Source organism: Adiantum capillus-veneris, chromosome 8 (assembly GCF_014529385.1).
Source record: "Adiantum capillus-veneris isolate H3 chromosome 8, ASM1452938v2, whole genome shotgun sequence".
NCBI lineage: Eukaryota > Viridiplantae > Streptophyta > Polypodiopsida > Polypodiales > Pteridaceae > Adiantum > Adiantum capillus-veneris.
Window position 1 is genome coordinate 133,266,544 of NC_140938.1, and position 72,089 is coordinate 133,338,632.

At 41.3% G+C, this 72,089-nt stretch overlaps 1 pseudogene; it reads left to right on the plus strand.

Moving 5' to 3' along the window:
- Positions 1-4,871: 4,871 nt before the first annotated feature.
- Positions 4,872-38,624, plus strand: LOC147452987 (uncharacterized; annotated as a pseudogene).
- Positions 38,625-72,089: the final 33,465 nt, after the last annotated feature.

Here is a 72,089-nt window from a genome sequence, read left to right on the forward strand (position 1 = left end):
CTGGATTCACAAGAGGCTTTAGGGTCAAGAAATCTGCAGGCACATTTCACACAAGGACAAAATACATTCTAGATGGACTCAATGTAGAAATCAGGGTTACTCTTGGAAGATTCCATGTTTCCTTTGGTATGGATGTACAGGCATGTATTTGAGGGGCACTTGGAGCGGTCGATGAGATTGAGATTGAAGGATGCTTTGTAAAGCTCACCTTTGTCCAAGAATTGCCCTCCTTTTAGAATCTTGAGTCTACAATCTTCCACAGTAGAGGTAGGGAGGTTGGCAAGGTAAACCCAGGTCTCACTCAAATAAGGAGCTAAGAAAGATTTGTTGGGCAGGACCCAAAGATGACGGTCAACCCCGAGGGATTCAATTTCAATTTGTCTCACGGCAAGATAGGAAAAACTTTAGAGATTTTGGGCACCATCTCTAGGAGATTTGAGTCATTGAGAGAGCAAACATTACTATGAAATTCCTTAACTACTTCAAGGGACGCACTATCTTGACAGAAGATTCCACCAGTTTGTGAAATAGAAGGAGTGGCACGCGCACAGACAAAGGAGGGATTCAGTCTACATAGCTTCCTAAGAAAGTTAGACAGATTTGCACCAGAGGAGGAGAACATAGCAATTGCTGATATTGTGAGGATAATAGAGGGAGCTGGGCAATGTATTGGGAAATTAAATTTACTCCTTCCATGGAGTCTTTATATAAAGTTGCTAAAATTTTGACCCAATCATTAAAAGACAACATATGTAAAACATATAATTTTTTGTCAGAGGTAAGAGCCAAATCATAAATTAGTTGTGAAGCATCCAAGCTACCAATACATCTGAGAACAAGAGAAGTGGCCACTGAGAGGGGCTCCGAGGTTCCAATCCTTGCAAAAGAGAAAGAGTCTGCAAAAACTGTGAGGTGAGGTTCACTTATACTTGCCATAGTAGGTAATACAATTTTTGGCCTTCCTAGAGAGGAAAGGTCTAGTTCTAACTGCCAAGGCATTCTTTGGTTTACGGTCCTTAAGGTAAAGCTGAATCTGCTCAAGAATCTTTGCATGATTCTCAGGGTTGTGATTAGTGCTCATGCGAGTTGTCTTTCTATAGGGTATGCAGTCCTGAAAAGGGAACAGTGTAAACATAAATAGAGGTAGAAGTAGTAAATGTAACATTTTTGGGATGCAAACCTTCAACCGGAAAAGTCAAAGACTATAGTAGCCATGAGCAGGGAACCAGAAAAAGAGTTTAAAAGGGACCACCTAACACTAGTCAACCGGTAAATGGATTACAGACTGTGGGTCCAACTTAGAACTCAATTTCGAAGAGAATTTCCAAAGCCAGCATCCCGGTTTCTCTTGGAAAGAAAAGCCTTATGTATAGGATGTGTGTGTAGCTGTTAAATCTTAGATAATAAGACATAATTGAACTTTTACATTCAAAAGACAGCTGGCAATGTAATAAGGAATAGATATGTACAAAAACAACTCAGTGTTAGAATCATTTAAGTACAATGTTTCCAAAAAAAAGATCCCCTTTCAGTATGCAAAAAGTAAAAAAACTTCCCAACTCATCTGTGAGTGTTTTATCTAGAGTAGGGTAGCTTGCCAAAGTAAAAAAACCTTCCAAGATAAGATAGAGTCCTTACCTGCATCCATCCAAACAAGACAACGATTCAGTTAGCCTTGGATGTGTTTTACAGGTATCAATGGATCATACCAGTTGTTATCCATGTCCATCTTATAACCTTTTTCATATTAACAAGTTATGTGAAAAAATATTCCTCTTTTTTTTTCGGTTTATTAGCTAAAAAAATATCATTCTGATTAGAAGGCCACCACTCCTTCTAATCCAAGTGTCATAGTCCCCTATCAATAGTTCTTTCAAGTTTTAGTCAATTTTATCCGAGGCTCAAGAAAGACTTCTTTTATAGCCCAATAAATAACACGCTAGTTTATGTTTTGTTTTTAAATCAATTAAGTTAAATGTTCATCATGGTATATGGAATTAAAAACATCCTATGGCATGTATGACTTTTATCAGATACACCTCTCAGCTCTTTTAAGTGGCAAGAAGCCCTTGAAGTAACCAAGCAATTCAAAATCCATATGCAGCCAGCATACCAAGTCTCCAAAAACCATAGAGCTGGCATCAATTATTATGCAGGAAGATATCTGGTACCATATCCTCCTCATGCCAAACCAAGGGGTACATGATATGCAGCTAAATGTAGTTGAAAAAATAACAATCCCATAGTGTATACTTACCTTAACTAGGTCGAGGCTCTTTAAGTAAGGTAAAACGGGGTAAGTTACAAAGCAACGGGTGCGACAGGTTACAGAGTACTTATATACAAAGTTGTATAGCTGTCTAGCGAATGCAACAGAGGTAATAGACAACCCTAAAACCAAATTTTATACAGCAAACGTATGCAGCCTACCCAAACAACCCTGCACACAATGTGTATAAGGCCAATCGTGTACTCCTTATATAAAGATCCAAAACGATGAGTTATGCCAGTTTGCATCATTGACCAAATGACCAGTGGACTGTTATCCATGTTAGTCCATCCAATCCCTAAGCATACCTTCTCTAAGAAATTACATCAATAAAGGAAGTGAACTCATACAATACTGTTTAGCACCCGAAAAAAACAAGTAACAGTACTCCTTTAAACACCAAAACGATGAGTTTAATAGGCTTGTATACCATCAAATAATCAGTGAGCCTTTATCCAAGATCACCAATCTAATTCCCAAATCATATCCCCTTTTTTCTAAAAACCAGTACTGGTTAGCACCTGGGGAAAGAAAACCCCTTCTCGTCAAAGAAAACAGTAAGTGAATTCCAGTTTTGAGCAAGACAAGAACAGAACCCCATTTTCACTTTTTCCAATGTATGCCAAATCATCCCTACCAATCCTTACCCATATTGATAGAACCTATCCTTCCAGGGCAATAGAAGCGCCAGCTGTACACAATATGAAAAATCGACAGACCCCGACGGTTGTAAGTGCTACCATAAACGCAGGCATAAATTGTCTAAGGTGAAAACACCTTCCATCATATCACACTATATAATGTTTTACCTTACCTCATCAACACATAGCAAAAGAAGGAATAATTTACCCATAGTTTCCATCCTGACCCTAATGATACAACAAAAAAATACCAGTTGTATACATTGTGAAATGTGACATTCCTCGACCTAAAGCCTATTATGAAAGAATGCATAATAAGCCCAAGGTAGAACAACCTTCCCTGTGCTAAAACATTTTAATGTTAGTTTTACAATGTCAGACGAAAGCATACAGTGCAAAAAACCAATAAAGCCAGTAACGAAGCTAGCTAGGGTAGAGAGAAACCTAAGTCACCTGCTTGGTGAGCTCCATATCTCTTTTTTGTGAAGCAAGCAGTAAGACCTCTTAGATAAACACAACAGAACTACACTAGCTAAGTGAGGGGAAGAGATGCACCCTCACTTGCTTATAAGCAAGAGGAGGATGTTCTGCACGTCCTCTGTGTTGGGATAATGAGTGAGTCGGTCTGCACTCCCTTGTGAGTGTGTGGTTGCACAGAACGGCACGCAGATCCCCATGAATGGGGAGATCCAAAGCTAGGGAGGAGAGGCCGGCTTCACAACGTCATGAGGGAAGAGATCATTGAACACGCTTGGCTCTCCAGGAGTTATGAAAACCACATTTTATTCAAGGGCTAGGCCCCATGGTCATAGCAGACAATGTCATATTTTGAGTGTTTTACCACTAAAGTGACCCAGTAAAAGCCGGGCTAGAGCCAACAAAAAAAAGGGGGGGGAATGGGGGGTGTGTGGGGGTATGATTTATATAACCGTGAGAGTATAAGAGTGTGTGTGTTTGTAGCATTGATATTAGTGATAGTGTACCCTTCCTTCTTGCTTGTATTTCTCAGGGATTCTTCTTTGTTTCATCCTAGTTCACTCTATAACTAGGTGGTGCCCCTTCACTTGTTGTCATTGTGGGTTTGTTGTTGTTTTGCTTGTTTGTGGTAGCCCCAGCCCCAATTGAGAAGCACACAAGCCTTCAGGGGTGTTTAGAGTTCACCTCTCTTGTTGCCACCTCACTATGATGGTGGGTACAATAGCTGTTGGCACAATGCTATTGCAAAAGGTGGTAAGGAGCTATAAACCTATCTACTTTGAAAGTGGGATAATAAGTCCTAGGGAGATGACTTATATTGAGGCAGAGAAGTGGGTGATTGGTCTTTTCTTGTAGGAAATTCAAAGTGCATTTGATTGTGTAGAGGTCTTTTGTGTTAACTTTTAACAATTTGCTGCCGGAAGTGGTGTTACATATGAAACTTGGGAAATACATCATGAAGTGGGTGCTGAAGCTTGAAGAATTTGAGTTCGAATACATAATTGACCATACTAGCCGGTCCCACTTGACATACATTTTGGTCAATAATGGGGTTGATCTACTACTCTATGCACGAATGATTTGAGATGAATATGAGGAGCCAAATCTAGAAAATGCCTTTACTATGTGATTTGATGGAACATATCAAAGAGTGGTACAAAAGGTGGGAGGTGGTATGGTGATAAGGGATCCACAAGGCCTTGAAGGCCTATGATCTTGAGAATTTCCACACCAATAATGAAGCTGAGTACCTTACTTTTCATTTGAGTTTCAAATAGTGGATGGAGTTTGGTATATCAAGGTTGATAGTAAAAGGTGATGTCTTGCTGGTTGTCAAAGAGCTTTTAGGCCAATGACAGGTAAAATGATATTCTTTGTAGCATTAGTTTTTTGCGATTAGAAATCTCCTGAGATTCTTTGAAGAGATCTAGTTTAAACACGTCAAGAGAAAACAAAATCAAGAAGCAAACTAGTTGGCTAGTGGCATGGTGCAGGTGCAAGTTGCAGGTTTGTACATAACGCTAGTTGCTTATGCGAGGAAAGAAACTTTCAACGTGGTGGATGATTTTCTAAATACAAGGAAATGTTTTGGAAGGCATTTCCAGTCTACAGAAGAGAAAGTTCATGCAAAAGACTCGCATGTTTACTTTACTGGGTGAAGACCTGATGACCCATGGCAAAGATGGAGTTCTAAGGAGAGTGATTTATAAGGAAGAGATAGTAATGATGCTGGAGCAATTCCACAAAGAGGGTTGACATCAAGGCAAGTACTAGGTGCCGTTTTGAGTGCTAAGGGTAGGGTTCTAGTTGCCTTTGATAGTATGTGATGTACACTATTGGTGCAAAACCTCTCATGAATGTTTGACCATAGCGAAAAGAGGCTAATACCAGAATCACAAGGAGATATTTTAGCCTAGATTTCTTTGAAAAGTGGGTATTAGATGCGGTACCCTCCCTAAGTCAACAAGTGGAAGGAAGTATATTGTGGTAGCCATCGACTAGCTAGCCTAGTGGGTTTAAGCCAAAGTTGTGAAGGAGGTAAATGCATAGGTTGTGGCTCATTTTTTCTTCGGGATACCGTGGGTGCTCATTTCTCATAGGGGTCAGGGATTTAGAAGCAAACTAATGGGTGCATTTGTAGGGAAGTTGGGCATCCAACATTGATTTTCTTTGCCCTATCATCTCCAATGCAATGGTTTGGTAGAAAGAGCAAATGTTCAGATCATCAAGATGTTAACGAAGTATGTGTACAAGCAGGATTTAGAGTGGAAGATGATTTCGGAAAAGTGCTTGTGGGCATTCAAGATGTCCTACGAGTGGCAACCAACTTTACTCCATTCGAGTTGGTTTATGGCAAGGAGGCAGTCCTTCCAGTACAGGTGCAGCTAGGTACCTGCTTTGAAAGGTATGTGGCGTATCAATGCCACCTAGCATGAAGTTTTACAAGATCGGATTGTTGGTTTTGAGTCCTTGAATAAGGGTATACATGAAGGGGATCTAGTGATGAAGTATGAGAGTAACCTGGCTTTCATGATCCCAGATAAGTTTAAAAAGAAATGGGCAGGTTCGTACAAAGTACGGAAGGAATATTTGAATGGGACCTATTAGTTAATGAGAGCAAATGGGAAGCTTCTTAGGCACAGAGGGAACGAGGTGCGGCTCAAGTCATATTTTGAGAGGAATCTAGTGCCTGAGGTGCATGAGATTGTAGCCAAGGGTGGTGGCCAACCCACCAAAAGTATACAGTGTGCAAAAAAAAATGAAGCTTTATACATAGCCTATACATATGGTTGTGGTTATGTGACAGATTTTTCTTGTTTGTTTGGTGTGTCAATTTTCAAGGTTCTGTAAATATGATTTTTGTTGCACATGAATGTTCAACAAGAGGGGTGGGCAGTGATGGTGCAACCAGAGTTGGTCCATGCCGAGAGGTGTGCAATGCAATGTTGTGTATGCTGAGAGGTGCATGGTAAAGGGCTAAAGTAAATAAAAGGGTCCTAGGTAGGCAAGGTGCAACTGAAATGTATGCTTGATGAGGTTTTTTTAAGAAGAAGATTCCCCACCACTGAGAAGCTAATTTCTTGGAAAGGGCTTTTTTGGAAGACAAGCCCTTGGCAAGGAAAATTACCCTAGTTGGAATGGGATGACGGTGGAATTCTATAGAGAATTTTGGGACAATCCCAAGGTCCCAATCACAAGGCTGGATAATAAAGCCATTGTCGAAGGGTCGTTGGAGATAAGTGTGAAGAGAGGGCTTATCAAACCCATCCCCAAATCAATGTAGTCAACTGAAACACTGGCGCCCTATAACGATGATGTCGGTGGCCTACAAAATAATTGCTAAAGCTATAGCCCTCAGACTAGCCCCCTTACTAACCAAGATCATCTCTCCCCATCAACATGGGTTCATCAAAGGAAGGTCCATTTACGATAACATCCTGGCAGCAATGGTGGGCATCGAGTATGCAACTATCACAAAGCAAGAGGTTGTACTGGGAAAAGGCAAATGACAGAATAACATGGACATATATAGAATCCTCCATGGAAGCTCTGGGCTCAAATTTACAATCCCAACGTTGGCTTCTATCGACATCACCTACTTTGACCTCCGAGAACATTCGAGTAACTGGTCGTACCTATGAAGAATACGTGGCTATAGCACCATTGAACATGGTTTCTCTCAAAAATGGCACCACATCTACTGCACATTGTAATTTCACACAGTCTGGCTTTAGCTGCTCCTGAGTGAGATGCCTCTGAATAACAACACCTCCACCATCATGTTCGCCCTTTCCATGACCTGAACTTGAAAAGTGATGTGTCATTTTTAAACTTGTCAGAGTTCCATATCGAGCAACAAAATAAAAAGGCCTCTTTGCTTTGAACTGCGAGGTTGCTCCATTTGACCAGACCCAATGTTCTTTGAGTGATATGCCTAGCTCTTTCAACCAACCATAATGGAGCATAAAGCAATGCTGGACAAAAAGAGTATCATGGCTTTTATCATCAGATATATAGAAATGATAGTATTTTTGGACACTACCTACAATCCTCACATATGTAATGTGAATGAAGATTGTACCTGGCTAGAAAACCAATGCATCGATTGGATCTCGTTCTGTTCTTTGAAAGTGTATTTTTTAGCGAAATCCACCACTGACACTACCACATCTTTAGGAAAGATACGTAGATAATCTTTAAACTGCTGGGCTACCATTTGTAAACAAAATTGTGCTTTATAAACTTACTCAGATGATCCTTGAACAGTATGAAAAGCTGCCCGCACTGCATCTCCTTGTGAGAAATAAATTTTCTTTTCTTTTTTTTCCCTGAATGTGTTTCACCAACTTTAAGGTCTTCAAAAATCAATACTGTTACCATGCGTGCACCATTTAACTCTTCAATCGGGCAAACTGGTAGCTTCTTTGAAGGCCCACACGAAGAGCATTTGTCAATCAAACACTTCAGTGCAAAGAAATTTGACCCGCTAGCCTTCGAGCATAAAATTGACTCCCAAAGCTTTGTAAGGCTAGGGCATGATTTTTATGAGCACTACATTTCAAATCTGCACCACAAATATCACATTGACAACTACACTCTTTCCCATGCACACCATAAAAAATTTGCCTTATATGGTTTACATCATCCCTCAAGTATGACATTTGAATATGAGTGATGCAACAGCAACTATAGCGATCTCAAAGCTTGCATACAAAATAAGCTTTCAGCTTTTCAAATGTCCTTTGGTGAATTTGTACCTCTAGGTGACTCTATTTGAAGGCAAGAAAGAATTCTATCTGCATTAAATAATGATATTCAGTACACTTATTGGAAAAATCATAACTTAATGTTGACATGCAAAATTGAGATCAATCTGGTGGGAGCTAGTATAAGAATGGTAGCTAATAATTTTGTGATCAGTGGAAGGAGAAAAGTTACAAGAGCGTGAGTCTAATAGTTGAAAGAACTCTTGTTTGGAGGTGATAACAACATACAAGTGCCCACCTAGCCAAGGCGCCTCTTGGGTCAGCCGGCCAAAGTTTTGATGTGGTCACATTATTTTTCCGATGTTTAATACATCAAACCCTGTAAAAGTCTAATGGCAATCGTCTATGTCAAGTCTGAGTCAAAGATGTAATTTTTTTCAATGATGTATGTAAAGGTCCATGAGAATTTGGCCGCCGGCCAATTTAGAAAGCCCTAGGTATATAATACACTAAGGGTAGTGGGAAAAGAGAAGATTATTTTTTGAAGATAAGTGACTATTGCGTTACGCACAGAGAGCTACCTCTTTGCTCAAACTTGTAATCATCGCTTCTATGGCTACGGTAATCCAAATTTAGTTTTGTTTCTTGCATTGTGTTCCTCTTACTGTGCTCTTTCATTCAAGTGTAAGCATTCAAGATTTGGTGAAGGTTTAAAACGCATCCGTTTAGGGCTTAAATTGCTGTTTTGAGTGTTTATATGCATATTTTATGTTGTTTTGACCCTAGGAGAGGCTTTAGGAACCCAAAAACGACCCTTTAGGATCATCCGTCTAATGTTTTTGCGTACTGTGGGACGAACGATCGCAATCTTTGTACCTCTCCAGAATGCTGTGACAGTGATAGGATATGTTCCTGATAGTCCCCTATAGCTTCCCTTCAAGTTTCGTGCGATTCCGATATGTTTTGCATGGTAAACGGGCGTGATGACTGTAGAGTTGTGTAGAAGGACATATGCAGATTACTTGGCTTTAGTGCGATCGATTTGCTTGGAGAGTTAGTAGTTGCATCTCTTCGAGTTCACTTCATTAGGATTGACACCCTAGTGAGTTTCCATGCCTCATCCGAGTCGTTTTCACTATATCAATAATTTTATGTTGATGCTTGAGAGCTATGCTATGGACGTCCGTTGCGGCAATCCGCAAACATTGGCGCCGCTGCCGGGGAATGAATATTAGGTGATGAGTGATCGAGTGCGTATTCAGAGTTTTCTTATTGTTCCAAAAGATAATTTCCATTTCATTTACATTTTAGTGAAGCATCTAGACAAGGGTTTAGTGCTTTGTGGAGTCTATGGTCGGTGGATTGGCTAGATCTAGTCTTGAGAAATATAGGGAGTTGTGAGTGAGGCTGCTTTAAGCATTTTTACTCTTCAAATTTCTTTGTATTGATTGAGTACTGATCCATCATCCATTTTTTATCCTGTTTGTTTTGTTTGATTCATTTTCTTATGTTCTTTCATTTTTGTACTTAGGAGTAGGATAAGTAAATCACATTCCAGTCAGATTTGGGGCTAAAGTCAAAGCCAAAAAAACAAAAAAACCATAACTTTGGCAAAAGGGCCATAAGACTTTGAAATTAGAAAATCTGACCAAACAGAGCTGAAATTTATTCAAATCACAAAGTGGTAGCACCAAACACTGGGAAATACTTGTCAGAGAGAGCCTGTAAAATTTCATCAAATTTGGCTCTGGTACTACGATCGCGATCGGTGTACCTCAGTGTCAGAATTATACAAGATTTGACATGTGCCTTCCTGATAAGATTCTAAACAAGTTTGTCTAAAGCAACCACACCCAAAAACATCAAAAATCAAGGAAATCAGGCCACTTGGGTAAAACTAGCCTAGCAGACCCAGAAACTGTAAAATCTTGACTTTTGGTGATCCAAATGCAAAAAGATTTGGGGGATAGCCTTAAAACATCAGTGTCTACAAGCATGCCAAATTTGGTCTAATTTGGGCTCCAAACTACGATCGCAATCGGTGTACCTAAGTGCCAGATTTTGACTAGATTTCATATGTGGGATCCTCAGGTGTATACAAACATAAAAGTCTGAAGGACCTAGAGCCAGAAACCTCAAAATACTTGTCAAACCATATGAATATAGATCCAAGTCAAAAACTGCTAAACGGGCATAGAAATTGACTTTCAGAAGACCAAAACACATCAAGACTGGGAAGAAACCATACAGAGGGATAGCCTGTACACAGGACAACCCGAGATAGCTTTCAAATCCCAAAACAAACACCAAAATCAAGTCAAATTGACAGATTCAGGAAAATCAGGCACTTCAAACCAAGAAACTGCAAATTCTTGACTTTTTTGAGTCCAAATACAAAAGTGTCTGGCAGGTAGTCTTATAATAGCCTAGTGAACAAGCTGGTGAAGTTTCATCCAATTTGGGCTCTAAACTACGATCGCGATCAGTGTACCTCAGTCCCAGATTTTGACCAGACTTTACCCACACATACACCTAGGTTATATAAGATACTAGGAGTTTTCAAAATTAAAAAAAAATCACCAAAATAGCCAAAAATAGCAAACATCCAGGAAACCACTGCAGCAGACCAAGATCTTGTAAAAACTTGACTTTTTCTTGTCCAATTTCAAAAAGATTTGGGGAGTAGACTGTACACATCATTGTCTACCATACCCACAAGTTTCATCCAATTTGGGCTCCAAAGTACGATCGCGATTGGTGTACCATAGTGACATTTTGAGTTGAGACTTGGTGAGTAGGTAGCTGATGACTAGACAAACAACTTTCTCAAAAGAACGAGGGTCAAAAAACCAAAAGATAGTTGTCAAATAGGGCAAACACTGATCACTGATCCTTCAGACCTAAATTTTGAGAAATTTCAAGTTTTTGTGATCCAAATGCAAAGTGGGTTTGGAAATAGACTAATCATACCCATGTCTATCAACTCCTAAAATTTCATGCAAAAAGGAGCTGGAACTACGATCGCGATCGGTGTACCCCAGTGACATTTTGGACTAAAAATTTATGAGTAGGTAGCTGACATCTAGTGCAACATATTATCCAAAAGGAGCAAGGTAAAAAAAGAAAAAGAAAGTGGTCAAAAGTCCCATTTACACAATCAGGCCAATAACCGCAAAACCACATGGGATTTGGGTTTTCATTGGTCAAAACATCTCCAAATTCAAAAATACAAAGACACTTGGTATGAAGACATCAAGGGCTAGCTACTGTGCAAAAATCTTCCAAATCTGTGACATGGGATCAACGATCGCGATTGGTGTACCTCTACATAGTGAGAGTATTTGACTTCATAAGTTTGTAGACCTACTTGAGTACATCCCAAATCTCAAGTTTGAGTGAAAAATACCCTCTGGAAGCCAAGATACAAGCCAAAGTTCCTGTGTTTTGGTCCTGAGACTGTTTTGAGTGCTGTTTCAAGTGCAGTTCACTAAAATTGCTCTAGCTTTTGTTAGACAACTCCAAATTGAGTCAGGTATAGCTAGGAAGAAAGCTTGCGGGCAATAGCACACACTTTGGTTTTGGTTTTAGAGCTGAATTTTACTAGGTTTCCTAAATCCAAACTTTTAGGGTACCCAAGACCAGTTTCCAGAGACCAAAAAAAGTCACAAATTCTTGACTTTTTAGAGACTTGACCAAGGGCAAAAAGGGATTGTGTGCACTAAACCAAGGTGTTCTTATCAAGGATCATATTGAGAGTATTGAGTGAGGCTTAAAGATGAAAAATCATCCATCATTAGGGCTTCCCACTCAACTCAGAGCTATGCCACCTACACAAACAACCAGAAATAATGCAACACCTATAACAAGAGGGTTGAGACAAGACCATGAGGCTTACCAATCATATCAAGCCAAACCTCAAGGCATGGCTCATGGATATTTGTCAAGTGATCATGTAGCTCACTGGAAGCCAAACCAATCAACTAAAATGCAGGAGTTTGAAAGATAAAAAGTGGAAATTGCTAGAGACTTAGAGGAGAAGCATCCTCTAATCAACAAACCCAACGTAAGGTTCATCAAAACCAGTGAAGCCACGAGAGTTCTAACGGATTACACTTATGATGGACTTTATAGGTTACCTATTGGGGATCAAAACAACTTCTATAGATGTTTAAATTCCATCATTGAAGAGTCGACTTACTACAAGAACCTCTATGCCTTCACATACACAGATGACTAGGGAGTGCAAGTTCTAATGGTAGATAAATATGGACGAGAGTACAAACTTATCAGCCCAATTGAGCTAGAAAGATATACATACATGGGTACTCCAATATCTGCTTACTACTTTCAATCCAGTGTAACCGTACCAGGGTTTTTTGAGACTGATTTGCAAGAAGCTAACATTGAAACTATGGAATCAAATGGACCTCAAACATCCAAAATAGCTATTTACGGGAGAGTAGATCCTACCTCATTGAGTGGAACCAAGAGACACCAATTAGACCTACAAATCTATCAACATTTCCAAAACATGTCTCAAAGGGGATTCCACCAAGATTTGCTCCCATACGAAAAGAAGGAACGAGGGATGTCTTTGTGAGAGACCCCAACACGCTAAGATACATGGTTGAAACAGAACTAATGAGACCATATCAATTGGCCAAATGTGTCAAGAAGAAGTATGATGGATTAAGGGATCCATACGTACATGCATCCTTGTTCAAAAAAGTGTTAAGAGCCGAACAAGTATTTTATTTTCATACACAGTATGAGGGATTTGGCCTAACCTTGGAAGGGATAGCATTGAATTGGTTCCAACCGTTGGACAAAAATGCCTTCTCAAACATTGAACAACAATTGCAAGAATTTTTTGTGGAGTTCTCTAAAAGGGGAATCAAGCATAACATAGTGTCCCAAATCTATGCATTCAAGCAAAAAGAAGATGAGAGAGTGAAGGAAGCATCGCTACGTTTCAAACAATATATAGAGAGATGTCCGGAATGCGAGTTACCATAGTGTGAAAGATTATCAATTCTCTTCATAGAGGGTTTGCTAAATGAAACTCTCAAGAAAGATTTGCACTTGAAAGGATGTACTTCCTTTGAGCAAGTCATGAGAGAAGCGTTATACCTAGTTGACAATTGTAAAGCCTATGGCGAGGAAATTGGTGATACAAAGATCACTATGGATAATGCTCCTTTAGCATCTACTGAAACCAACACAAGGCAAGTGCTTATGTCTCAATTAATGACCAACCTAGATGAGCTAGCAGCAAAAGTAGCACAATGAATAAAATGGTGTGCCATTGAGCAAAAATGGACCAATCATGAGATGAGTGAGTGCTACTATAATCAAACCTACACGAGGGGGATACTATTTGGACATCAAATAGAAAAAAAAATGCCATTACCAAATCATCCATTGTTTCAAAATAGGGCTGTATCAAGGGCTTTACAAAGAGCTGAGGTATCACAACTTAGGCTAGGGCAAGAGCCTATGAGAAAACTCTATTCGTTGAATGAGGACACTCTGATGTTCATAGACAATCAAGAGCGTAGACCAGAGATCATTCTGGCTAAGAAAGAACAACCATCAATTGTGCCGCCAGTGACTCAACAAGATGGACCATGCTACAAGTGTGGAGGTAATCATTGGGCCAAAAATTGTTCTCGTGTAGAGATAATTGGATATTGTTTGGAGTGTGCCATTACACACGTTGTTCCAAATTGTCCAAAACACCCAAAAAAATAGGAGAAAACAACAATGAATGTTGTGGGAGTGTTACCTTTTCCAAGTGGATCAGAGGCAGAACCCAAAATTCCTGTGAAGGTAGTGACTAGAGCCCAAGCAAAAGAAAATGCTAGCGCCCAAGCAAAAGAAAATGCTGAGGACCAAGATAATGAGGAGAAAGAAGGTAGTGACTAGAGCCCAAGCAAAAAAAAATATTGAGGACCAAGCTAATGAGGAGAAAGATCAACAACCCAAACAATGGGAAACAACTAGTGTGTCAGTGAGGACTGGGAGAAAATCCTGGAAAGCCAAAAGAGACATAATTAAAGCAAAAAAAATTACAAATCAAACTGCACTACAAACAGAATTACAAGAGACAAAGGAGAAGTTAAAACAAGAACGGGAAAACAAAACGGTGGTGAGCGATAAGAAACCAATCTGTGTTGGTAGACAAAGTCCTAGAGCCATTAGATGCTGCATTGGACGCATATGAGGCTAGATTGAAACCCAACCAAACCCTAGAGCAACGAAGGATGAAATATCCTCATGCTGTCTCTTAGACTGAGAGGTTGAAAATATGTAAGGAATTGGTAAAAATTGCACAGGGAATGATGGCACCGGAAGCACCAATTCCACCTCCAGAAACAAAACCAAAAAGTGTTGGATTTGAAATGCCTAAGGCAAAGGTTGTTGAAACATTAACTCAAAGAAACATTGAGCTAGATTCACAAAAGGATGAGCAAGCAAAGACTGCAACACAAGAAACCAACAACCTAGAAATTCAACTAGATGATCAAGTAGTGGCCAACACCACTAATGAGGCAAGGTCAAGATTACAATTTATGGCACCTATCCCAGAGATAGATGAGCCATGGCTAAATGAATTGTGGGAAGCAATTAGAAGTGCAAAAGATGGAAGTGCGACTTTCCAATCTGCACCCATAACTGAGGTCAATACAGGGCATGAAGTCTATCAGGGAGACATTCAATCTCTAAATGGAGATCCAGGGACGGAAGTTCCAATTGAAAGCAAACCAGAGTCCTTAAAGACCTTACCCTCATACATAGGAGAACATGAGGCTGACTCAGAGACTAGAGTGGTGCCATCTCAGAGGAAAGCCATATCCAAGATGATGGATACAAAGAGTATGCAAGAGTTGATGTCAGCTCCAATACAGTGCACCATTACTCTATCTGAACTGCTTAAGATACCACATGTATGGGATGAAGTAGGCAACAATTTGGGGAAGATGGGATTAAATATGCCTCTTCAAGATCTACCCTCAAATGAACAATCAAACAAAACTCAACAAGAAAGTGCAAACGCTAAACCTGTGCCAATAAACAAAGTGGGGGAATATTGCGAAGGAGAAGAAGGAAACACCACCTTACCTGTGAAATACAAAGGAGTTAAAACATTGGCTATACTTGATAGTGGGGCTGGAGTAGCCATAGCCACAAAAGAAATTTGGGAAAAATGGGGTAGACCAACGCTTAGGAAAACTAGAATGAAGCTTCAACTTGCAGATGGATACACAAAAAAAAATCTGGGTATCTTAGAGCAAATTATGGTGACTTCTTGTGGAATTGAATATGAACATACATTTGCAATAGTAGATTTTGAAAAAGGGAACAATTTTGATATCATTTTAGGAAGACCTTTCATGCGTCAACGTAAGATGGTTCAAGATTGGGGCTATGACTATATCTACTTGAGACATAAAAAGATCACCACAAAAATAAGCATAAAAGACCATAGCTATAGAGATGTGGATAGAACTCCTTTAGAAGAAATTGATTCTACTATAGTCAATGGGAAAGAGATACCTGCATGGCTACAAACCAAACAAGAACTTTGGATGTGTGGTGATTCTAAGTGTGGAAGCTCAGTGAAGGAGTATTGCATCCTAGAAAGAGCAATGGAAGATGAAGCTTACATATCGGAACCCTTTCCAGAGCAATTATTTGAGCCATTTGGATGGACTCAAATATTGGCAACCTTGGATGTGTGTGTAAATGAGCTAACACCAGCCAAGTTTTGTAATGAAGAAGGCTACAACCTAGTTTCATGTTTTATGTTGAAAGTGTTGAAGGAAGCTAATGAAGTTTGTGAGTGTGAAAGCAGAAAAAGTGAGACAGATAGCTATATCCTAGAGCATGAGGCAAAATTGAAAACAAAGGAAGCAGAGCAACCACAAGAATATGTCATTATTGACATACCTGAAGAAACAACAAAAGCTGTTTCAAAGAAGCCGACTCTAGAAAAAGTGAAAATGAAAGTAGATGAAGGAGAAAAGCTTCCAAGTTCAACGGCAAATCTTCAACAAACGCAAGATCAAAAGAAGAATAGGGACAAGGAAGAAGATGGACTATCTCCTACAATGATCAAATTCGATTTATGTGGACAAACAGGGCTCAAGGTTACATGTTCGGTCGCAATAGATCCAGAAGCAACAAAGAATCTAATGACTTATGGAACGTGAATCATGATGGGAAAGCCACCAATCAATGAGCTAGAAGAAACAGTTTACACAAGTTCAAAAATGCCGATTCCTAGCTTTGGAGTGGCAGAAGCTGTACTCAAATTGAAGACCGAGGAGTATAAAGATACTTTCCACATAATCAACTCCCATCATATCAAAGAGAGTCTGGTCCTGACAGAAAGCTGGAGGAACATATTTTTTTGACAACAATCAAAAGCTTCAACAACAACGGTAAGACTCCATGAAGCTTCTCAAATCCATGCAGAGAAGAAATCTCCAACCATCGCGGAAAAAGGTAAAGCAAAGGTAAACATTGAAGTATATCAACCTCGCCAGAAGACTTTACCTTCAACGAGCGTCCATCAAACTTCCCACGAAGCCTCTACATCAAGAGCCACACCATCAACAATGCAATGGAAACCAAAGGAAAAAGTCGATCAACCAAAGTTTCCATCACAAAAAAGCATCCAGAAGAATCCGAAGAATGCCAACCAAGTGTTGGTATCCAAAGAGCACATCCAAGTCAAAGACCCAGTTTGGATACATGAAACACGGGTTTAACCACAACAACAAAAGGTGACAGGGTGGATAGCATCAAATGAGTCAATCACTGCTCAAGGCTACTTCCAAGGAAACATTAATGTTTGGGCCAAAAAGCCTAAAGTAACAGCCTGGACCTACCCACCTCAACCAACGAGTTCTACAAGGAACAAGACGCGCTATCATGACTAAAACCAATAAAGAATTTGTTACACGTTCTTCAAAGAGATAAAGTGGGGCCACATTGTTCTCAACTATGCTTCAACAAGAGCAGCTCTTATCATCAAAGATACCAACAAAGCTCTATTGACAAAGTGGCAAAGATAATCAAATTGAAGATGCCAGTGCACACATGTCAAAGTATCAAACATTTTGAGATACGAGCTCCAATAAAAAGTCAACTACACCCGGAGGCAAAGTATCCAAAGAAGCAGGTATCATTGACCAATTGCATAAATGGAAAGGTATAGCAGGATGTGCAACAACATGCACAAATTCCTCGTCCACAACATCCAAATCACAAAGAACACATGTTCATCAATCAAAGGCAACTGGGCACCCCATTTGAAAAAGCAAAACATGCCAGATATAACTCAATCAAGGAAGGGGGGAGTCTCATCAACAAGAAGACGAAACTACAAATGGTCGTGTCAAGGGACAACACGAGCTAAGAAGGGGGGAGTGTTTGGAGGTGATAACAACATACAAGTGCCCACCTAGCCAAGCCGCTTGTTGGGTCAGCTGGCCAAAGTTTTGATGTGGTCAAATTATTTTTTCGATGTTTAATACATCAAACCTTGTAAAAGTCTAATGGCAATCGTCTATGTCAAGTCTGAGTCAAAGATGTAATTTTTCCAATGATGTATGTAAAGGTCCATGAGAAGTTGGCCACCGGCCACTTTAGAAAGCCCTAGGTATATAATACACTAAGGTTAGTGGGAAAAGAGAAGAGTATTTTTTGAAGATAAGTGACTATTGCGTTACGCACAGAGAGCTGCCTCTTTGCTCAAACTTGTAAGCATCACTTCTGTGGCTACGGTAATCCAAATTCAATTTTGTTTCTTGCATTGTGTTCCTCTTACTGTGCTCTTTCATTCAAGTGTAAGCATTCAAGATTTGGTGAAGGTTTCAAACACATCCGTTTAGGCCCTAAATCGCTGTTTTGAGTGTTTATATGCGTATTTTATGTTGTTTTGACCCTAGGAGAGGCTTTAGGGACCAAAAAAAAACCCTTTAGGATCATCCGTTTACTGTTTTTGCGTACTGTGGAACGAACGATCCCGATCTTTGTACCTCTCTAGAATGCTGTGATGGTGATAGGGTATGTTCCTGATAGTCCCGTGTAGCTTCCCTTCAAGTTTTGTGAAATTCCGTGATTTGCATGGTAAACGAGCGTGATGACTGTAGAGCTGTGTAGAAGGACATAGGCAGATTACTTGGCTTTAGTGCGTTTGATTTGCTTGTAGAGTTAGTAGCTGCATCTCTTCGAGTTCACTTCATTAGGATTGACACCCTAGTGAGTTTCCATGCCTCATCCAAGTCGCTTCCCCTGTATCGATAATTTTATGTTTATGCTTGAGAGCTATGCTATAGACGTCCGTCGCGGCGACCCGCAAACAACTCTAAGACCTGGTTGTTATCAAACTACCTAAGGGTAGCTTCCAGGTTAACAATGGTAGCTACCAGGTTGACAGTGACAGCTACCATGTTGACAAAGATAGCTATCAATCCTCCAGCATTGCCATGGCAAACTAGTAGCTTCCACCAAGATTGCCATGGCAGACTAGTAGCTTCCACCAGGATTGCATGGCAGAGCAGAAGCTATTACTCTCAGATTGGTAACTAATATTTTGTGATGAGTGGAAGGAGAAAAGTTACAAGAGCCTGAGTCTAATAGTAGGAAGAACTCTAAGACTTGTGGCTACCTTTACCATGAGTAGCACTATAAGGCTGGTTGTTATTAGACTACCTAAGGGTAGCTACCAGGTTGACATTGATAGCTACCATTCTGACAGTGATAGCTACCATTTCACCAGGATTTCCATGGAAAATTGGTAGCTTCTACCAACATTACCATGGAAGACTGGTAGCTTCCACCAGGATTGCATGGCAGACTGGAAGCTATTACTCTCAGAGTGATAGCTCCAGCTAGCGCTAGGATACTGATAGCTACCAAGTTGACAATAATAGCTACCAGTAAACCAATACTACCATGGTAATCTGGTACAAATCACTATCAGACTGGTGGCTACCTTATCATGACTACAAGACTGTAAACTAGCAGGTTGAACGTGGTAGCCAGCAAATTTACCAAGAACATCATGGCAAATTGGTAGCAACCCCTATCAAACTAGTAGCTACCTTTACCAAGGACAACATGGATGCTACCAAAGTCTGACAGTGGTAATTATAAGGATCACAGTGGTAGCTACCATTCATGCATAGTAAGCTACCTATTTGGCAATGGTAGTTACTAGGTCTAAAGTAATGTGAAACAATAAGAAAACTGTACAATAGTCAACTAAAGTACAACCAAACCAGTGCCATAATTGTCAATGAAAATAAGCTTGTAGCTGCTCAAGAAGTCAAAAAAAACCTGGGGTTGCTCAAGAAGATGCATTGGGTGTTTAGCAAACACTTTGCGTGCAGTACGCTTTCAACACACATCCTTTTTGTTGGGCAATACACGAGTATTGTGATTCCAGAAGCTCACCACTGTGGCCTTCACTTCCTCTGTAATTACACTATTTGTGTATGGTTGTCACCCACACAAATGCAATGGCAATTCTGTATGATTATGTTTCAATTGAGATCTAGCTGCATAGAAGTTCCTTCGATGGATACCAAGAAGCCTCGATGCAGCTGCTGTATTTGGTTTTATGCTTGTGGAATTCATAACCATCATGATACTCGCCCATTTAATAAACAACTCTGTCGAGATTTTTGGTCTCTTGATTACCTTGAGAGTGTTGTGCATTCCATTAATCAATACCCTCTGCTCATCATTGGAAACCTCACCTCCTGTAGATTGAATTTTCAGGTTTCTCAATGCTCGATGCTTGAGAATGCTGCTGATGATTTCCTCCTTTGCCTTGTTGTCAAGACCCTCTGTGCATTGCTTGAAAAACTTGATCACCTGTGCAGTAATTTTGTGGTGCTGAAATTCATTAATATCGACCTGTTTAATTCTAGCTTCCCTTTATTTGATTCTCTCGCGATATGCGCACTTTTGGTTTGCTTCATAATCCTTGATTACACTCTGTTTGCATGAGCTGCACTTGACTGAGTCACATTTAAGGCATGTGCTACTTGTTAAACTCACAACATCCTCAACTGGAATGATTTCCACCATCTTGTGAGTCTTTGAGAGGTGGAAAGAGGATGCCAAAGTGGGTACCCTGTCCAAATCTAAGCCCTAAACACCAGCTAGGGATTCACATGCAATGTGTGTGTGTGTGTGTGTGTGTGTGTGTGTGTGTGTGTGTGTGAGAGAGAGAGAGAGAGAGAGAGAGAGAGAGAGAGAGAGAGAGAGAGAGAGAGAGAGAGAGAGAGAGAGAGAGAGAGAGAGAGAGAGAGAGAGAGAGAGAGAGTAGTAATCGAGGAAGGCAAGCTACTCTGAGAGAGAGTACATGCTCAGCTATGGAGATGGAAACTATAGCGAGAGAGAGAGAGAGAGAGAGAGAGAGAGAGAGAGAGAGAGAGAGAGAGAGAGAGAGAGAGAGAGAGAGAGAGAGAGAGAGAGAGTAATGAAAAGGTGTAACAACCTTCGATCCTGGTCTTTGTCACGTTTTTCAAAATATCATTATTAAATTCACTCAAAAGTTTTCCTCCACCTTTAGATTTGGGAGGTAGCTACCAGGGTGCTAGTGTGCCCGGGACACAGGTAGTAAGTCCCCCTATTCATGCATCCACCCTCCAATGGAGGTAAATGGAAAACTCTCCATGGAAGATTCTTCTCCCTTAGTCGACATTAAAAAGTACAAAAAACTTTTGGAAAGCTTAATTTTCTTGTGCAACACCAAGTCGGATACTTCTTTTGCAGTAGGTGTTTTAAGCAGGTTTTCCAACCAACCAAGAGAATCTCATTAGAAGGCAGGTATGCGAGTTCTTAAGTACAGCAAAGGTACTTTGGCCCATGGCATTGCCTATGGCATTGGTACAAATAATCTTAGTGGGTATTGTGACTCTGATTGGAGTTTAAAGCTGCTTGTTTTGCAGCTTGTGAAGCAGTTTGGCTAAGGCGAGTCCTCATGGACTTAGGTGTTTCTCATCATTCAACAACAACACTTCAATGCGACAACCAGAGCTGCATGGCGATTGCCAAGAACCCCGTCTTCCATGCACGCACAAAGCATATTGAGGTTTAGTATCAATATATTTCAAGAGCTAATTGAGGATGAAATTGTGGAGCTAGAATATTGTCCTATTGAAGATAATTGTTATATCTTCACCAAAGCTCTAGGGAAAGACCAGCTACTTCAACATCTTTTGTAGAACCAACTCCTTTATTTTATTTTCACTTCCATCGTTAGCCACATCTCCATTGTTGACATCTATGAACACCTTGACAAACACCTCCTTGCTATCGTTGGAAATCTCATCTGGACAAAAGGGCAACGTGGTTACGCCACATTGATAACATTCCGCGACCAAGAATTTCTTTGCGTGGAAGTTGTTGTCAACTGTCTTTGGATACAAAATGGATTCCCACAAACTTGTGTGCTACCATACTACCTTGTTTGCAAAGCACTGAGTTGCATCATTACTGCTACAACACACGAAACATTTGTAGGTATGAGCTTTTCCATGATGCCGAAACTTATTTTTCCGGATGTGATTGAAATCCTCCTTGAGGAATAACATCTGCACATCATACACACAACAACAAGTATACCGTTATTTTAGCTTTCAAACAAAGAATGGCTTCATGGCCTCAAAAGACTTAAGAGACAACTCGATCGTGGGGTGTGTTCATTTGAATCTCTTATACAGTTCCACCTGAGATACAAAAACAATGTAGGTTAGAATCCTTGAAGATTACACAGAGATGAAAGCTTCAAAAGTTACAATAACCAGACCCAAAAGTTGAGAGTAAAGTACCAAATTTGAAACTGAGAATTCAACTAGTAGATATTTAAGCACAATACGAACCTCAGAGACTTGGTACTATGCAAATATTATCAAAGCCATTGTAAATTACCAAAATGAGTGCTTTGGGTATTGATTAGTCTTAAGTTTTGTAAGGTCATTGGATAAAGTACCAAAGTACCAAAGAACTAATGACCTGGTAATGTGCAAATACTACCCACAACATTGTAAAGTGCGAGGTTTGGAACTTTGGGTACCAATCCTAGGGACTTGGTGCTGTGTAGATTGCAGAGTACCATGATTGGTGGTTTGGGTCATGTACATCTCTAAGTTTTGAAGAATCATTTGATGAACTATCTAAGTTCCAAAGCCTCAGTGACTTGGAAATGTGCAGATACTACACACAACATTGTACCAGGTTGGGAACTCTGGGTACTCTTAAGTTAAGATTACCAAACAAAGAATACTACAAAGATACATGATAATAGCAGTCCCATGGACTTGGTACTGAGAGATAGTACCCAAGCCATCCTTAAGTACCAAGATTGGTGGTTTGAGTGTTGTACAGGTCTAGGTTTTGAAGAATCATTTGATGAACTACCAAAGTTCCAACACCTCAATGACTTGCTACTGTGAAAATACTACACACAACATCATGAAGTACCAGGTAGGGAACTCTGGGTACTCTAAAGTTAAGATTACCAAACAAAAAACACTACAAAGAGACATGATAATAGCAGTCCCATGGACTTGGTACACTAAGAGATAGTACCCAAGCCATCCTAAAGTACCAAGATTGCTGCTTTGGGTGCTGTTCAACTCTAAGTTTCAAAGAATCATTTGATGAAGTACCAAAGTTCCAAAGTCTCAATGACTTGGTATTGTGCAAATACTAGAAACATCATTGTAAAGTGCCAAGTTGGAAACTCTTGGCAATCTAAAGTTAGGATAACCAAACAAAGAATACTACAAAGAGATGATATTACCAATCCCATGGACTTGGTACTGAGAGATAGTACTCAATCCATCCTTACTACCTTCCTTGGCCTCAAAGCATATTGCCTGTAGAGGTAGAATTGCTCCCCTTGAAACTATGTACATGGCTGCATGATACCAAATTCAAACCTATTCATGCTATACATAACCCAAGTAAGAGGCAACATTAACTAAAATTGATAAGATGTACTTGAGAGTCATCTAGAAAATGAACCGGATGTTTCACAACACTCTTCTCTTCAATTCGGAATTTACAAACGTCCTTTTTATTAGGAGAGACCCTAGTATTCAATGACCAAAATGCATAGACTATATCCCTTGTTATAGAATTCACATGGGTCCCACGAAAAAGAGATCTTTGATAGGCAAACAATGGTAACACTTCATCCTCATCTTTCATGTGTAGCCGAGAAGTTGCCGTTGCAATGTTTCTACAATGAACACCTAATAATGTTGCAATTTTTGGATTGATTCACCGCTGAGCCACTTATAGTGTCAAGACACGGGTCTTACGAGCAAGGCCCTACCCTAAAGGGGGGTCACGGACCCCGGCCACGGGATAGCTAGCAGTGTGGACAGGGGATCCTAGGGCTAAGAGCCTATAAGTATGGGCGGTTGGGTGGAGGATCCAGGTCTCTAGCTCCTAGGGTTCTTACACTGGTATCAGAGCAAGGTGGAGAGAAGGGCGAAGCAAGGAGCTATGGAGGAGGGATGCATGGTGTCTCTCTCTTCTCTCTCTCTCTCTCTCTCTCTCGCTCTCTCTCTCTCTCTCTCTCTCTCTCTCTCTCTCTCTCTCTCTCTCTCTCTCTCTCTCTCTCTCTCTCTCTCTCTCTCTCTCTCTCTCTCTCTCTCTCTCTCGATCACTCGCTCGCTCTCGAGTCATGGGATCTCAACGGCTTCTCTCTCATCGATTTCTTTATGCACAATTCATGCAAAGTGCGTACATGCAAAGGGTTGCATGCATGCAATTTGTGTGCAAGGCCGCTAAGCAAGGTGAAGAAGTCAAAGCCGACAAGGCCAAGCCGCAGTGTAGGCAGGGCCACTTGAGTCGAGGAAAGTTGGAAATCGATCTCAACAAAAGTAAAGCAGATCGGGCTTATTGGGCTTGCAAGGCAAAGCTAGGAAAATTTTGACCCTGTAGCGCACTGTGATTTGGCCCATAGCTCATATGGTGAGCACTTCTTGTAGGGCGCAAGTTCCGCCATAGCTGCAGAGGGAGTTTTTGCTTTTTTTTTTTTTAAAGTTTGTCCTCATGTCCACCGCCCAAGGGGATTAGGTCCCTGCCAGTTAAGGGGAGGTGCCTACGATGAGCCCCCTCCAACCCTATTCGTCTTGTACGACAAAGCCAGGACAATTTTGACCTACACATCGAGTGCAGTACACGTTTCAGCAGTCTTGCAGCTTTCGGGTATTGTATGCCTCATGCTTGAGGGTTGCCAATCATCATTACGAGCAACCATTCAAGTTCAAGCAAGAGGGGTGAAGACAGTCAAGGTCGCATGAAGCTTGGATTTTGGCCTTATGCACGGTTTGTCAATTCAAGGAAGCACTTCGGGAAGGCCCTCGAAGCATGCTCTTCCGCTGTTGTCATGTAGGTTCTACGCGATTGAAATCGCACGGTTTTGGGAGGCGGTATCCATAACAGATGGTGCATAAGTTGTACATTGTTATGTTCAAGCAAGGCTCGCTTAGCCTCCAAGGTGACGTTTTGATTGTTGAGCACGGTTCACTACGTGATTCGACATGCTTGGCATGCATGCTCATGTGTCATTGACAGATAGGCAAGTCACATGGTATGCAGTAATTTTTTGATTTGGTTATGTAATCATCTGCACTTTGCTGGGTTTGTGAATGTCAATTTGTGCCGTGATTACTTCCCAAGGGGTGTATTGGATTTCCAAGCATGGCTTGAAGGTTTTTACAGCAAGGCTGTTATTGGCGCCAGCCAATTCCGGTTCTCGGCATGGTTTCTGAGCATTGCAGTTCTCACACGATTCCAAAATTGGTTGTGAATTGGGAAGGCCCTTGACAGCCTGAAGTAGAGTAGTTATTGAGCATGTGCTTGATAACTCTAGTCTGCAATGAAATGAATGATCATGGCTATCATTCATAGAGCCAAACAGGTACAAGATGCATTACTTGAACGTGTTCTGCTGTTTTGCCATTGGATAGTTCCGCTGTAGCTAATAGCTCTTGCACTGTCGAGCAATCTTATGACTCTCAATCAGTAGCCAAATTTGGCAAGGACAATTCTCTATGTAATTTGACAAGGTCAATCCTTTTCTGCTCAGACGTATGTGTGTCACCAAGAGCATCTGTTAGCTCTGAGCTTTCATCTCCCCACGTTTGGCATATGCTATGAAAATGTTTGCAGATTCTTTCATTCCATATACGACAGATGTATGTGATCCAAAGGGTGAATATACATATGCGACAACTCTCTCTCGCACGGCAGATTTGGTTATGAGCCACCTTTACGCGAGCTTTTCCTTTGGAATTTCATGACAAATGGTTGCAAAAACAAATACCAGGTTAGCCAAATTTAAGTTTTTCTTGTTTTTTCTATGTTTCCACTTTACTTGGCAATTACTGTCATTGTGCAAAGCAATGTGCTTTGGAAATTTTACATGAAGAAAGGCTTCTCCATTGTGTCCAGGTACCGCCCAATGACTTGGAGTCAAGGGCATTGGTACACAAGCTTGAGGAACTGGCAAAATAGGGAATATTAGCTCACACAATCCCTACCAGTTTACACTGTGCAAGGCACTTATGGTTTTGGTTCTCACATTTGAGGCCATCACTCTCGGCAAGGTATGCTAGCGAGATAGATTCGATTCTACCGCTTCACGCATTACACTTCCGCTATCACACTCGTAACTCTGTCAAGGACAGAATACGTGATGGATTGTTTCACCTGATTGTTGGTTACTGTCACCACACAACAACACTAAAAGGAACCTAAAATTTGGACTTAATTTACAGGCAAAGTTCCAATGCCTAAGTCATTTTCATACAAATATGACCCCTACACGGAAGGTAGGTCAAGATGTGTTTGTGTTTGGATGTTACCTCTCTCGATGAGAGAGTCATACCTCAAAACTATGGAATGCTTATAGGATAAGTTTCAAGTCCGGCATAAGATGCGTCAGAGCACACAGCTTTGGTACACTCTAAAAACTTAAGGAAAGTTCCTCAACCCAGCATGCTCTTCTTCTCTCTCTCTCTCTCTCTCTCTCTTTAAGGGAATAATGAAAATCTTCTCAGAAGCTTTTGATACATGTTTTGCTCCTGAGTTAGCCTGAGCCACGGTGCTCTAACTCTCAGCTAGCACGTGGCTAAGATGCTCCTCAAATTAGTCTTCATCGGTTCGTCCATTGAACACTAATTTGCACAAGGGCTATGAGCCACACAGGCTAAGAGCCATTGTCCGGCCAAGGGTAAGACCCAGCTATTGGCTTTTTTTTTTTTGGGTGATTGTTTTCAAGAGTGAACAGATCTACCCAGGGAAGTATACATCGACGTTAATGTACAAGCAAGAGTCTTGTCATAACGGATGTTTAGGGTGTCATTTTTGCACTACAGGTTTTCAGTGCGACACTCAAGTTGAGTTTTTAATACTCTTCAACTCACAGCAGCTGATCTCTACAAGGAAGTACAGATGCAACAATCAGTTGCGATAGCATGGCTGTCCACTAGAGCTCGACAATTCACTTGTGTGGATTTCTAGCTCTCTCTATAGCACTACAGAGTGTCTATGGACATAGTGTTTTGGGGTACGACCCGGCGGGTGACTGCTACATCATCCCATCGGCATTGATGATCACAGTTGATCTGCCTTGCAGATCAAAGCTTGATCTCTCCCTGTTAGACTTTCAAGGAAGAATTCCGCAATCTACCACGCGGTAGCAGACAAACTCAACTTTTCAAGTTGATTCCAATCAGTATGTACACGGCTAACTATGTTGGTTATCGTTAACTGCTACTTAAGCAGTTTCTACAAAGGGTCTTACCAAAGGGTTTGACTATGTCGATTTTAACCAAAAGGGTTCGATTGCAAGGACAACACCCATGGTTCCCAGTGCAATGCTGTTTGATTTTTCAGGTAGGAGACATGCTCCTCTACGCTTGAATACGGGTAAGTGAACATTACGTTCAAATTTCCAGGTACACATCTATTAATTTGGTGTTATTTCATTTTTAGTATGCTTTGCTTGGTTTTTTCAAGACGTATACGTACGCTTGAATGTTACAAAGCCATGCCAAGGGCATGACGGCACAAAGTATTTTGGGCCAAGAGTCCAATCTATCTTTCTGTCTTTTGCTGTTACGAACCTACTTGTAGGGTTCAATTTGGCACATGTTGTCACATGGGATACAACATGGTCTAGGAACTCCAGGAGATCGGTTTAGCCATTGTGGAGCAATGAATGAGGGTCCCTCTCACTCTTGTCGCAGAGTGTTTGCAGTTACCTCCACACACAAGTACATCTCGTACTTGATGGATGTCACTTTTCTTGATATCCTTGTTTGAGACATATTCCACATGTGGAGAATATGAGTCTCTCGGACTAACACTGGCGCCAAATTTCTACCAATGTGTCGCGACGAAGTCCGTAGGTGCGGGTCGTATCCATTGGTTCGACCATTTTGAGCACACAGTATCAGGAGCAATTTCAGTGCCCAGAAATTGTCGGGTACTACGTACAAAATAGTTATGATTACAAGTGCTGTGAAACCCCCTTAACAGAGGGTTGTTTCTACATACAACTAAGTATGCTATGTTCATGAGAATGTCTCATGGTTGGTACCTAGGTGTGACCAGGTTGTCACATCCTATTATGGTCCAAAGTCTCGTCATGGACTTGCAATTCAGATATGTTTGTGTTAAATGCATGCACACTAGGTGTTATGGGCCCTAGTGTTAAACACACACTTATTCGGAGCGGCATGCGAATTCATGGATTTTATTCTTTCTGCACCCTTTTGCACTGCCAGTGCAATCTCTCTTGCAGATTTCGTATACGTTTACACCCTGCCATACAAGGTGATGGCTGAATATGAGTGTTTGTGATTGGATTCTTGAAACTCCAATCTGCTTTCAACCTAGTTGGTTGTCTCCATTCCATATCGAGTATATGGCTAGATACTCAATGATTGAGTCATAGTTTGTCGTCATTCGTGGGTGACTTTCTGTAAGTGGTTGAGGAAAAGCACCTCACTCTTACTACTGCTATTCATCCCAAGTAGGATGGGCAGTTTACAAGCGTTCTATTTAGTACTAAAGGATATGCTAAGTGCATACGTTAGCAAGAAGTGAAACAACTGGATCGATTACCTTTCTAGTTTGGAGTTTGCTTCATATGATTAAAGGCATGTTACGGCTACTTTTAGTCTCTGCCTGTTATTCTCAAGCTATCAACCTTAATCATCAGTTTTGATACGGTTGGCTACTGGCAAGAGACCCTAGCAAGTCAAGGACTTGGTTGCTGCTGATGAATACGTCAGCATAACAGTTTCATGGAAAGATGAGCCGAGGTTATATTGCAAATTCAAGTACCTCCAGAAAGTTTGAAACTTGGGTATACATTTAGACACCTCTTCATTATGATAACTCGTTTAACATACTTAAGTGAGTTTTAAATGGAGTCGTCACATTATGTTGGTTACGGGTCGGTTAACCAAGATGGTTGTACAGGGACAACAATGTGGAAAATGAAGATGTTATTCTTGATTTCATTGAACCTCCCAATGAACCGGGTTCTGATTCAACAAACCGTTGGATCCGTGAGGGATGCCACGGTGGAAAACATTAGTGTTCTTATCAAGATACCACCACTTGTGTTTTCGAGGACGAAAACTCTTCCAAAGGGGGAGTAATGTCAGGACATGGGTCTTACGGGCAGGTCCCTACCCTAAAGGGGGGTCACGGACCCTGGCCATGGGCCAGCTAGCAGTGTGGACACGGGATCCTAGGGCTAAGAGCCTATAAGTATGGGCGGTTGGGTGGAGGATCCAGGTCTCTAGCTCCTAGGGTTCTTACATATAGTATTTAAAACCATGCTCAAAGAGGTTTTCTTGACGAAAAGTTTGTTTGCAAAACAAGGGACCTTGAGCTGGGTAAGTGTATTGCAGATGCTAGAAATAAGATCGGATTCAACATCGATGACTTGAAGCTTTGAAAATGTATTACGTTGCACTAGTTCCTGGAGGAGCTCCTTTTGCTTGCTAGCCAAAAGACCTCATGTTCCGTTGTGCCAACATCAGGCCACTGCTGAGAAAATATTCTTCCTTGACTTGCATGTTGAAGCTCTCCCAATGATGTTGGGAACCCTTTCCTTGCTTCTTTGTTGATGCTTCTTTACAACCCAATAATCTCTCATGTAAGCGAGGTTTATGAGAGATGAAGTGGCGGGAATGCTCATGATTGGAGTAGTATCCATTTTGTGTTCAATTGTTGGCTCATAGGCATCAAAAGACAAGAAGCTCTTTGAAACCGATATCTCCATTGGCTTGTGCAAAACTGTGTACAGCTCACGCCCACAGAGAGAGAGAGAGAGAGAGAGAGAGAGAGAGAGAGAGAGAGAGAGAGAGAGAGAGAGAGAGAGAGAGAGAGAGAGAGAGAGAGAGAGAGAGAGAGAGAGAGAGAGAGAGAGAGATAGATAGAGAGAGAGAGAGAGAGGTTACTATGGCTGTGGTTCTGGCTGCTCAGACCATGGCTAGCATTGCCAAGACAAGGAGACATTGTTTCTGCTGTAGATTTCCATTGGCATACAATCCGTGGGCACGAGAGCCATGCACGCACACACACGCACAGAGAGAGAGAGAGAGAGAGAGAGAGAGAGAGAGAGAGAGAGAGAGAGAGAGAGAGAGAGAGAGAGAGAGAGAGAGAGAGAGAGAGAGAGAGAGAGAGAGAGAGAGAGAGAGAGAGAGAGAGAGAGAGAGAGGTATGGTTTTTACCTGCTCCCTGTACTTCCCCGCCCTTCCCCCTTCAAAAAAGTACCCGGACAAGATGAAGAATCTCAAGGTACACAATAGAGAGTATATTTCTTAGTGTGCAAATAGAAAGATAAAATAGACATAGAGTGATGGTTGTATATATAATGCATTGGGGGGGGAACCTCCTAGCTAGGAAAAGAGTACCTTGGGTGTCCTAAGTGTGTTCACACACATCACTACTACATATGTGGTAACGAATCCTCCCTGGGTGTGATACGGGGACTGAGAGCTGGCACATAGTCTATAGGGAAGTGCATCAGCGTAAGGACATGATCAATCCACAAAGAGAAGCAAGACCAAAGCTTTGGAGAAAGCTTCAAAGTTCTCATGAGGCAATGCCTATGTGAGCATCCCTACAAGGCTGTCTTGAGTTGCCACACATAAGCTATGTTTATCTCTCCTCATGTCTTTAATGACTCCACCCGTCAGTTTTCTTGCTGCCACAAAGTAAAACACCACCACTTTGTGAGTATAGATATAAAACATATAAAATAGAGGAAATTGATTAACTAATACTTCATTTTTTTTCAACAACAGATTCACTAAAGGTTTGTTGTGTCAAGGACACCACATTTTGTGCCACCAGTACTTGCTTTCACCTTTGTAGATCTTGTTACCATATACATGTGGTAGTGATGTGTGTGAACAAACTTAGGATCGCCGGGGCATTTTGTCCCTCACTAGGAGGTTTTTTCCCCCGTGCATTGTATATACACCCATCATTCTAGGGCTATCTATCTTTCCATTGCACACCAAGTTTACATTCCCTATTGTGTGCCTTGAGCTTCCTTTGTCTTCTCCAAATTGTGTGTGTTTTCTGCAACCGTAATTCCAACAATTGATATCAGAGCAGGTTGCATCCTCCGAGGCTTAGTCGCCAGCAACTCCAACACATGCTTGCTCCTTTTCTCCAATTTTTGTGAGCTTTAGCAAGAATTTGTAGGTTGGCAAACATTCTAAGAGAAATCAAAGAGCTCAGTCTGCTAAGATATTTGATTCGGACTCATTTTGACCTCCGTTTCCACTACAGGTAGTACTGCACAAGCTATTTTGTCATTTTGTGCAAAAATTATATCATTGCCATTTTTTTCATAACAGGTCCCTTACGATATTTTATGATTTGTTCTATATAGCATGTGTTGTTCCCTCTCTCCTTATCCTCTTTTCGGGCAGTTTTCACATCAGTTGCAACATTTACCAAGGCTGACAACAACACAAATGTATTCAAGATGTTTGCTGTTAAGGACAGATTGGATGGGGACAACTACCCTATGTGGGCTTATATGATGCAACATGTTCTTGTGTAGAAGGGCATTTGGAACATTGTGTAGGGTATTGATATACGTCCCGGTTCTGAGAATACAGGCGATGTTGAGGATGTTGCAGGTCTTGCTGTAAGGATTGCTGCTGTTACAGTTGTTTTTCCTATGGCAGAACAAGCTCGTTGGGATGTAAAGGATGCACAGCTCATGTGTTGATTGTGTTGTATGTGAAGTGCACCATTACTGCTCACATTTGTTCAACAAGACCTGGAAAACAGGCTTGGGATATTCTGGCTGATCTTTATGCAAGCCGCTGATAGACCGCTTTTGGCGTGTACAAAGTAGCATTTATATGCATGATCATATGTAAAAAAAGATGTAAATACATGCATTTGGAACCTTTGCAAAGTGGTTTCAAGTTCGAAAAAAGGCGCAACGTGTGAACATTGTAAATATGCGTGTTTGCGTGTTGGCAGTCGAGCATATATACATGCCTGGATAGGGTATCGGGGCCTTGGATATGGTTCTAGGTGGCTTATTTTGGTTAAAGATAATGTGTTTGAGCTTTCTAGAATGTAAATAATGCAAGTGACAAGTATGGGTACCCTCATCCCGCTCGAGAAGTTTGACACATGCGGTAACTGTCTATTTGCGACGCCTGATCTGCGGTGATACGTGCATCATTCTAGAAGTGGTCAAAAATGGAATGTGGGGATGTGGAAATGTGATTTGGGTATTGAGGATCAAGTGTACAAAAATTGGTGAATTTTGGAGTCCGTTTGAGGTTTTCCCACAAAAAATGCCTGCCGGGGTCAAAAGTGGAAAAAACTCGGCCAGAAAATGTCAAAAAAGGTGTGAAAAGGCATCAAAGTGCCACATCAGTGACGCTTCCGTGAGTGCTTGGGCTGAAGGAGCATTTTGGAAGCCAAGTTTTGGCACTTTCACCTCTCTGTGTGGGGAAGGAAGCAGGGTTCGTACAGGTGGTCTAGTGCAGTCCCGTTGCGTTCCCGTCCTATTTTCGAGTGTATGGAGGAGTGAATGAGAGCTTTCTCTCTTCAATTTTGCACTTGGGAGAGTCTATGGAAGTTCTGAGGTTTCCATGGATGTGTGTGTGCAAGGAATTGAAGGAAGAAGGTGCGGCTTTCTGCAAGACTATGTGACCCTGTATCGGTGCCATTAGGGTTGGCGCTACTCCACAGAGTCCAACATAGTGGAGTTTGGTGAAGGCTTTGCAATGGTTTGAGAGTGGCCTTTTGTGGCTGGAGTTTTTGGGTTTTTGATGGTTTTTCTTGTATATTTTGGTCACCATCAAGCGTGATTTTCAATGTTGATCACCTCGACTCACCTTGTAGTGTCTGTAGGCAGGCAAGGGCTTGTAGGTCAAGGCATTTGGAGTTTGAATTGAGCTTGTGGGTAGAATTTTTAGGGAGCTTTTGAGTGGTGGTGAGTGAGGTGAGGAATTTAAGTAAATTCCTTGTATTGTGTTGAGTTTTCTGGGTGTGTGAGTGTGCACACGACATCTTTTGCTCCATCATCCTTTGGCGATCCCGCTAGGGAGCGGAAATTTGCCGGTTGTGCACCCAGGTGAAGCGGTTTTGCTGTGAAGTTCGAGCTTCATTCAAGACTCAGTGGTGGTTTGGTTGAGGTGCAAGACTTCAACTTTTGTGGAGTTACTCACGCAAGGGAGAAGCCAGTCCGAAGAGATGGCTTATAGTCAATTTTCTATGTATCTATTATTGTGGGGTCAGTAGCTTTTGGGTAGCTTTTGGGTCGGTTCTCTTACAAAAGCAAGGAAGGAATTTCAAGCCAGTTTATTTTGAGAGCAAGATGAAGAATTTAAGTGAGTTCTCCTACACGGAAATGGAACAGTGGGTATTCGCCTTGGTTCTTGCTTGTCGAAGGTTTAAAACCTATTTGTTGCCCCAAAAGTTCTATGTGCTCACCACGTCAAATCTTTTGCCGGATGTAGTACAACATTTGAAGCCTGGCAAGCGCATCTTAAAGTGGACTTTGGAGCTTCAAGAGTATGAGTTTGAGTTTAAAGTGGATCATTATGTTAAAGCTCACTTGGCATACATAGTGGTACATAAGGGGGGGGAGCTTCCATCTTACCCAAGGGTTGACAAGGATGATCATGAAGAGGAAGTAGATATTACAGATGCATATACAATGATGTTTGATGGTGCATACAGGAAATTTCTTCAAAAGGCAAGTGGTGGGGTAGTCATTAAGAACCCAAAAGGCGATGTAATCTTTTCTAGAGCTTACGATCTTGCTGAAGCTGAAAGCAACAATGAGGCCGAGTATCTCACGCTTTTCCTTGGGTTGAAGCAGTGTGTTGAGTTTGGACTGAAGAGGGTCATTGCAAAAGGGGATGCATTGCTAGTCATGAATCAGTTTCTTGGTTTGTGGAATGTTAAGAAAGACAATTTGAAGAAGTGGTTCTATGGCATCAAGAAGCTTTTGAATGAGTTTGAGAAGATACAATTTAATCATGTTCCTCGTGAGCAGAATAAAGAAGCTGATGAGTTGGCTAGGAACAAGTTGGATGCCTTGGTAGCTCCTTTAAAGGTCAAGGAAGCCTTGTATGCAGGAAGGGAATCATTGCAAGATGTAGAAGTATTTCTTGGTAAAGGGCAATGTCCAGAGGGCATGTCAAAAGTTCGACGTTAGAGAATAGTTGCAAAAGCAAGAAACTACACATTAGTAGGTGAGGATCTCATGCTTTATGGCAAGGATAGCATTTTGAGAAAAGTGTCGTACAAAGAAGAGATAGGCTTGATTTTGGAGCACTGCCATGAAGAAACAGGCCATCAAGGCAAGGATCAGGTTGTCTTTTGTGTTTTAAGAGCAGGTTACTGTTGGCCCTCTATGATGAGAGATGTTTATTTTTGGTGCAAGTCATGCCATGAATGACAAATGTTTGCAAATCGGAAGCTTTTGGCTCAGCCTCAGAAAGCTATAATGTCTTTTGATGCATTTGCAAAATGGGGAGTAGATGGGTACATTATATTCCTAACAAAATTCACAGATAAGGGTTTTACAAACATGTCTTGAACGCACGTGATATGGTAGTTTTACACATAGTGAACCCCCTGAGGAAGCTCTTATGCCCATACAAGTGTAGTTGGATGCCTTGAAGTTGTTGTGCAAAATGCAAGGTGAGCATAATGACAAGTTGCAAGAAAGAATTCTTTCTCTAGAGTTGCTACGAATGAATAGAGAGAAACCCAGTGATTATTATCTTCAACAAGCAGAGACAGGGATGGAGAAAATGAGTAAGAGGCTGCTAGAGAAAGAGATCAAAGAAGGAGATTTGGTGATGAAGTATGATTCTCGCTTGGATTTTACTTTTCAGAAGAAATTGTGGGACAAATGGTTGGGTCCATACAGAGTGAAGCATATATTTCCTAATGGCACCTATGAATTGGAAAAATTGTCTGGTGAACGTTTGCACTATAGAATAAATGGTTATAGACTGAAGAAATATTTTGCAAGGGATGTGGTTCCAGATGCAAATAGTGTCTTGGTTGAGCATAAATGCTCTACCTAGAGGGTGGGCAATGATGATAGACCGCTTTTGGCGTGTACAAAGTAGCATTTATATGCATGGTCATATGTACAAAAATATGTAAATACATGAATTTGGAAGCTTTGCAAAGTGGTTTCAAGTTCAAAAAAAGGTGCAACGTGTGCACATTGTAAATATGCATGCTTGCGTGTTGGTAGTCGAGCATATGTACATGCCTGGATAGGGTATCGGGGCCTTGGATATGGTTCTAGGTGGCTTATTTTTGTTCTAGATAATTTGTTTGAGCTTTCTATAATGTAAATAATGCAAGTGGCAAGTATGGGTACACTCATCCCTCTCGAGAAGTTTGAAAAACATGCGGTAACTGTCTATTTGCGGCGCCTGATCTGCGGTGATACGTGCATCGCCCTAGAAGTGGTCAAAAATGGAATGTGGGGATGTGGAAATGTGATTTAGGTATTGAGGATCAAGCATAAAAAATTTGGTGAATTTTGGAGTCCGTTTGGGATTTTTCCGTTTGGTCAAAACTGGGCCAAAAAAGGTCAAAAAAAGGTCAAAAAAGGTGTGAAAAGGAATCAAAGTGCCACATCAGTGACGCTTACATGAGTGCTTGGGCTGAAGGAGCATTTTGGAAGACAATTTTTTGCACTTTCACCTCTCTGTGTGGGGAAGTAAGCAGGGTTAGTATAGGTGGTCTAGTGCAGTCCCGTTGCGTTCCCGTCCTATTTTCGAGTGTATGGAGGAGTGAATGAGAGCTTTCTCTCGTCAATTTTGCACTTGGGAGAGTCTATGGAAGTTCTGAGGTTTCCATGGATGTGTGTGTTCAAGGAATTGAGGGAAGAAGGTGCGGCTTTCTGCAAGACTATGTGACCCTGTATCGGTGCCATTAGCGTTGGCGCTAATCCAAAGAGTCCAACAGAGTGACGTTTGGTGAAGGCTTTGCAATGGTTAGAGAGTGGACTTTTGTGGCTAGAGTTTTTGGATTTTTGATGGTTTTTCTTGTATATTTTGGTCACCATCAAGCGTGATTTCCAATGTTGATCACCTCGACTCACTTTGTAGTGTCTGCAGGTAGGCAAGGGCTTGTAGGTCGAGGCATTTGGAGTTTGAATTGAGCTTGTGGGTAGAATTTTTAGGGAGATTTTGAGTGGTGGTGAGTGAGGTGAGGAATTTAAGTAAATTCCTTGTATTGTGTTGAGTTTTCTGGGTGTGTGAGTGTGCGCACGACATCTTTTGCTCCATCACCGCAATGAGGCAAAAATTGCATTGTTGCGTAAAGAGCTGGAGTCGAAGATTATGCAGGAGGAAGATGATATAGACACTTTTCTTGTTTGTGTCATGGATATCAATGAGCAGCTTATTTCTATAGGTGAAGTCATTTTAGACATTTCCCTTGTGGAGACTGTTCTTGACGCCTTGCTAGACTCTTACCAGACTTTTGATAGTACTTGGAGACTTATGACCCAAGGAAATCCTGAAGTTGTCAAGTTTGATGCATTGTGTACATTGTTGTTGCAAGAGTCCCTTTTCAAAAAAAATAGGACTAGATAGCATGTAGTTGAACTAATTTTTAGTGCTACTCAAAGAAAGGGTGCTAACAACAATGCAACCACTTCTTATGGTTCTTCTGTGAGTGGAAAATAACCGGTTCCTAATACTTCTATTGGCAGCAACTCGTCTAGAAATTATGGTGATAAGGGAAAAAAGAAGATGCATTGCCATTATTGTAAAGCTAATGATCACTTGATCAAGAAGTGTCCTAAATTGAATGCCAAAGAGGCTAAGAAGAAAGAGGGTGGCTCCATTACAAATGCTGGTTCCACTCCAAATGCAGCTATTGTTGAGTCTTCGGTGAAAGGAGACTATGATGCTAATAATGATTCAGAATGGGCTTTTAGTGTAGAGTGTACCTATAATCCTACTGGCCATGATGCATTCATGTCAATTGCTATAGATTCACAGGTGTGGTATTTTGAAAGTGGTGCTACTTGTGCCAACATTGCCTCTTATCCAATTGAGGGAGTTAAAAAGATTGTGCTTACTACTGCAAATGGTACTTCTTTCACACTTGTTGATGCACTTTATGTACTTGATATCTCAGGGGGTTCCCCGGGGAGGTCACCTAATAAAAATGTAACCTATCACGTGAGTTCAACAGAAGGGTATTTAAAGTTCTTGAAACTTATAGAAATATATATATAGAAGGGAATTATTTTTTCAAATTTGAAAAAAACTTACAGATTTTAAAAGAAAAGGGTACATTATATTCTTAACAAAATTCACAGATAAGGGGTTTTACAAACATGTCTTGAACGGACGTGATATGGTAGTTTTACACATAGTGAACCCCCCGAGGGGGGTTCATCGTTCAGTACCCCCCTATATAACGTGCATTCATGGGTAGTAAAAAAAAACCCTCTTTAAACATGTCTTATTGAATAAAATGACTCCTTATTTAAGGTTTTTTTCCAAACTTGAATATAAAAACCCCTTATTTTAATATATCTCTGTTAAATTGCCTAAAATTTTGCATTTTAAAACCCCTCCTTTTGAGCTCATGTACATTAACGTGATTACATAGTGCACCCCCCGAGACTAGGATCAAGAAGAATCTTTTGTCTATATCTGCACTTGCTAGACTTGGTCTTGTAGTCAAATTTGTGGATGACAGATGTAGAATACATGATCTCAGTTTCGGTGATAAAATTGTTGCATCTGGCATTTTATGCCATGGGTTGTATAAGATCACTTTGTATGACAAGTGAGGGTAGAATTTTGCAAATGTAGTTGTGGATTCAAAGGCTATTTTAGATGCAAAACTTTTGCATTCACCTTTTGGTCATCTGAATTTTTCCAGTTTGCTACGTTTGCAAAAATCTGATATGGTTGCTTCTTTGCCGTCTCTTGAAGCACCTGTCAAACACATTTGTGAAGGTTGTATTTTGGGTAAGATGCGGTGTGCGAAATGGAGATCATTTCAAGCGAGAGCAGTTTCTAGCCTGCTTGCATCCTCGAATCAAGGAGAAGGTCGAGTGTGGTGGTGCAGAGGACTATGCGCAAATGGTTTGCTTGGCGAAGGTAAATAGCAGGAAAGGAAAGAAGAAGCTGGAGATGGGCTTGTTGAAGCCTGCAATTTATGGGTTTATCTCGACAACGAACCTTCATCATGTGCCAAGAGGAAGTTCAAGTGTCAAAGAGGCAACTGCACTACCATTAATAAGTCATTTTGGTCATTTGTTTCAATTTGTGCCTCCAATTTTGTGTGCTTCTGTACAAGAGTCTATTAGCCCGGCTAGCAAGGATGTGGTCTTAGCCGAAGTGTGTATGCATGAAAAAGCAAATGAAGATGTGAAAAGCTCACAGGGCAAGTTTGAAGATGTTGGCAAAGCGATGGTCAAAGCTGTGCAGGAAGAAGCTAGGCAGGGGGTTTGGCAACCTTGCCCTGTCGATTGTGTTGAAGAGCGGAAATGCATTCCAGAAGGTGTTGGCGATGTCGACCTACCAAAAAATTAGGTCATAGATGGCTTTCTTTGTCACGAAGCAAATGATATGTTCGTACAAGAACTCCCTGAAGAGCAGGTTAATGTTCAAACAAAGGTGGTCGAGCAATCCGATTTTCTCTCGCATGAAGTGGTTGACGATGAAGCATCAAAGGCTATGGTGGACAAAAATTGGCATGATGAGTCAGGTATGGAGTGTATGCCATTTGAAGGACCTACAACAGAGGGTATGCTTGAGAAGTAGGTAGGCTTGGTTCTCCAAGAAGAAGTTCCATTGAAAAAGAGGCTGCCAAAGGTTTGTGCCATGTTGGTGATGGGCACGTTGCTGAAGGTTGCTTTGCAGGCACCTGTGTACTGATTGCAAAGTTTTTTGGAAGAAGATTATGGTATGGAGGTCTCTCTAGCAGGTAAGAGGATAATGGTGTATGGGGCAGATGCTTCACAGGTTGGTTTACAGGATTTTTTTGTGTATGAAGCCGGTGTATGGATATATGTTGTTGAAGATCGATGCTATTCAAAGTTGTACGAGAGGTTGGTTTTTGGGTTTGCAGGTGAAAAAAGAGGATGGACTATGCATGTAGTACAAATGGATGGCGATGCTCAATACCACCAATTTTATCCAGGAGGAGTTGAAATCATGCTTGGGAAAGCTCATTGCTTTCCATTTGACCCTAGAGGGTTCTACAGCAGATGAATCTTTCTCCATTAGGAGAAAGCTAGACTCACTTTTGGGCCTTTCAGTTCTAGAGAGAGAGTGGCGCTCGACCAATGAAGAAGAGGCTAACGTTACATTGAAAATCGACATTTTGGATTCAAACTCTCTTTAAAAAAGGGAGGAAATATTATTTTTGCTCATCAAATTGCACAATTTCATGCTTTCAAGGCATAAATGCTGTAAGTCGTACTAACTCTGTACCGAGGAATTTCAGAACTTTCATTGAAGACTCTATCTAGTATATTTGTTCCCGCCCAAATATGACTTTGAGTAGCTCTACTTCCCTCTCAAAACTTCTTCCCTTTTTCATATTTGCGTTAACCTTTCTGTGTATTCTATTGCACACCATGTCTACTTCTCGAAGGCCTAGCACTACCATTGACTCTGTTAGCATTTTAACAATTACACTATAGACGATCAAGCATGAATACCATCTCGAATAACTATCAGAAGTTGGGTTCTACTGCAAACTAGGAGGAGGAAGAGGAGGAAACGCAATGATTTTGTGGAGGCTTTTAAGGGACAAGTTAAAGAGTTTAAAGTATGTGCACAAAGCAAGCGGGTGAAAGAGGTCCTCTTACAACATGCTTTCCAGCATGCAGACTTAAGGTTTCAAACATCTCCTCCAAGTTTTCCAAGGCATCGACCCAACTGTAAGTTATTTTCAGCATCTCTCTTAGTGCATGATTATATTTGAAGGTTAAGTGGTGGATATCATCTTTGGTAAGTTTTAGATATTTATCCATCGAATAGGACAGATAGGCAACCAATTGAGAGCATAGTTGGGATTTTTTATGCTTTCCATGCGTTTATTGGTGAGCAAATGTACCGAGGAAGACAACACAAGGAACTTGGAGATAATGGTATTTTCTTTTATGATATGTCATATGTGGAAATGAGAACTTTCATTGGTTGGGGTCGTGTTGCTCCTTTGTCACTTCCATCCTTTGACAACAAGGATTAGTCCTTGCCAGCTTCGCAAACTAGTGAAAGCTTTAGGAATAAGTTGTTTCAGGATATACAAAAGTCCCTCAAGTATTCAATTGCCACAAAAATAGTTTGGCTTGCACTATTTATGCCTCTTGAAGTGTTTGTAGATTTTTTCTTCGATGGGCAAATAAGAACTACCGCAACAATGTTCATTTGCAAGTCTGAGAGCTGTTTGGACTTTTTAGATGAGAATTGGGATAGGAAACAATCACATAACAAAATCTGTATTTTGCAAAAGAAGTCCATAATTTGCAAGTTCATTATAAGCTCTCAAAATTTCTTAGTATCGTTTTACTACATTAGATATCATCTTCTTAGTGGGCAGCTTATTCCACTCGACCAAGATATAGAGAACAGCCTCAAGAACAAACCTTTATCAATGGAGCTCTACTTTTGAGACATCCTACTTACTGTGATGGAGACAATGTCCAGCACAACTCTTGCACAGCTCAGGATAGATTTTATATGTGAAGAACTTCCACTTTTGTTGGGATTGTATGCATTCAGTCTCAACAATAGAAAGGTGCTTACTAAATTGATAAATTTTGATTGTCTTTAATATATTAAGATAGAATCTAATTTCTTCTTCTTTTCCGATTCCAAGACGCAAGGAGAAAACAACATTGTGCAAGGAGTCACTAACAAATACACTTCACTTAATTGCTTCCACCGGAAGCTAGGTCACAGACCTTGTGCACGCAAAGAGCTTTGATGGCATGCAAACCATGATGTACTCTTTAAAATACATATTGTGTTGTTTCTATCAATATTTATACAAGTAAATTTCTCCCTTTCCCTCCTACTGTCCTCTCCCCTGGTTTGCGCCACTCGTCCCCTGTCCTCTCCCCCGATTTGTGCCACTCGTCCCTTGCCCTCTGCTCCGGTTGCTGCTACTTTTGCCTCTAGGGACGCTGTTCTCGAGCATCCTTTTGCTTCGCTCAAAATCATGGGCCTCTTCCATGGCTTCCCATGCTTCTTGCACCTGTGAAGCTTCCCTCTGTTTTTGATCTTGTCGTCGATGTGTAGCCCATTCCTCTTCTTCTGTGGCGTCCGCATAATATTGATTTATTGCTTCTTGCATATTTCAAACTTCTTCTTGAGTCTGATTGTGGCGTTGCGTCATTTTGTTAATGCGAGCCTCTTCAAACTCCTCAGCTCTTGCCGCTTCCTCTCTTGTGCATCTGTTTACTAAGATTATAATATGCTGGATGGCCATTACAAAAAAATGTCGCACATTGTTGGGGGTGTAGTTATGTAATTGAAGTTCCTGTAGAAGCATGATACAAACATTTGTTGCTTCATACAAACGTTGCAGCAAACAATGAAACAACACGATTACTTACGTTCGGTACATCCATAATTCGACCGAGGAGCAACATGGCATTCAAACAGGTTCACCAGCCAACAACTATAGTCATCAGTCTCCGTGGGTATGATTACCCGTTCGTGTCGGACGGTATTTCCTAGATCATGTTCTAACAAAACATGCTCTACACAACATACAAGTTTTTTCGCGGCACTACATACATAACCACGTGAGTCAGCAACACATTACAAAGAGACACTGCTTTACAAATGTACCCAAATGGGCCTTACATTTTTACATGATCGTGAAACGCCCTGCTTTGCCTGAAGTTTGTGTAGTAAACAATCTTAGCTTCCATGTCAAATAACATCAGACTCCAATGCTCACTACAAAGACACCATCAAAGATGAGGAGAAAGATTCTAAATGCAACATGGTTTTTACAAGGCAAGAAAAAACTCACGATTGATTGTATGCAGTGACCAGAAAGCGCGCTAGATCAAAGTTGACTCTGCTAAACCAGTTCATCAGACTCAAAAAGGAAATTAAGTTGTTATGCAGATAAGACGATATCAGCAGATCTATTATGTATACTTTGTCTTAAACCTTAGGGGGCAGAAGCGAGATAGCGTGGCTAACATGAATAAATGGCAGAGATTAGACTTGAGGTATTTCAGCGGGCTGTCACTGCCACAACCCGTCAGTCAATACCGAGTGAGTGGGGCAGCTATCGAATTCCATCCGCCACTGACTCACTTGGTATTGACCCATCTCTTTGTTGAGATGTAGAGAGAAAGAGAGAGAGACCAGACAAGAGACACACCATATACACTCCCAAAGACTGATTCATATTGAGGACAAGATACAAATATATAGGTGAGACCAAGTTGAGCAGAGTGAGCCATATATAGCTCCAACACCCCCACTCAAACAAAGGTCTCTAGCTTTGGATGAAAAAACCCTTGGGGAGTTCAAGGGAAAAACCCAAGCCCCTAGACAATGTGAAAATATGAACCAGCGATGATGATGTGAAAGTGAATTGTGCATCTATGTGCAAATATTCAAGTGACTTAGAGATCACAATGTGCAAATGTGGAGTGTGCATAGTGCATGGTACCTAAAAGATTACAATGTCATATGTACAAAGCTATTACAATAGCAAAGAAGCTAATCTAGAAAGAGTGAGGTCGAAGCAACTCCAAGCTCCGAGCGCAAGAGAATGAAACGTGACTCGTTGAGGCCTTTGGTCAAAATGTCTGCAATCATCTGGTCACTTGGACAGTGTTCAACCATAATGGTTCCTTTGCGTACTTCATACCTGACATAATGATAATGGACAGCAATGTGCTTTGACTTATTATGTTGAACATAGTCTTTTGCAAGACTAATATCACTTTGGTTGTCACACCGCAAGGGTGTGCTAGAAAGAGGAGAGTGACCAATATCAACCAGCATTTGTCGAAGCCAAATCAACTCACGAGCTGCAAGTGATGCCGCAACATATTCTGACTTAGTCGTAGAAACTGCAACACAACGTTGTTTCTTGCTAGTCCAAGAAACAAGACAACCATTTATAAAGAAGCAATTTCCACTAGTAGATCGCATAGATAAATGTGAGCTTGCCCAGTCTGCATCTGTGTAACCCAAAAGAGAAAGAGATTGCATAGAATCCGATGTGAGTTGTCGTCGATAAACTAAACCAAAATCTGTAGTGCCTTTCAAGTATTTCAACACACGCTTTGCAGCAGACCAATGCTTAAGAGAAGGACATGCAAGATGTTGTCCAAGATAATTAGCAGCAAACAGAATATCAGGACGAGTGTTCATGCCAACAAACTGAAGACATCCAATCAAGTTAGCATAAGGTTGATTTGTGACAAGTCGACCGCCATTGTCAGAAGTGTTCTTCGTAGAGCTTGCAAGACAAGGTGTGTTGGCTGAATGTGCAGATTCCATACCAAATTTTTGAATAGTATCTGCAATAAACTTTGACTGTCGAAGGAATAAAATACCTTTTGTACGGTTTCGTTGGATTTGAATGCCAAGACACGAGTGAATCTCTCCAAGATCCACCATATCAAATGCAGAAGACAATAACTTTTTCACTTGCTGAAGAAATCCCAAATCATTGGAAACAAGGATGGTATCATCCACATAAAGAGCAAGAATCACAAAACTGCTACCTTGGCGTTTTATGTATAATTTGGGGTCTGACGAGCAAGAGATGAATCCTTTAGAGGTGAGAAAAAGATCAAATTTTGTATACCAGGCTCACGAAGCTTGTTTGAGACCATATAGTGCCTTATGGAGTTGAGCAACAAGGTCTTCTTTACCTGGAATAACAAACCCTTCTGGTTGTTCCATATAAATTTCCTCTTCCAAGTCACCATTAAGAAAAGCAGTTCGCACATCCATTTGATGAGCTTCTAAATCAAATTGAACAGCAAATGCCAATAAAACTCGAACACTTGTAATGCGAACAACTGGTGAAAAAGTCTCTTGATAATCAACACCAGCTACTTGGGAATAACCTTTTACAACTAAACGTGCCTTGAACTTGTCAAAAGATCCATCTGCTTTTACTTTTGTCTTATACACCCACTTACATTTAATAGCTGTACGACCAGGAGGTAATTCAGTTAGTATCCATGTACCTTTAGAGATAAGAGAATCGTACTCTGCTTCCATAGCCTCTTGCCATTGATCCTCTTGTGGTGAAGAGATAGCTTCATCATAAGTAACTGGATCTTCGGAAGTAGAAAAAGCATTATCAGCAATATCGTCATCATAAACATGACATGAGCCATGTTCAAAATCAATAGGCAGATCAACAAAAATATCAATATCATCATTGACAACATTCGGAATGGATGGTTGTGAAGAGGAAAGTTGCTCTATAGGAAGAGTTTCATCTTCTGAAAGAAATGGAAAAGCTTGAAGCAATGATTTAGTATCATCAGAATCATCCATGGACCATGAGCCTCCCATAAGCTGTTCGTTAAAAGTAGCATCACGATTCACAATTACTTTCTTGGAGGAAGGGTCATAGAATTTGTAGCCTTTGGAAGTGTCAGAATATCCAATAAAAATAACTTTAAGACCAGGAGCATCAAGCTTTGTTCGTGTTTCTTTGGGAACATGAATATAAGCAATACATCCAAAGGTTCGAAAATGAGATACAAAAGGAATGTCACCTGTCCATGCTGTGATGGGTATCTTACCAGAGGGTGCAGTAGTAGGAAGATGATTCTGAATAAATACTGCTGTCAAAGTAGCTTCAGCCCAAAAAACACGAGATAAGCCAGAATGAATCAACATACATCTTATAGCATTGAGAATAGTGCGATTCTTTCGTTCAGCAACACCGTTCTGTTGAGGCGAATATGGAATAGTGTGTTCATGATGAATTCCAATGTCAGCACAGTAACTCATAAACTCTCGAGAAACATATTCGCCTCCATTGTCACTACGAAGCTTCTTAAGGCGACGACCGGTTTGAAGTTCCGCAGCCTTGTGGAATTGTTTGAAAACAGATAAGGCTTCAGATTTTTGTCTAAGTAGACATACAGTCGTATACCTTGAGAAATCATCAATGAAAGTAATGAAGTAGCGATATTGTGATCTCGAAGAAGGTAGAGGTCCACATATATCAGTATGAACAAGATCCAATATGTCATGAGAATGAGTTGTATTTGAAAGAGGAAAGGGTTTGCGATTGTGTTTCCCAAGAGCACAAAATTCACAAATTCCCATATGAGGATGAGCTTTAAGATCCATGCCATGAACAAGATCACGACGTTGAAGATCAAGGAGTTTTGAGAAATCAGCATAAACAAAACGGTAATGCCATACTTTGCAATCATGATCACCTGGAGCAGTGACAACATTTGCTACAGCATCGTTGAGAGAGAGTTCAAACAAATTACCATTTCGAGGAGCAGTGGCTATAGTCTGTCCATCTTTCTCAATTCGGCATTTGGTATGATCAAACCCAACAAACAGACCAAGATCAACAAGTCTAGCAACTGAAAAAAGATTACGTTGAAGATCTGGTACATGTAATACTCCTCGCAAAATTCGAGTGGAAGAAGATAAGGTACCAAGATATAAGTCTCCAATACCCTTTACTTGACAAGTAGTATCATCAGCAAGATAAACAACACGTTGAACTGGCAGTGGATGATAGTTATGGAGCCACTTAGACTGATATGTCATATTTCCTGTAGCACCAGAATCGACAATAAAAAGTGATCCATCGTGTACATGAAGTATTCTGTCTAGAGCAACTGAACATAGGACGCAGCTTGTTTCTGGTACAATGTTGTTTCAATGTTCAGTAGCATATGCTCTATTCCGATCTGTGTCGAATCGACGCTTATAGCACATATGAGTGGGATGATCAGATCGTCCACAATATTCACAAGAAGAAGAAGAAGAGTCTCTAGATAAACGTGGTTGTTTTGTGGTAATATTGTGTTCTTCATCATATTGACGTGCCCAACAATCATCTTCAGTATGGCCATTTCTGTTGCAGTAAGAACATTGCTTATTAGGAAATTTGAGACGAGAGAAAATATTACCGCGACAGCCACCTGTGCGGTTTCCTCGTTGAAATGGACGCTTTCGAGCATAAAAAGCCCGTTCCATCTATTGTGACTCAGTCTCCTCGTGTGAAATCATAGCTGTTTCATGACTAGCATTACGACGTTCTTGACGTTGAGAGTATTCAATTAAAGACATGCAGGCTTGGTCAAAATCAAGACCATCTTTATTAGAGAGAATAGTAACAATGTTATCATAAGAAGAGTCCTTCACCGTATCAAGGAGAAGTGTAATCAGTTGCTTTTGTGGAACAGGATCACCGGCAGCAGCAAGTTGATTAATAATTGATTTGAAAGATTCAATATGTCCCGTCATGGCAGTACCCACTTCATATTGTAACTTGTTAAGCAACCTCTCAAATAAAGTATTTCTGTGACAGATTTCTTCTGAAAGTTTTCAATAAGGTACTTCCATACGTCATGAGAAGTAGGCAGTTCGTACATATCAAGCAAAAGGGAATCAGTAAGAGCAGAAAGAATATACCGACGAGCTGCTTTATCACGTCGTTTCCAATCCGTATAAGCAACATTCCAATCTTCAAATATAGGTCCTTCAGTGATAAGCACGTTATCATTATCCGTATCAACAGGCTGAGGCGGACAAACACGATTTCCAAGAACAACATCGGAGAGTTCATCGCCTTCAAGAATTAACAACATCTTTGCTTTCCAGCCTGGAAAACCTTGACCTTGGAAAGGAGGAACAGAATGCTGGCCAGAAGGAAAGCCGTTGACGAGAATATTCATAGCCATATCTTGTTGCGAGAAGACGTATAAGATAAGATCGCAGAATTTGCACACCATATATGGTGAAGGCCGCAATTGAGAATGAGAGAGATATGAGGACTGCGTTCTGTCAACGATAAACGTAAGAAGGATGCTCAAGGAACTTCCAAAGATGTGAGAGACGTCACCCAAAAACGGCAGGGTAAAGGAGACGTTAATAATAAAAGAGTCCTCAAAATAGAGTGGCGTGAGACGCAAGATTGACGGCCACAATATGAATAGCAAAAAGCTAAATCTTCTCGAAAAAGTTAACGCCAAAATAAGAAAAACGATCGCGGACGCTTCACGAAGAAGTAGGACGAAGAAAGCTGCGTCAAGCTCAATTACAGTAAAAACAGCATAACTTTCTGCTGCGAACTCCGATTGACGCAAACCTAGAACTCAAATCGAAGAGCTCGAGGAGACGAACAAGTTTTGGATGAAAAGTGCTCCATTGCGCTTTTCCCGTTTCTCCAAATTTTGAGCAGAACAGCAAGAAAAATTGAGATGAAGTTCAGGGTGTCATCAACAAGAAAACGTAATCAACGATTAGATTGATTAGCAATAAACGTCACACAAAACACTAATCATATTCTTCTTAACACAAAACAACCACAATTAACAAGAATCAATGCTCAAAAATAAAATTTGTAGCAATTTTTGAATCTTACATGCAAATCGCATACACATACTGTTTTGTCACCATGAATTGAATCGGCGCATGATCGTTACTGCTCTGATACCATGTTGAGATGTAGAGAGAAAGAGAGGAGACCAGACAAGAGACACACCATATACGCTCCCAAAGACTGATTCATATTGAGGACAAGATACAAATATATAGGTGAGACCAAGTTGAGTAGAGTGAGCCATATATAGCTCCAACACTCTTAACGGTAGTGAGCCATTATAAAGAAAAACTTGACGACTGTTGCAAAGACATGGGTCAATACTGAGCGAGTAGTATCACTATCTGATTCCATAAGCCACTGTCTCGCTTGGTATTGACCCATGTCTTGATAGAGACCCATTTAATGAACCAAACGTGACTTTTAAAGAGCATGAGAATTAACACAAAGAAACGTTGACAACCTCATTCATTGCATTGGAGTTGGTGAAACTCTGCATGCACAGGAAGTCTTGATGATCAAGGTTGAAAATGCAGGCCTCCTTTGACCTTCCAGGAAACAATATCTATGCATGCAGAGGCGCTGCGCTGAACAAAACTCTCAACTCCTCTTCATTCTCTTCATTGATTTGCTCTTAAATAATTGACTCATATGATACGTTGGATGGCCCTTGTGATGCAGAGCCTTGCCCTTGCCTTTCTTGAGCTGGCTCCCTGGCTACCTGAGGCTCCTCCCTTACAGCTGTAGGGTCCTCCCTAGCAGGCACATGATCCAGATCATTTTCCTTAAATATTGGTTCCTCCAAAGATGCCTCAGGATCCACCCTAGCCTACTTTTGCCCCTCATCATCCCTTACTGGCTGCGGATCCTCCGTGACTTGCTCATTTTGGTGTCTAGCTGGCTCCTCGATAACTATCTCTGTTTCTTCCATGATTGCCTTGGGGTCCACTCTGGCTTGCTCATGTCCCTTTGCAGCTATCTCGGCCTGCCCATATGTGTCGTTTCTCTGGATCCGTGATTGGATCCTTCTGTTGTTTGTTTCAGCCCTAGACGACTCTATCTGTCATGCACGAGGATGGAGAGGGGGGATGTTGAGAATATCCATGGTTTTACTATCCCGGATAGGCACTGGCTGAAGCAGCCCATCGTAGCGGAAATGCAGCCTCCGAAGAGTATCAAAATCCCACGGCATGATAGTAATGTGGTGTGTATGGGCAGCCAGGATATATCCATCGCTGAAGAATTCCACGAGGTAGTCTTCTACAATTTCTTGAAGGCAGAGTAGTGCACTGCTGGCCCATCGCATGCTGACTCTTCACTGCTTGCAAATCTCCCGCACTACTCGTTGGAAAGGGAGACGTGGAATAGCAGGTTGAATGTGTCGTTCTATCCTATGCAGCTCTTGCAGTACACCTCTTTGCACCTCATATTGGTGTCTTCTTGCTTGAGCATTCAAAGATTCACCTGTTGCCCTCCGAGCCGTGGCCTTTACACGAGACATCTCTATAAATAGCATAACACCAAAAGACAATTCATTTGCCAACACAAGGGACTTCAGACTTTAGAAAAATTCAGTACTAAGCAAACAGGTGCATCGAAAAGAGTTTTCCTTCCCTTATTCGCTCGGTAGTGACCTCAGAAAATAGTAATAGGATACATCACTTATATTTTTTGAGGTCAATACCAAGCGAACATGTTTGCATCCCCTGCAACAAAATACCTTATTCTCTTGGTAGTGACCTCAGAAAAGTGTAATAGCAAGCAAACATGTTTGCATCTCCTACAACAAGATACCAATGTGAAAGAGACGTTTAAGTCCATGCAGTCCTAACTGTCATGTCGTTCCCTCCCATCACCTCCCCTAATCTAGGAGGGGTGGTACCATTCCTTCTCTCTCCCACGTCTACCTCTCATGAAACCGCATGGCGGTACCACCCCTCACAGACCACTCATAAGCCAGAATTCAGGCTCTGCTTTTTAGGCATGTCCATCTAGTCTATTTAAACAGTAGGTTTTTCAGAACCTCCCTCAGGGTTTTGCAAAACAACTACAAGAAGCGTAGGATAGTGGTGATACCTTTCCAGGGTATACTCCCGCAGCGCGAGCAGCACCACATCCGGGCCCTCCTCAAGAGGTCCCCCCTTGGCCCTCCCTGGATGTTACCCTTAATGTTCTCAACCGACACAACCGGGGAGTGGCTACTGCTATCAACACGGGAGTCAATTCTCGAGGGAAGCCGCTGGTAATTCTTTTCTTTCTACTCCCAATTTCCAAGCTCCTAGTTTGAAGAGATTATTTGATAAATGCTCTGTGCAGGATGCTAGCCTGAAGCTGGAACAAATGCTGATCGTCAGGCACATGATCTCAATCCTTAAAGACTCTCTAGAAGCAAGAAGGCTTGAAGACCTGCAGCGATTGCTCGTCGAGAATGGATCTGTAGAGGCTATTTATAATTGGCTACAGGAGATGAAGGATGAAGTGCTTGAGCTAGCCAGTAAATATGAGGAAGCCATTAACTTTGCCAACAGGCTTCAGGAAGAGATAGTCTGGCTATGAAGGAAAAGGACTACATGGCTATTGCGAACCCTAAACCCCCGAAAACTAGTAGGCCACTCTATGTAAAGTTGAAACTTGGCCTTTGCGCCTGACCCTAGTGTTTTCTAACTCAAAACCCGGTGTTAAGTTGTAATTTTGTTTCTCTCTTATAAATTCAAAACGCGTATTTGGTAAAAGAAACCCTAAACCCACAACAAACAGGGTTTACCTTCCCCTTATTTGCTTAGTATTGACCTCTGTACTAGCATACATCACTTAACTTTTCTTTTGGTCAATACCAAGTGAATAGGGGCATCGGACTAAGTGGCCTTCCCTGATTCGCTTGGTACTGACCAAGGAAAAGTGTAAAGGCAAACATCCTATGGTAAAGATGATGGTCAGTACCAAGCGAATAGGTGCAACAAACAGGGTTTACCTTCCCTTATTCGCCTGGTACTGACTACACAAAATACAAGTGCACAGAAGGGTAGTAAGTAGCATACCTCTTCATTGTGTGTAGAGTTCTGCATCACTAAAGCACTGCAGAACAGGAGTAAGAGAAGGATGCGTGAGAGTAAGAGGTGATGGAGTTGGGATGGTTTGCTTACCGCGTAGCATCGATGGGGGTAGAGTTAATTATAATGATGCACAATAGAGGACGCAAAAAGAGGCAGAATAGTTGAGATGTTGGGCGGGGGTACTACCTCTAAACTTAGAATGCTTACCTCAGGGAGGGTGACAACTTCACTTATGTGCAAGATTGTGGTTGGTAAATCATACTGCAGGGGAATTTGAGACCATTTATTACTGGTTGTCCTTGTGAGTGCAGCCCACGTGCCTTTTTGAGTGACCCTTTAGGGTCAGACAGATGTCAATCGCCCTTGCAAATGCCATCTCCATCTCCAAGTGGAACAAACAGATCGCCGCTGTCTTTGCCTTTTTTGCGCTCTTTCCCTTGGCCAGCTCTCATGATCCTGCGTTTAGAGTCAGACGCCGATTGCCCTTGCAGTCGCCATCTCCATCTCCAAGTAGAACAAATAGATCGCCATTTCCTTTGCATTTTTTACGCTCTTTCCCTTGGCCACCTCTCGTGATCCTACGTTGAGAGTTAGATGACGATCGCCCTTGCAACTGCCATCTCCATGTCCAAGTAGAACAAATAGATTTCCATTGCCTTTGCATTTTCTACACTCTTCCCCTTGGCCACCTCTCGTGATCTTGCGTTGAGCGACTTCCACTAGGTCGAGTCCTTTGCTGCCGCGTCACCATTGCCATCACCACCTTCTGGTTCTTGCTGTCGGCGGCCTGTGACATCACCATCCAACTTGGAGCCATTGGATATTGTAGAGAGAGGTTCTTTCTCCCTGCCTCTCTTCCCTTCCTATGTGCTATTAACTGTGTGCGCACTGAAGCCACTGCGTTAGGATAAAATTAAAAGTCTCAAACCGCATGGTTGGAATAATTACTCCTTATGTGACCGTGCCTGAGTTTGGGCATAGTAAGTGAGTAGGCCTATAAATCTATCACTGATAACATTAAATGCTCTGTTCTTTTCCACCTGTTCCGAATGCTTGGGTCACAGGACAGAACCAAGCGAATAGGGCCCTTCAGAGATTCTTGGGTCCCTATTCGCTTGGTTCTGACTCAAGTGACATCACCTTTTATGAAATAAGCACACGGGACAGAACCAAGCAAATAGGGGACTTCGGAGATTCTTGAGACCCTATTCCCTTGGTTCTCACTCAAGAGCCATCACCTTTTATGACATTAGTGCACGGGACAGAATTAAGCAAATAGGGGCCTTTGGAGATTCTTAGGGACCTATTCACTTGGTTCTGACTCAAGTGACGTAATCTTTTGACATTAGCACACGGGACAGAACCAAGCGAATAGGGCCCTTCGGAGATTCTTGGGACCCCTACTCACTTGGTTCTGACTCAACTGACGTCACCTCTCATGACATTAGTGCACGGGATAGAACCAAGAAAAAAGAGACCTTGAGGGGTACTCGAGGCTCAATATTCGCTTGGTTATGACACCAAATTCATTTGGCTTTCTTTTTCTTTCAATCATGGGGATCATAGTCCTGGAGATAGACGTGAGCGAGGATACATGTGAAGAAAAACCATTCACGTTCTTATACAATGCCCATGCTCATCACCGTGCACCAAAACTATCAGGAATGTTTAATGCAGAGTTTTATATACAGAGGATTATAGATTGCTCATTTGAGTACCTACAAACCCATTTGCAACAGTATGAGGCAGTCACTTGTGATAATTCCATGACAGTTGATGGCATGAGATATGTGCACCCAACCGACCTTGACCCTGACAAGAGTGCTTCAAGGAGACTGAATAACTTTCTAGAAAACTGTCCCTCCAATTCACTGCTTATACAAGACAGGTGTATGAAGCACTTCAAAAAGTGTCGCTTAGTGGAATTCTACCACGGGTTTGTCTGTTACTTATACTTGCAGACGGATGGTGATTTAGAGACTTCCCAATCAACAACTTTCGGTAGTTGTCCATTGGCGCCGGAGGAAGAGGTAGAGGACGTGGAGGTGCAGTTCGACCAAGAAGAGGAGCGGGTAGAGGTACTAAAGGAAACATTTGATGAGGACTTAACTCTTGTTTATCTTCTAGATGCATCAATAGGGTGCGAGCAAGAAAGTCCAAGTAAGGAAGGGACTTTGCCTCTGAATTGTGCTCCCAGCTTTGCTATGGCGGGGGACACCCACTATGTTCTGCTCACAGATATCATGCATGAGCTCAATATACCGGAGTACTACTGCCTAGCTGCAATTTCAAATTTTTGTGAGGCAGACATGGGGTTTGTGGATGATGATGGAGTGGACCAACATCTTATTGCTGACACAGATGTCCACGACTCACAGTTCACTTCAGGGTGCCAACTGATCAAAGATACATTCAATGAAGCGAAGTACGAAGAGGCCAATTTGCCAGTAGATGAGTAGTTTGAATCGACAACAAAACAACTTGTCTTGGAAAACATGGGTAGGCCCGTGGCACCCAGAGATCATGTAATGAATAGTCATTCTATTCACTTGTGGGGGAGGTCGATGCTGGAAATGGACGAGAATCACATGGTAACTTTTGTCGTGCATTCAGATGGTATTGGAGATGGGCCAGTGATAAAATATCATGATCATTTTTTTTGTTGGCAGGTGCTAGTGTATGATGATAGTTTTGTTAGAAGAGTGGGAGGCTCACGGCAAGCGCTTGTCACTGGAGTCCAAGTCAAGGATGCGGCGTTGTCTCACTACATCGGGCATTTCAACCACAAAAAGGTTTGTAGAAACAATTCAAGTACTTGGAAATTGTACTCATCTCACTTACGACCCATAAATTCATTACAATTTTTATGTAGATCATAATATACCACAAGGAATACTCCGATGACAATGCAAAGCTCCCACTGTTTGCAATAATGGTTATTACAAGATTGTGTAGTGGACACCCCCTCCCACTAAACATAGAAAGACTAATTCTGATTGAGAAACAATTTGCTCTACGCGTATTTGGCATGGGGTATGGGTGCCAAGTACTCAGAGCCCCCTATTTCATGTCCTACATAGCTCAGGCTCTGGCTGAAGGGGTTGAAGACCTGGAAAGCTTAGATCCATACAACAAGTGGTTGTTTCTGAGGGAAAGAAGACGCATGATGCCCGTGGGGATGCTGCCATCAACAGAGGAACGAGCTCTTCTACAGAGGTTGCACATCAAAGAGGTACAAAGTGAGGAAGAAGGAGGTGCATCGAAGAGGATAAAAACGACTGGCTCAGGTCCATCTTCTCTCGCTCCTGACTCGTGACCGTCACCACCTCGCATGGTGCTCCGCCGCATTTGAAGCTCCCCAAGCCATCTGTTTCTTCTCTTTGTGGATGTGTTGTAAAGACCGTGTAATTTTTGAACTCTTAAGAAGTTCCTTCTGCCTTGCTCTATGAATTAGTCGTCTATAAGTCCATTGGTGTAACTCTAATAGGCTATTGGCCTTTTCTTTTCCTCCCCCATGTCTAGTGTGCTTAAAATAACCTGTTCTTGCCATGTAGTGGGTTTTTTCCATGCCTTGTGTGGACCATATTGATAGTGAGCCGTATGTCTTGGCAAAATATGGATCACGGTTAAACAGTATGTGCTGCATTGAAATAAAACAAAATGGTTAGTAAAGTACAATTTAAAATTTTGTTTTGTATACTGAGGCGGTCCGGGGCGGGCAACAAGAAGAGAAACCTCTAGACACCCTTCAAGGCTCCCGTGCTGCTCAATGGGGCTGGGGCACAACACAACACAAACCAAAACAACAAACCCACATCCAAATCCCAACTACACAAGGGGCACCACCTAGTTTAAGAGCGAACTAGGACGCAAAAGAGGAGAATCGTTAGAGCAACCCACAAACAAGCAAAGAATTTACACTAACCCTAACACCAATGGAACACTCTCACACACTAAAACACGAGAGAGAGAGAGAGAGAGAGAGAGAGAGAGAGAGAGAGAGAGAGAGAGAGAGAGAGATGTTGTACAACTTACCTTCAACTTTATATTTTGCACAAAAAGGAACTTAGAGCTTGTGGAATCAAGTGACAAGATTTGGTTATAGCATCACTAGCACATTGTCTTAGGGTTATGGGAGCCCTCTCACCATCCACCCTCTTACAATGGTAGCCAAACAATAGCCAATGAATCACAAGCAACAAAACAACAACCTTCAATGAAACAAGTCACCCTATGAAGCTGAATGAGTTTGCCAAGCCAAATTGGAGGAGAAGCGTGAGCCTTTGGACATGAATTGCACCCAAAACTACCAATTCATTGATGTTGGGGTAGATACAACAATGGTAGGAAGAATATCTTCTACTCGCACTCACTCAAACTAGCTCAAGCTTTTCTATGCACCAAGGTGATGGTGTATAGAAAGCTTACTCTCTCTTTACAACCAAGATAGAACTGGCGTGTGGTACGCTCAATCTAGTGTGCAATGGTATAGTGATGTCTTTTACAAGGAGGAATGGGTTCTATTTATAGGTTTTAGAAGCCTTGATTAGGATTAAGCCTAATCAATTTTATTAGGAAAGATCAAGGATTATGAATTTTTATGAATTTCAAATGAGAATGGGGTCTCTCTTTTCTCTTGAGTCGCATGGATGTGGGCTCAAGTAAGAGAATTATTGATGTGGTGAAAGGAGAGAAACTTCCATGGGAGTGAGTGAATTTGGTTTACTTGTGCGGTTGCCTACTCCATATGTTGATAGTGTGGGCGCATTTTTACAAGAGAAGTTAGTTGTTAGTGGTAATAATCACTAGAATTGTTAGTGATACATTTACACTTGGTAGGATGAGTTGATTTGATGAAGGAAGAGGGGTGAATTAAAAGAGAATCATTGAGATGGTGAAGCTTTGAAGAAGCTTAAACTCACCCTTGTGTAGATTGTGGAAAAAATGACCGCTGGTCTTCTTCTTCTTCTTCACTTCTTTACGCCGCGGCCACGGTTGACCACCACGATGAAAAGAGGATTTGTTGATGAAAAATCCTCAATTTGCAGAAGTTATCATGGTTAAGATGCTGAATTTTAGATATTTGTAGGAGAGGTAAATGAAATTGTAACATAGAAGCAATAGAGAGAGACATGGAGAGGGTGTATGTATGTAGAGGTTCATAAAAGAACTATAGGGATGAGAGAGAAGGGTAATGGTGAAGAGGGTGGGAGAAGCCATGGAAATTGCATGTTTGAGTGAGGGAAGGATGTGTAAGAGTGAGTAGGTGTGTGGAAGGGTGAGAGAAGACTAAGGGCTACTTGTGAGAAAAGTGGGCAGACTGGGGTCCACTCAAAAATTCATAGATCACCGCTGGTAGCTTCAAAAATCATGAAACAATTTGAGGTGATTATTCAAAGCGTGGGCTACATTTTCTCTTTAGACCACCACTCCAAATTCGGAGTGGAGATAGGTGCCAAAAGTCTCACCAAAAAGCCTGTTTTTATGCCTGCAAAAGTCTTTTAGTGGCCCCTTCCTTTGTTGAATTTGTACAATGCATCCAAGAGTGAGCCTCTCCTTTGTAATATTATAATACAAAGCATCCAAGTTGCCCTTGACCCATGCATGGAGGAGGATTATTGGTGAATAAAGAAATATATACATGATGGGACTAGTGTATGGACTATTCATGGACTTTAGCTCAATGAGCACATGGTGTTAGAATAATGAGTAAAAATAATAATAAAAATATGGAGGAGTTATGGATATGGAAAGATATTGGAATCATATGATATGGTCACTCCTTGAATTATTTTGGGTGAAAGAGGGAAAGGTATGCAAGTAAATAATATAATAAACGTAACCAATGAGTAGAAATCAATTTTTTGTTTTCACGAGGGTGAGGGTGAAAATGTGGGAGTGATTTGTTTAAAGGAGAAATATGAGGTTAGAGTATGTACGTTTTGGCAAAAAATATAATTATGGTGTAAGAGGATGAAAGAAGGTGTACATAGGTTTAATAAAACACACACCTAAGTAGAAATATTTAAATAGAATACCAAAATAATTATAAAAAATCCCTATATTTAGGCCATATATACAATGAAATATTTACACACAAAGAGGCCATAATATACTTTTTTTTTAATTTTCTTGGCTCAACTAGCTCAGTGACTAGCTAGCTGAGGGTTTTTAAGAAGATATGGGAAAAGCCCCCTAACTCACACATGCCTATGTACAGTGAAATGGTAGGGATAGCCATAGCGTTTGGGTGAATTTGGTAGGGTGGAGTAACTTACTATGGCAATTATGGAGAGCCGAAAAACGGCTATGATTAGCCCTCTCCCAGGATGATGGTATATTCATGTACCATCATAGAGCATCTTTTCCAAAGAGAGTGCTTCAGAGTCCTTGAGGAGATCTTCATTGTTTGGCCCCTCAGAATTTTTGTTGGAGTTACACTCATGCTTCATGTAACAATACTTACATGAGACAGCGGCCTTTGGACAGATTCTTTGGTAGAAGGCGACTCAAATAGGGCTTCAAGCGATACCCGTTTACCTTCCTGGAGTGCTCTTTACCATTCAAGTCCATAAGCTGATAGTAACTAGAATTGAAAGCCTTCTTGACTATGTATGGCCCTTGCCATCTAGTTTCAAACTTGGCATCAAAACGATTGTCAAGTTGATTGTCATACCTTAGCACAAGCTCTCCTTCCTTGATGCCTTTGTCCTTCAGTTTCTTGTCGTGCGTTTCTTTCTCTTGTGTGGCTTTCCTCTTGTAGCACTCATATGCTGCTTCTCTTTTCCACTCAAGCTCCACTAACGTAAGAAGTCGATCCATCCATACCTCTTGATCATCTTGTGCTGCTTTGCCATGAAGTCGCATTGTTGGAATGTTGAGCTCGATAGGCTGCAAAGCCTCTTGACCATAGACCAAGTGAAATGGTGTGAACTCCGTGGCTTCCCTATATGTGGTTCGATATGCCCACTAGGCACCATCCAAGAAGTCATCCCATAATTTTGTCTTGTTTTGCACCATCTTTCTAATGATTCCTGCAATGACACCATTAGTCTTTTCCACCAAACCATTTGACTGTGGGTAGTATGGTGTGCTATGGTGATGTAGAATGTGAAGCTCTTCACAAACTTCTGTGAGCAAGCCCTTCCTAAACCCTGGACCATTATCAGAAACAATCTCCAAAGGTGTGCCAAATCTATAACAAATGTGATTGTACACAAACTTGCTAACTGTCCTCTCATTCACTCTTGCCACACTTTGAGCTTCCACCCACCTAGTCATATAGTTTACAGCCACTAGAATGTAGAGTTTACCATTTTTTGTCCTAGGCAGAGGACCCATAGCATCAATGCCCCACTTTTCAAAGGGTCCATTTGCAAGCACTATTTGCCTCGGGCCATGCACCAACCTTCTATTTCCATTTATCTGACAATTGTGACAGCTTTTACACCAATGTTGAACATCCACATGCAAGCTTGGCCACACATACCCCGCAAGCAAAATCTTCTTCACAGTTGATTCTTGGGCAAAATGACCACCACATGCCTCTTCATGCAAACCTTTTAGAATGGCTGGAATTTCCGCGATAGTTGGTACTCTTCTACACACTTGATCCTTCCCTCTTTGATAAAGGGAGCCTTCTAGGGAGAGATAGAAACTTGCCTTCTTCATGAGTCTCCTCTTCTGAGCCTTCATGAAGTCTTGTGGAAACTCACCCTCCAAAATGTAGCCAATAATGGGAGCCAATGACTCCAATCCCTGGTATCTCGGTTTCTTGACAGCTGCTGTCACCATGATGACCTGCACATCTCTCTCAACACATGTAACTGCTTTTTGTGCAAGTAAATCGGCATCTTCATTTTGTTTCCTCGGAATATGATATAGTTGCACTTCTTCAAACTGATTAAACATCCTACGAATGGCATGAACTTTTTTCCTTAAGATTTCATTCTTGCATGCCCAAATGCCTAAAATCTGTTTAACAATGAGAAGTGCATCTCCCTTTACCATGAGACGTTTTATCCCTTGGCCAATGCACATCTTCAAACCATGAAGTAGTGTGTCGTATTCTGCTTCATTGTTGCTAGTTGAACCTGGTAGATTGACCTTCTCTTTCATGACCACCTCTCCACTTGGGTTGAGCAACACTAGCCCTCCCCCTGCTTTCCCTGTGGCTTGTCGAAAAGCTCCATCAAAGAACAAGGTAAAAGCATTGGGAATACTTTTTGGTGGTGGCAATGGTAGGGTCTTTACTTGAGGCACCTTAATTTCCTTCTCATGTACCCTATAAGTGAGAATCCATGCCAATTGTGCACGCACACTATCTTCTACCTTGAAAGAGTATTGGAACTCTTGCAACTCCATAATCCACTTTGAGATCCTAGTACTAAGATTCATTTGAGATGACACCCAAGGGAACAAATTTTCTACAATGAGAATTACAAAAGGTTTTGGTAGCAGGTGAGATCTAAACTTTCTCACCGCAAACATGAGAGAAAGCATCATGAGTTCTGCTTCTGTGTAGTCTCTCTCCAAAGCATTCATGACCCTACTAGCAAAGTAGATGGGTCGCATCCTTGTACTGTGGGGATCTTGTTGTAGCAACACAGCACCAATTGTTTCCCTTCCAACACTAGAGCTAACAAAGAATGTGTACTCCCAACAAGGAGGCATGAGTGTTGGTAGCTCTGACAAAATGAATTTAATGTTACAAAAATACTCTTCAAGCTCATCAGACCATGCAAATTCTACTTGTTGTGTCAACTTTTGCAAAGGATGAAGCAACTCCGAGGCTAAGTGAATGAAGCGTGACATGTACTTCACCTTCTGAATGAAAGAGATGACATCCTTAAGACTCTTCGGTGATGGGAGCTCAATAAGAGCCTTTGACTTTGAAGGATCCACCTCAATGCCTTTATAGGAAACCTTGTGACCGAGCAAGATCACTTCATCCTCACCTATGTGGCACTTGTCGGGGTTGAGTTGACCTCCCATGTCGTAGAGCTTCTTTAAACCTTCTTCTACCCTTTGTAGATGCAATGATTTTGAGTTATAAATGCAGAAATCATCAATGAACACCCTAATTGGCTTTCCAAAGAATGCTTGAAACACCATGTTCATGAAACGTTGGAATGTTGCAGGAGCATTTGTTAGACCAAATGGCATGACTCTAAAAGCATAACAACCCCAAGGAGTGATAAAGGTTGTTTTCAATTGATCTTCCAATGCGATACCTATTTGAAAGTATCCTGAGTAGCCATCACACACAGTGTACTTCTCATGACTAGCTACCTCATTTAGTATCTCATCCTGGAATGGGAGGGGAAAGTGATCTCTTTTTGTTGCCTCATTGAGGGGACGGTAATCCACACACACCCTCCACTTGCCATTTTTCTTAGGAGTGACAACAATAGGAGAGACCCACTCTGAATTCTCCACTGGATAAATGAAACCTGCTGCTAGAAGCTTTCTTACCTCCTTGAGTAGAGCCTGCTCCTTTATAGCTCCTAGCCTTCGTAGCATCTGAGCTTTAGGTGTGGCCTCAGGCTTTAACTCAATCTTGTGTTGAACAACATCTACCCCACGCACGTCGGTGTAGTCTTTATCAAAAAGCCTAGGAAACTTCCTTAGCACACATTTGAACTCCTCTCTTTCATCCTTTGTAAGTGTTGTTGATAGCATACCTTCCAGCATCCCTTCATCTTGAACACCTTCGTTCTCTTGAGGACCTACCTCCTCCAAGCCTTGACAAGAGGTCTCTTGGTTGCTTGGCTTAAACCTTACCCCCATGACTTCGATGGAAGACTCCTCTTTAGTAATGCTCCCGCTACTTTCTTCTTCTGAAGTGCTATCGGTCCAGCCTTCCTCCGTCTCGCTTTGTGATGATTCTTCATGGAGCTCCTCTTGGCATTTCTCCTTCATGTCAAAGACAACCTTCTTATGATTGTCATTCCTGCAAATTAATTTTCCACTCTCCCAATCCTGCAAAGCTCGCATTTTCATTAGCCATGGTCTTCCTAGGATAAATGGATAACCACTTCCCTTGGTCGACATAACATAAAAATCCACCGCTTTCTTAATGCCAAAGGCCTCTACAAAGAAATTTTTACAAATGCCTACACACATAGCCTTGCTATTGTTTGCCATCTTGACTTTGATTTCAGGTGTCTCATGGATATGCATTCCTAGTCTTTGCATGAGTCCCTCTGTCATGATGCAAATTTGTGCACCCCCATCCACTAGACCTTTCCTAACCAATCTTCCTTTGATGTAACAGTCTAGCACCGGCGTAATGTCCTCATTCATTTCAGCTTGTGCAATTTTTACAACAGGCACACTCTCTTTTACCTTTCTCCTAGTGCTAACTGCCCTTGTTAAATCCCTCCTAACTTGTGGACATAATGCAAGAAATTGAGGCCATGAAATATCAGGACCCTTACCTCTCATGTCTTCCAACAAGTTGTACAGAGCCATATCATGTCCAAGAGGGAAGTCTTGGAGGTTGATACGACGTCGAGTCCTCTTGGTTTCCTTGGTCTCCTTTGCCTTCTTTTCTCGTCCATGGTCACTTTGTGATGTAACTCCTTCTTTCTCCTTACCTTTCCCTCGGCCATGCTTAATGCCATTTGCTTCCATGTCAACCTCTCTTGAATTTGTCACCTCTACCACATGCACGTTTGGGTCTGGCAAAGGTGGAACTCCTTCCACTCCTTGTGGAGGTGGTCTTGCTCCATTTGGCTTTTGTATAAGCCGTGGTTGCTGACTAGTTCCTTCACCTGCATTATTCACTCGGTAATTCAAGTTAGGTCTCCCTGGCTTCCCACGGGGCCAGGGACAATTATACATCCCATGTCTAGACTCACCGCAATTCCAACATTGCAAGACTCTCCTAGGTCGTGGGTCTCGCTCTCCAGACTTCTTTGCTTGTCCCTTTGGACCTACAGCTTGTGCAAGGTGAATTGACAAGCTGCTTAAAGATTCATTTAACTTCTCAATCACTTCCGCCGTTACCTCAGGAAGCTCCTTAGATGTTGATGCTTGTGACTTACCTTTGGGTCTAAGACCTTCTATTGGAACCTCCCCCCTTAAGCACTTGAGTTTCCTATATTTCTCAGCAGCCCTAGTTTCAGCTGCATCAAAGGTAGCAGGTGCACCCGCCTCAACTTTTACCTTAAGGTCAGGAGAGAGTCCGGCTATGAACCTCTCCTTCTTTAGAAATTCTGCACCATCACCAGGGTTAGCAACATTTCGTATCCATAGAGCCCAAAGACGTAGGAACTCTTGCTTGTACAAGTAGTAGTCATCTAAGTCTTTTTGCTTATGAGAAACAATGTCTTGCCATAATTTTTGAGTGTTTTGGGGATCAAAGAAGTATTTCTTGAAACGATTCAAAACTTCCATGTAATTCCCTTTAACCTCCTCAGGCAAAGAGTCAAACCAAGTGCTAGCATCTTTCCTAAGGACCACCTCAAACATTTCTACACGTTCTTGATCAGTTACTATCCTCTTGATACGGCAAGACATCTTGAAATTCGCTAGAAATAATTTTGCATCCTCTCCAGGCTCTCCAAGAAGAGGATATCCAGCCATTTGGCGTTGGCTCTCCATTGAATTGATTTCAAAGTGACGTGTTTTTGTTTTTTCTTTCTTTAAAAGATTTACACAATAATATTTTCTAAATTGCAATCTATTCTACAACAAAATAAAAATATTCACATCAAATGACCTATGATAATCAATAAGAGCTAGAATGACAGGGTTTGGTGACGCGAGAATTTCTCCTACTCTTTGGGCACCAAACATGAATACCATACGTTGTTGAAAATGGATTTTTCTACTAATTGCAATGTTTACTCTAATGTGTGGAGTGAAATGAAAGGGAAAAACCTGTATTCCTGGGCCATTATCCATGGTCTATGCATGACCTAATTCTTAAAACAAAACAAAAATATAGACGTCCAAACTAAGGTCGTACCTAATGAGAGGCAAAATAAAAGGATTTACTGATGCGTTTATCTCTACCAACCTAAGAGGACCTAAAATTCTACGAATTACTCGCTGAAATTGCAACTTAGTACTAACAGTTATGTGTACCTTTTGCCTTGCAATGGGAATGAAGGGATCATACAAATTCTCGTGATTCATGCAAGCTACTTGATTATGCTAAAGGTTGAGCCTTCACAAAACATACACAAGCCTGTCCTCCGTGGGGGCACCAAAATTGAGGCGGTCTGGGGCGGGCATCAAGAAGAGCAACCTCTAGACACCCTTCAAGGCTCCCGTGCTGCTCAATGGGACTGGGGCACAACACAACACAAACCAAAACAACAAACCCACAACCAAATCCCAAATACACAAGGGGCACCACCTAGTTTAAGAGCGAACTAGGACGCAAAAGAGGAGAATCGTTAGAGCAACCCACAAACAAGCAAAGAATTTACACTAACCCTAACACCAATGGAACACTCTCACACACTAAAACACGAGAGAGAGAGAGAGAGAGAGAGAGAGAGAGAGAGAGAGAGAGAGAGAGAGAGAGAGATGGTGTACAACTTAGCTTCAACTTTATATTTTGCACAAAAAGGAACTTAGAGCTTGTGGAATCAAGTAACAATATTTGGTTATAGCATCACTAGCACATTGTCTTAGGGTTATGGGAGCCCTCTCACCATCCACCCTCTTACAATGGTAGCCAAACAATAGCCAATGAATCACAAGCAACAAAACAACAACCTTCAATGAAACAAGTCACCTTATGAAGCTGAATGAGTTTGCCAAGCCAAATTGGAGGAGAAGCGTGAGCCTTTGGACATGAATTGCACCCAAAACTACCAATTCATTGATGTTGGGGTAGATACAACAATGGTAGAAAGAATATCTTCTACTCGCACTCACTCAAACTAGCTCAAGCTTTTCTATGCACCAAGGTGATGGTGTATAGAAAGCTTACTCTCTCTTTACAACCAAGATAGAACTGGCGTGTGGTACGCTCAATCTAGTGTGCAATGGTATAGTGATGTCTTTTACAAGGAGGAATGTGTTCTATTTATAGGTTTTAGAAGCCTTGATTAGGATTAAGCCTAATCAATTTTATTAGGAAAGATCAAGGATTATGAATTTTTATGAATTTCAAATGAGAATGGGGTATCTCTTTTCTCTTGAGTCACATGGATGTGGGCTCAAGTAAGAGAATTATTGATGTGGTGAAAGGAGAGAAACTTCCATGGGAGTGAGTGAATTTGGTTTACTTGTGCGGTTGCCTACTCCATATGTTGATAGTGTGGGCGCATTTTTACAAGAGAAGTTAGTTGTTAGTGGTAATAATCACTAGAATTGTTAGTGATACATTTACACTTGGTAGGATGAGTTGATTTGATGAAGGAAGAGGGGTGAATTAAAAGAGAATCATTGTGATGGTGAAGCTTTGAAGAAGCTTGAACTCACCCTTGTGTAGATTGTGGAAAAAATGACCGTTGGTCTTCTTCTTCTTCTTCGCTTCTTTACGCCGCCGCCACGGTTGACCACCACGATGAAAAGAGGATTTGTTGATGAAAAATCTTTAATTTGCAGAAGTTATCATGGTTAAGATGCTGAATTTTAGATGTTTTTAGGAGAGGTAAATGAAATTGTAACATAGAAGCAATAGAGAGAGACATGGAGAGGGTGTATGTATGTAGAGGTTCATAAAAGAACTATAGGGATGAGAGAGAAGGGTAATGGTGAAGAGGGTGGGAGAAGCCATTGAAATTGTAGGTTTGAGTGAGGGAAGGAGAGGGAGGGATGTGTAAGAGTGAGTAGGTGTGTGGAAGGGTGAGAGAAGACTAAGGGCTACTTGTGAGAAAAGTGGGCAGACTAGGGTCCACTCAAAAAATCATAGCTCACGGCTGGTAGCTTCAAAAATCATGAAAACATTTGAGGTGATTATTCAGAGCGTGGGCTACATTTTCTCTTTTGACCACCACTCCAAATTCGGAGTGTAGATAGGTGCCAAAATTCTCACCAAAAAGCCTGTTTTTATGCCTGCAAAAGTCTTTTAGTGGCCCCTTCCTTTGTTGAATTTGTGCAATGCATCCAAGAGTGAGCCCCTCCTTTGTAATATTATAATACAAAGCATCCAAGTTGCCCTTGACCCATGCATGGAAGAGGATTATTGGTGAATAAAGAAATATATACATGGTGGGACTAGTGTATGGACTATTCATGGACTTTAGCTCAATGAGCACATGGTGTTAGAATAATGAGTAAAAATAATAATAAAAATATGAAGGAGTTATGGATATGGAAAGATATTGGAATCATATGATATGGTCACTCCTTGAATTATTTTGGGTGAAAGAGGGAAAGGTATGCAAGTAAATAATATAATAAACATAACCAATGAGTAGAAATCAATTTTTTGTTTTCACGAGGGTGAGGGTGAAAATGTGGGAGTGATTTGTATAAAGGAAAAATATGAGGTTAGAGTATGTACGTATTGGCAAAAAATATAATTATGGTGTAAGAGGATGAAAGAAGGTGTACATAGGTTTAATAAAACACATACCTAAGTAGAAATATTTAAATAGAATACCAAAATAATTATAAAAAATCCCTATATTTAGGCCATATATACGATGAAATATTTACACACAAAGAGGCCATAATATACTTTTTTAATTTTATTTTTTGGCTCAACTAGCCCAGTGACTAGCTAGCTGAGGGTTTTTAAGAAGATATGGGAAAAGCCCCCTCACTCACACATGCCTATGTACAGTAAAATGGTAGGGATAGCCATAGCGTTTGGGTGAATTTGGTAGTGTGGAGTAATTTACTATGGAAATTATGGAGAGCCGAAAAACGGCTATCAATACGTAGAATGCCAACCCACCATGTAATGTGTGATATGTTTCCCACCCCACCCTATAAGGTAAGCCTTTTTCCAATCCAACAAGGCTGCTTGAAATGATGGGAGCTTACTTTGGTCCCAAGAATGCTGCTCAACGTAATGGAAAATTTTATCTAGTGATTTCCACACGTTTTCCTTGTGAGTCTGGATTGCCCCACCACCAGCATTGTCTTTAACCACTTTAAGTAACTGTTTCCATTTGTATAGGTTTCTCCATTCTTCTCTATCTGAATCTTTGAGGCTAAACCCAAGAAACCTTCTTTCCTTCACTTCACCTATCGATGCTTTCCTCGGTACCTTGTACTGACTTTGAGACATCTTAGGGTCCTCTTGGATTTTGACATTGCCTCCATGCAAACCAATGTCTGAGAGAACTCCCTCTAATGCTTTGATCACTCTTTTTGACTCACTCTCTCGCTTTAATATCCATGCAAAACATATTTACAAATGAACTACCTTTTCAGTTATTCAACAGAGTGCATGAAGTGTACAAATGTGAACTCTACGAAGAGGAATATCAAGCACTAGTTTAAAAGTATTATCTTGAAGATGTCTGTTGGGAGCTCTATTCCATTGCACACTCTCAAGAGATTGTGAATCAGCAATGCAATATAAGCATGGATTTTCCACATCTTCTCGGTGTGTTATGTTGTACATACACTTAAGATTCTTTAAGTCACGTGCCATGTGCCATTCCACTGTGTAGTCACCAAATCCTTCCGCTGAAAGAACGGCTCCGTTTCTTTGTTCACTGATGATAGAAGGAATTTGGGTTTGACTAGAAACCCAATCGAGTATTTCAAAATTTTCCTTATCAACCTGTAGTAAAAAACGAAAACACAAAATCAACAACCAAATAATCAATATTTTTGTTATCATAGAGTGAACGAAGTATACTTGAAATGATCCTAGAGTTAGAATATTGTTTTTGGATTGCACGGTGAAGTATCGTGGATCCTCTTTCGTTATTGATGGATCCAGAGCTCTGTTCATGAGGGTAATGGTGACTCTCTCCAGCTTCTTGTTCTTCAGGACCTCGCACTTGTCGAGCTTCAAAACAAACTTGAGAACCCCACCGCACTCCTCTCGACTGATGTCAAAGAAGTGAACTGCATACCTTTGCAATGCTTCAAGATCAAAGAAGAGGTTGTTGTGCTCGTTAAACTGTACCTCTCTACCGCCCTTGCCTAAGAACGTTGCTTCAATATGGAATGGTGACCCAAGTTTCTCAAACACCTCATCATTTACGTGCCGGCGAGTAGCCTTTACATGTGATGGCTTTGGCAGCAATGGTCCTCTCTGTAGTTTATTTTCAAACTTTTTAGCTATTGATTTTAAGAGTGCCCAGTATCCCATCTGCGAGATGCCACTGTCATCAAGTATTGCTTGCACTTCCATTACTTCCAGCTGATTCTTGTTCATGAAGGAGGTAAGTAGCCTCCCTTTCAACTTATGATTTTTTTTTTGAGTTATCATCTCTTCAACTACTTCTTTTGAAACTAGACGGCTATAATGCACTCTGGCATTGAAGCCTGCACCGTTCGAGTTTGGATGCAGTAAAGACCTGCCAAAAAAGCACGATGTGTTATGATTGTGTATAGGAAAGTGTATCCATTTCTTAATGAAGCACATTGAAGAAACAAACTTCGAGTTACCTTGAAGCTCGTATTCGTTTTTTCAGGCCACCACTAACAACCTTCATGTTCTCACTGCTGCACAGATCTTGTTTTCTTTTCCGACTACCAAGAACGGTATCTTTCTCTCACAAACTTGTGATCTTATTTTGAAGGCCTTGGATTATCTCTCTGTTTGATGAAATCTTTTGAGAGCATGCTTCATTAAGTTTCTTCAGCTGTATGTTCTCCATCACCAAGAAGTTTCTTTGCCTTTCCGCATTCAATCCTCTCATTTCCAAATGTTCGGTGTATCCCAATAGCCCATCCTTGCCAACACCTGTGAAATGTAAGAGGTTAGTGATATTAGCAAAGGGAGGTGGCGCATTTGTCATAGGATCCTTTGGATAAATATACCCATCGGTCCACAAATCCGAATGATATTCCTTGTTTGTCCTTCTATGTTCTTTCTCCCACTGAGATAAGAAAGACTATCTCCTACGTTTCTGCAAACGGTGAGTACTCTTGCAATACATCAACATGAAGATGATGTGTGTTCTTTGTTTGGGTAAGTGTTAAAGATGAAGGGGCTGATGATTGCAAGTTCAAATTAGTGTTTTCATCAGGAAAAGAAGCGTTCTCCATTCCTATAGTTGACAGAAAAGAAGGCGGAGATTCGAAACTCATGAAATATCTCAGGTTTTGGGAGGGAAGGCCATATTCTCAAGTTTAAAGTTGATAGAGTTCGTGTGGCTTATGTTTCTAGAGGGAACGCTTTTAAGTTGGCATTTAAAATCATTAATCATACGGTTACTTGGATTCCTGACAAGAGAACGAAGGTTAAAAAAATAAAGACGGCGGCTACCTACCAAAGAATGTCATTTTGGCTTTTTTGTTGCGCAAAAAAGTATCACATAAAGTGCACAATTTAACATTTTCATTTTCTCTCTCTAAGCCGACATGGCACTTATTACAAGGCCCAAAAGTGAGTCCAACTTTCTCCTAATTCTCTATCTACTTTTATCTAGCATATGTACATACCTATATTGCAGTTCTCTTATTATGCAGTTCTAGTTTACCTCAATAATGCTATGTTTGAGCATCAATGCTCAACGAGGGGGTGGGCAATGATTGTGCACCCAGTTTGTGTCGACACAGGGAGAAGCTAGCAGCAGGTTCCTGGCATTAGGTAGGATGAGATATCAGACTTTGGCAGGACTTATATACATATTGGAGCAGATACGGTGGGGATATGTCTGTCAAATTCGGTATTGTACAGGTCATTCGTGGTTCTCAAGCCTTGTAAGGTGGAAGGTGCTATGATATGTATGCCGAGTCAGACATCAAGGTCAGCTAGCTTGAAGGTTTTTATGTGCTCAAAGGGAGTTGCACGACAGGTTGGGGGTCGAGCATCCTAGCAAGTTTGAAGTGGCATGGCCATGCCATTCACCATTTTTTGGCAGAAATATTCTTGGGCGAGAATCATTGCGGGGGTTGGCTTTTTCTAGGAACAAAATCATGACCATGCATGAGCTTGTGATTTGGGCAAGGGAATGCCGAGCTCGACATGACAGCGATCGATGGGCTTTCTTCAGGTGGGAATGCTTGCCAAGTTGGAGAGTTTTTTTTTAAAGGCATGCGAGAGGAGAGTGGTGCCATCTGTATAGAGAAGGAGGCGTGCCTGGAAAGCGAGCAGAGTTGAGAGTGGAAAGAGGAGGGCAAGTGGCAGCTGAGCTCGGTTGTGAGCAAGAGGGGTGTCATCTGTGTGGTGGGGGGGAATGTGAGTAGGGAGTTCTATAAGGGGTGGACATGCACACTGTGTATGGGTTGAAGAAGCTAACCACGTGCAGGGCCGTCAGGGCATGAAATGCAGGAGATGCCAGCAAGGAGCTCAGGGCTGCTTTGAGGAGAGTAGGGCCGAGAGGCTGTCGTGAGGGTTGAGGGGGGCCGCCAGTCAAAGATAGAGGCTGGTCTGTAGTAGCCAACGGACTGGGAGGGCCAGCCAAAGAGGTGCAGGCCAAGGTCAAAGAGCGCAGTAAGAGGACGGCTGGGAAAGGCCATAAGGTGGCGATGTTTACAGAGCCGAGGGCTGCGGGCTCTATGGTGGCTAAAGAGCAGTTTCAAGGTGGCGGGTTGGTGGACGTCAGAGAGGAGCAAGTGGAGGCCGCCATCTGCTGAGTGGTGGGGCCATGAGCTGAAGAGGGAGCAGGTTGGGACGCTACTTCACTTGACGGTAGAGATGGGTGGCCATGAGGAAAGTTCATTGCAGTACATGAAATCTTGGAGAGTTGCATGCCATAAGAAGGAGTTTCTAGAGCAAAAGGGTGTCAAAAGCTACAGGTAGCTAGACACCAAGACAAAAGAAGCCAACAAGGGCTTCACCTCATGTTTTGAATGCCGCTTGGGTAATGTATCGATAAAGAGGAGAGGTGTGTGCTCTAGCATGTGGCAAAAAAGTCCAAGAGCGTGTCTCCCGAAGATTGTGTATTGAGATTGTTTTGAAGCACGGATAGCCATCATTGCCAAATTGTTTTTTGTGCCGTTTATGTCCACTTATTCCTTCTCGTCTTGTCTCGTCTCCACTGTGAGTGGTGCTGGTGTGCATTGGCAGTGTGCCCCCCGGACCGTGTGTGTGAGAGGGAGAGTGAGAGAGAGAGGGGATTTGGGCTGTGGAAGCGTGTGAACCGGGCAAGAATCTGGAATGGTGGTATCAATTTCTTGTGTACCAGATGTGTGAGCTGAATTGTGTTCAAGAGGTGTCTAACCTGTGCTAGCGTGTTGTCTGGATTGTGATTCTGTGTGGTTAGGGGTGTTGAATGTATCCTGAGCTATAGAGAGGCAAGTTTGGAGTGTGCTGGGTTTGTTCCCCGTTTCCAATGTGTGTAGAGGAACATACACCATAATGTGCCTTCGGTGTTTGGCGTGTGTATATGTAAGAATGCACATGCATTTCAATTGTCTTTTTTAAGTTGAAAAACTCTAAAAAAGTACATAAAGCAAAGTTCCCATTTTCTCGTTGCATAGAAATGTTTAAGTGCATATATCATAATTGATTTGCACTTCATTCACGTGCATTGTAACCGACACGATTATTTGGCTTGTGCAAATTGTGTTAACTATTGCATGTAGTTTATTTGAAGTGGCTTGAATGTGCAAAATTTCAAAACTTTGTAGCTTTGCTAAAGCACTCAATTTATTTGAATCGGCTTGAATCTCAAAACCTTGTAGCTTTGTTAATACAACCAATTTATTTTAAGCAACTCAAACCTTTGAAACCCCAGAACCTTGTAGCTTTATTAAGGCACCCAATTTGTCTCCTTAAAGTGGGTACAATTTCACCCAGGTCACGATGTTGGTCTTAGTGTTGGCCCCGAAGAATTCCCAAGACCTCTATGCAAAAATTCCCAAGAAACTCCAAGACTTGTCATTTACTCGACTCAATCGAAGGAGCTATGAATTCCTGTAAGTGCACTTGATTTTCCAAGATCTTTGACTGGGTCTCTTTCATTTCATCATGCAGCTTCCATGCAATTTCACCCTCAACCTGAACGTCAAAGCTAAGTGTTTGAAGTATCTCCACAATGCTCGACTGAGTTGTCTCTACCTGCTCACTAATAGTCTTGATTTCTCTAAGAGATTTGAGAACTTGTCACTTGGTTAGCCTACCCAATGTCTCGGCTAGCCTCTTTGACCACACACATTACAAAGAGGAAGAGATGTAACATGGCTTCATCATCATTGATTAAGGTACATACTTCTATATGAAAGGAGCTTGCACCATTGGTTGCAGATGCAAGAGTTACAAATGTAGTGTAGGCTAGGTCCATTGTAGTACATATAGATACACATTGAAGAACGAGGAAAATAATTACATATTTATTGAGAAATCGATATCTCTATTGTTTCTATACTCAAAGTTGAAACACTTGCTCGTTCATGCTTATGTTTATAATTACTATTCACTCTCTTCTTCTTACCACAATGAGAAGAACTACAATTTTAAGGGTATTTCAAGTACTTCCTAGATACCATCACCTCTATATGTGACACCAAGAGGTCATTGACTCATCATCTCAAACATGTTATCAAGACGTAGTACATGATGCATGTGTCACAAACTCTTTTAAAAGGAAATTTTTGCAACAAAGGGCTCTCTAAAACCTATTTAAAGGGGTAGTAAGAATAGTGACTGGAGTTTTGTCAGTTTATCTCAATGTATTCTCCTTATCTCAACTATTAGGCTTTGAAGTTTACCAACTTGTAGGAATAGGGGATGATGAAGAAGACATTGTTAAGAGCTCAAGTTTTAAGACGTTGAAACAAAGGGCTCTCACAGGGCTGGTAAGGATAGTCACTAAAGTTTATGTCAATTGATCTCAACGTATTCTCCCCATCTCAACTATTACGCTTGAAGTTTACCAACTTGCAGGCATAAAAGATAATGAGAAGATGTGTTGGTTTATTTGCTAAACACTCCATATAAGTCCCTTATTGTCCATAAATCTATGTTTCTAGAGAGAGAGAGAGAGAGAGAGAGTGTGTGTGTTTTTTCTTTTATTCTCATAATCTCAACTATTGTGATTGAATTTATCAACTTGTAGGCATAGGAGACAATGAGAATTAGTGTGGATCTCTCAAGTAATCACTCTAAGGCGATTGCCTATCTCTTCAATTGGGAGACCCTATGATTGGCAACAAAGGGCTCTCTATTCAAAAGGGGGCTCATGTCTACTATTACTACACACACACACATAGAGTATGAGAGAGAGAGAGAGAGAGAGAGAGAGAGAGAGAGAGAGAGAGAGTACTCTCTTTTTTCTACTTCAAAAGAGAGGACTTCACTTTCCTTCCGACTGAGAGAGAGAGAGAGAGAGAGAGAGAGAGAGAGAGAGAGAGAGAGAGAGAGAGAGAGAGAGAGAGAGAGATCATCATCACCATCATCTTTATATCTAACACCAAGAGGTCATCAACTCATCATCTCAAATGTGTTATCAAAAAGTAGGAGATAATGAGAAGATGTGCTGGCTTGTATACTAAACACTCCATATCTCTTATTGCCCGTAAATCTATGTTTTATTAGTTAGAGAGAGAGGATACAGAGATTTTTCTTTGAATATGGTGTTGAAGTAATATATTGCTAATTTTAAGCCAATTTTAATGCCCTTGGATAGGAATTTGAATTTAAAGTCTGATGTGGGTGAGCCATTAGATAGTGCTAATATGTGCAAAAAGATTGTAGGTAGCTTGATATAGTGGATTGTCTCATGACTGAATTCGACCCACACAGTTTTCCTTGAGAGCCAACTTATGCAAC